We start from the raw sequence: 68,529 nt of genomic DNA, 5'->3' as shown, positions 1-68,529 counted from the left end.
TTTTTCCCTCATTTTACTCAATCTCTTTAGGAATTAGGTCCGTCTTATCCTGTTAAAGTGGGTCTGACATGTTGGAAGGACAAATCTGATGATTTTGCTTCTTGGACTTGATGTCAACAATTACTGATCATTTCTTTAAATAGCGGTTGTGTGTTTTAAGTATGCCAATGTACTCTGTATACTTCTACATCAGTGAAGCAAAAAACAAATGACGAGGTCTACTCTTTGAATTTGAGAGATTTGTTAAGCAAGTATATTGACTTCAGTGTTTTAAGGACATTTTTGCCCTTGAACAGCGGGATTACTGCTGTATGCTGTGGTGTATCTGGTTCTTCAGCTCAAAAATTTGGATCTTTCTATTCATTCTTCACTTCGCCACTTCCCAGTGGCCAGTGGACCATGTGTCTATCCATCCAACCAATCAACGAGTGCAAAGTGTTATAAACTTCCTTATTTTTCTCTAAAGAAAAAGATTTTGTATAAAGCTATGGCTTGTTGTGATTGTTTGGGTGGATATACGGGTGCAAGTTTCTTACACTAATTGACATGAGCTGACACTTTCATGGAAGCAAATTTTGATAAATTTGAAGACGACACGAATTTAAAATTAACCATGTTCAACGAAAGCATCATGAATTGACAATTCAAATTTGACACGAGAACACAAATTAACAGCCGAGCCGCATGATACTTCAGGAGCGCTTAAGAATCTCAGTTTTGGCTTTTGATGGCAAAAATTGTTCAATGATTTAAAGTTTTTGGGTGTCTGAAAACTTAGGAGCGCTTAAGAATCTCAGTTTTGGCTTTTGATGGCAAAAATTGTTCAATGATTTAAAGTTTTTGGGTGTCTGAAAACTTTCTCAAGATTTCTAACCATTAAACATCATATGGTAGAGCTCTCACTTGAAAGTTTTGCATGGATATGGAATACAATTTCTCAATAAGGTGTGATGGGAAGATGAAAAGGCTATTCTTTGAGATTCAATTCTACTAAAGTTTTTAATTTTGTTATTATGGTGCCTCTTTTGACAGTGTTGTAATCATCCATACAATGTCGATCCATCTCTTCAAGGCTCATTGACGAAAGATCTTCAACCAATTGAGTACTTAGATGTTGGAATAAAAGCTAGCGGGAAACTTCAGCTTCTTGATAGGTTGCTTTTGGAGTTAAAGAGACAGCGCCTGAAAGTTCTTATATTGTTTCAGGTGAGGATGTTGGACTTCTCTGACCCTGACAAAATCTTTAAATTCTGTTAACCCTACCCACCCAACACCATAAAATAAAATAAATGAAATTGAATCCTGCTTTTGCTGCTGCTGGAACTTGGGCTATTTAGGCCTCATGATGGCTTACCTTCTAGTGGCAGGATATCAGAGTACATGGTGCTAGTAGGAAAAATATCAGCAAACTCTGCTGCTGCTAATTTTCAGAAGAATTGAAAAAGATCAAAAAGTCAATAAGCCTTGTTTTGTACATCTTAGTATTTGAAGATCGCGTGACTTAAAATCAATCGAATGTGATGTTAGGTGCAGGGGACAATTTAATGGCAGAGCTTGATGTGTGGAAGAGGTACATACTTTTGGGAAGAGATTTATGGTTCCCGCACTATTCTTCTGGTGTTTGGAAGTCGATATTTTTCAGTTAAGCTAAAACGGGGAGGGACCCGGTGACATTAAAATTTTTATTGCTTTATAGTGCAGTAACTAGGGACCTTATGTGCTGTTAGAACCTTTTTTACTGACAAAAGCATTTATCTCGATGTGTTTTGGGGTCGGGGAGCTTATCTGAATTGATTTCATCCCTGGATGGATAATGATGACTGGTCATTGATAGGCTAATGTACTTGCAGGTCTCTAAATCAACATAGAGGATTGCCTCTAAAATGTCATTGGGAAGAGTATATACTTTACCTTGTGCGGTTTTCACTTATGCTTACCTCATGGAGAAAGGAGAATTTCTCATAAATAGTATTATATTCTGAATACGAGATACTGGAATAGAGGCCAATTATTTTAAATTATATTCAATCAGTTATTCTCATCAAAAGCAAGAATAATAGGATATTTAAAAAGGAGATTCCCCATAAAAGTTGCAAAAACTTCAAAATTTTCCTCAAGAGCTTTAACCCTGGCCTTCTTTGATCCTATCTTTGCTGCTTATTTTATTGAAAAACTGATAATGATCATTGGTTGTTTGTGGGGACCATTTTCCCATTTTCTTGGTTGGCAGTCCATTGGTGGTTCAGGAAGAGATTTGACTGGTGATATTTTGGATGACTTTTTACGTCAGAGATTTGGTGCAGATTCATATGAACGTGTCGATGGTGGCATTCTCCCTTCTAAGAAACAGGCTGCTTTGAATAAGTTTAATGACAAGGAGCTGGGAAGATTTGTGTTTTTGTTGGAGAATCGGGCCTGTAATCCTAGCATCAAATTGTCATCAGTTGATATGGTGATTATATTTGATAGTGACTGGAATCCTGCTAGTGATTTAAAGAATTTGCAGAAATTAACAATTGAATCTCAAGTCCAAATAAAAGTACTCCGCTTTTATTTGTCCTGTACGGTGGAAGAAAAGGCATTGATATGTGCAAAGCAAGGCATACACCTTGAGAGCAAACTGCAAAATATAAGTCGAAGCACTAGCCACACGTTACTCATGTGGGGGGCGTCGTATCTAATGTGTAGATTGGACGAGTTCCATGGCAGCTCTAGTGTGTCTTCCATGGCATTGTCTGATCAATTGCTTGCAAACTCTGTGGTTCAGGAGTTTCTGGCTCTGCTTCTCCAGAATGATAACAGTGTTAAGAGCAGATCTGTCATTGTCAAAGCGCAGCAAACTTCGGGAACTTACTGCACAGATTTTCCCTTGGTTGGTGAGTCGAAGATTCAGTCCACTGCTGAAGATTTACCGCATATTTTCTGGACAAAGTTATTGGAAGGAAAGCATCCTTGCTGGAAATATTTGTCTGGTTCAACCCCAAGGAACAGAAAAAGGGTTCAATCAAATGTCAATATATTAGAAGAAGTTGAGTCTGACAGTAATCAGCTGGACAAGAAACGCAAGAAGTTGACAAATAATAGCATATCTCTGTCGTCTAGGAAGCAGCGAATAGATGGGGAGAAAAAGGTTGCTGCTAACAAGGAAGGTATTGCAAAGGAGTAGATTTAGTTACATTTTGTGGCACCTGCACTGGATTCTCTTCTCTTAATATGTTTTGTTGGGCAAACTTAGATGTCCTAGTCTCTTTACGTTTCAAAACATCATTTTTCAGGGACTTCCAGGCCATTTATTAAATCTCTTGGAGGAGAAGATTTGGCAGCTATACCTGAAGGTAACATGGTTGACTCTGATGAGGGAAGAAAGTTGCGTGATGCACAGAGGAGCCTCCATCTTTTGCTGAAACCGGAAATCTCGAGACTTAGTGACTTGCTAAATTTGTCGGTATGGTTTTTCTCTCTCTGGAAAAAGAATTCTTTTACTGATGGGGAGCATGTTGAGTGAGCCTTTGTTACTTCATTCTATTGTTAATGTGTCCCAAGTTTCAGATTGTTTGTTAGGCAAGATGGTTTTTTTTTTCAATTTTATTTTATAAAGACTGGGTTACATAGGTAAGCCCGCTGCTTAGGACAATTGGTTGCTTGGTTGTTCTAAACATGATTCTTTCTTACTGTATAATCCTGTAAAGGTGAAAAGTACTGTTCCCAGCATCCAGCAATACTCTCGATAATGTCAACATTTGCGCTCATCTGCGTCCGATCTTCACAAATGTCGCCTCCTTCAGTAAATAATTATTTTCAATATCGGTTCCTTCGATCCTCATGTTGATTGTAGATGGGTGCCATTTGTCATTGTTGCTAGATAATTGGGGCTAAGCATCAACTGGTTCCATAGATACTAGTGTTGTCCATACTGTCTGTATTTTGGATCCTGAGTTTTATGCTGTGAAATCATGGGTGTTATTATAGCACCAAGCTGTCAAGCTGATTTCAAGTTTCTGATTTTCAGTATCGTGAGTGTTATCTTATCTTTTTGACCGTTACCAAGTACTACACTATGCTAACTTCTAATACTTCTTTATATCCAGGATAATATCAAGGGTATGGTTGATATCTTCCTTGATTACGTAATCAATAACCATCATGTCAGCCGGGAACCAGCGAGTATTCTGCAAGCTTTCCAGTTAGCTCTGGTTAGAATATTATTTTTTTCAAGTTATTTTGTTTCGCTAACCATTAATTATAAACCAGTGTGTTTCAGTTAAAATGTTTATGGGAATTTAAGTTTAAGATGCTTTTGGTTTTGTTTACTCTGTCTTTTTTGATGTCCTCTATGATCATTGAAACAAAGCCACACTCTCTTGAAAGTTCTTCCAACTAGGTGTCTTATCAGTGGTTTCATAGTCAACTCTAACTGACATGTGACCGTAACTAAATCCCCTTGTATCATATCAAAAAAGAGCCATGTTTTCCGCCAACCATGGTTGGAAGAAAGTTCCCCAACCAGGCTTCAGATTAGTTAGTTATAGTCACACTTAAGTGCCAGTTGAGTAGGTAACCACCAATGGGAGGCCTGGGTGGAGGAACTTTCTCTCCAACCCTGGAGAAAATAGTGGCCCATTGCTGTATGCCTGTGTCTTATCTGATTGCCATTTCTAGCTGATACCATGGTTTTTCAATGGATTTTATGGTTTTTTAACCAAGTTACCATTTGAAAGTTGGATTACTACTTTTTCTGGCCGACTATTTGCTCCTTGTCCTGCGTGAGATCTTCTCCGTGGCGTAGATACTTTTGATCGCTGTATCTTTTGAGTCTCTTTTCTTGTCTTAAAGCCTATTGCTGTTTTGTTCCTTGAGGATGTCTTAACTTGGATTGAGAGCAAGACTTTTTGGCATTTTGCTTGTGATATAAGTGGAACATAAATAATTACCTTTATTTGCATATCAGATGATTTCTTGGTCTTCTAACGTTGAAGAATAGCCGAGTTGGACTATAAATCCTCTACTTTAGGCCTGATTAAAATTTTCCCTATCTATGCACTGTTGCATACCCAAATAAATGGATACAAAAAATTCATTATTAATCTCGGCAGCTTCAGTGCTATTGTGCATATATACTCCTTTTAATAAGTCTACTCACAAACTTGTTAAAATCCAGTGTTGGACTGCAGTTTCTTTATCAAAGGAAAAAATAGATCACACGGAATCTCTTGAGCTTGCAAAAAAGCATTTGAACTACCAGTGCAAGAAAGAAGAGGCAGATCATGTGTATTTGATGTTGCGACATCTAAAGAAAATGTTTCTCCACCTTAGAAAGAATTTACCGGTCGATTCCTTGAAATATGGAGAATTGAAAGACAAAGTGCTTGAGATGGAGCAATCTGGTGTGAAGTCGCCCCTGCCAGCTATGCCTTGCCTCCAAACTGTTAAAGTAGAGATTGAAGATTGTACCTTTCAAGGATCCTCCAGTAATGAGGTCATTTCTAGTCCTAAATTTATGGATGAGTTTGGATTGACATTGGGAGATATTTCTGAAAGTGGCAGAGAAATTCAGAACCAGAAACAGATACTGCTGGAGCTAGAAAGGAGGAAGAATGAAATATGTAGAGAATATGAGGCGCAGAAGGTTTTGCATGAGAATAATCATCAAATGGAGGCTGCAATTGTTCGTTTGCATTTTGGTGGTTCAACAAAAATAGACAGGCTGAAGAGATTGGACAGGGAGTGCTCTACAAAAATTGAAGAATGCTCACGTGAGATGGCCATGCGCCTTAAACAAATTGAGGCTGAATGTCTAGCCTCAGCAAATGGAGTTCAGCAGGATCCTTCTCTAGTAGAGGGAGACAGGTGCTCAATGCAAGTGCAATTGCTGAATGAGCTGCCCGAAGCCAGGCATGGTCAGGAAAGTTACAATTGTCATAATCAACTTGATAGTGCGGACCCTTTATCGATTCCCTTGTCTGACCAAAGTGTTGATGCAATTGTCTGTGCTGAAAAGGACTGCCTTCCGGTTAGGATCGGCAGTGACAATGATGAGATGAATGCCGTGGCTTCAGGAACAGTTTCTACAGAGGTGGGGCTATGTGCTAATGGAATACCAATAGACAACCAAGGGAATGCTGTTTCTCTAAATCCCTGTTATCGGGAGAATCTTCCTGTTAATTCACAAGGTGATTTTATCAGTAGCCATGCTCCAGAGAATGTTAGCACTTTGAATGCTTGCACATTGGTGGATCAGATTCCTGATGGTTCAAGAAAGGAAGCAATTGATGAGCCGGTTCCACTGGAGGCGCAAGAGATTGTTCATTTAATGAATTTACCAGAGAGATCGAGTTCTCCAGATCCAGAAGTATCAGAAACGGAACTGCCAAATGGATCTGAATCTGGAGTGGTTGATAATGCCCATTGCAATTATGGACCTCATAAAGTTGCCTTGGTTAATCGATCAATGTCAAGGATGCCTGATGGCATAGACAAAGTTGGGGCCCCTGGTCATGCTCTGGAGAATATTAGCTCTCTGAATGCTTGCTCCTCGGATGATCAGATTCTTGATGGTTCAAGAGAGGAAGCACTTGATGAACTACCTGCGGTGGAGGTGCAGGAGAATATTTGTATATCAGGTGAACTGGAGGATATGATCTCTCCAGATCCAAATAGATCAGAAAAGGAAATATGCAATGGATCTGAATCTGAAGTACTTGAGACTGTCCATCCCAGTGATGGACCTCGTGAAGTTCCCTTGGTTAATCAATCAAAGTCAACTACAGTGCCACCATCAAGCGGCTTTGCCGAGGGAGCTTCTGTGTCATCTCACTGTGTATGTTTATCTTTGGTCTCGACAGTGTTAATATTATCCTTGTTAGAGTTTACCCAATTCTTGATATCAGTCCTTGAAAACATTAGTGGACATGCCCTATAAATAAAGAGTAGAGTTACTTTGGCATAGGACAAATATTGTCTCCTAAATACTGGAGTGTACACTGAAATTTAGTAATGACATGATTTTTTGTTGAACAAATAGTGTCTCGTAAATGCTGGAGGGTACACTGAAATTTGGTAAATGATGTGATTTTTCTGTTTGATTATTACAGACCCTACCTGATCAGGAGTTGAGAGATGATTGTAATGCCACATCCACCAGCAGGCAAGAGAGAAATGCACCCAATGAAGAGCGACATAATGATGAGGTTGCTTCTACATCATCTCATCATGTTTGTTATCCATGCTCTTGAGAAAGTTGATATCCATCCCGGTTTCCTTTGTATATCTGTTCTTGACATGAATAAATTCAGAACCATTATTGGACATCTCTTCTTTTGCACTTTTAGTGTTATAAAGATTAGGGCTAATACCGCTAACATCCCCAAACTGGTATACCCATGATACATTTACCCCAAACTAATTTTTGTGTCCAAAAACTCCCAAACCAGTACATCCATGCCACATTTACCCCTAATCAATTTTTGGGTCGCAAAAAATCCCAAACGGGTACCCTTGTGCCACATTTACCCCAAACAATAGTAATTCTAGGATTTTTTGGAGGTAAATGTGACACGGGTGCCCCGGTTTGGGGTAAATGTGGCACGGTTGTGCCAGTTTAGTATATTTTGTGACATAAAAATTAGTTTGGGATAAATGCGGCACGAGTACACTGGTTTGGGTAAATGTGGCACGAATGTACCGGTTTGGGAGCTTTTGTGACACAAATTAGTTTGGGTTAAATGTGACACAGATGTACCAGTTTGAGGTTTTTGTGGTATTAAATCTAAAGATTAAACTAGCTTTTCCGTAGAACAATATTCTCTCATGAAAGCCGGAGTATACTTCCAAATTTAGTGACATGATTTTTCTATTTGATTATTACAGACCCTACCTGATGAGGAGTCAAGAGATGATTGTAATGTCACATCCACCAGCATGCAAGAAAAAAATGCACCTGGTAAACAGCAGCATGATGCTGAGGTTGCTTCTATGACATCTCATCATGTATGTTAATCTATGATCTTCAAAACGTTGATGTTCATCCTTTGTTCCTTGGCATAATCAGTTCTTGGTATGCATGCCTGAAAACCATGATGTGGACGTATATGCATTCGCTGCATTATTAGCATGCATAAAGAGTGGAATTTTCTCTTTTTTTGGCCTAGAAAAAATCTATTCTCATAATGGCTTCAGTGTATAAATGACTCTTTATGTTTATTATAGAGTGCGCCTGACCAGGATTTGAGAGATGATTGTAACCCCACACCAACCATCACGCAAGAGGGAAATGCACCTGATGAAGAGCAGCAAAATGCTGAGGGTGCTTCCATGCCTTCTTATTTTGTATGTTTTTCTACACTCTCGACCATGTTTATTAAGCCCTAATTTTCCTTTGATTGCTAATTCTTGACATGAATGCCTGGAAAGTGGAAACCATGATTGGGTGTATGCCTTCTCTGCTTTATTGGCATTATAAAGAGCAGAGTAATATTTCACAGAACAAACATTTTCCCATAAAGGCTTGAGGGTATGTTAAAATTTAACGTATGCTATGATTTTTTATATGTCTATTACAGACCTTACCTGGCCAGGAGTTGAGAGATGATTGTAATGCCGCATCCACCAGCATGGAAGAGAGAAATGCAACCAATGAAGAGCAGCATAATGCTGAGGTTGCTTCTTATGTAGTCTTGTCATGTATTTTTATTAATGCTCTTGGTGATGTTGATGTCGATGTTGATGTCCATTGTTTTTCCCTATTAATGCTCAATTCTTGATATGAATGCCTGAACACCAGGATGTCTCTGCATCATTAGCATTCATAAAGAGCAGAGCAGGTTCATTGTACAAATATTTTCTCATAAAGGCTTCAGGGTATAAATGACAAGATTTTCTGTATGTCTCTATCACAGACCTTACCTGAAGAGGAGTTGAGATTTAATCGTAACGCAGCATCCACTGGCATGCAAGAGAGAAATGCACCTGATGAAGAGCAGCATAATGCTGAGGGTGCTTCCATATCATCTTATCACGTATGTCTTCTATGATCTGCATAATGTTGATAGCCACCCTCCTTTACCTTTAAATACTCAAGTCTTCATATGAATGCGTGGCAAACATGTGTGATCTATGCCCTCTCTGTAGTATTATAAATGTCGTGATTTTTCTTTTGGTTCGTTACAGACCTTACCTGACCAGGAGTTGGGAGATGATTTTAGTGCCCCGTCCACCAGCATGCAAGAGAGAAATGCACCCGACGAAGAGCAGCATAATGCTTCTCAACAAACTGCTTTTCTATCATCTGGTACTTGTAATGCTACATCATCTTTCTCTGGAGCAGCAGATATGGAGCCTCCAGTGCTTCCGCAGCCACCAGATCAGCCTCTTAACCACAGTTCACATGATTTAGCTCTAGTCAGTGGAACTGCGACTCCACTCCAGGGAGTGGGAGAGACTTCTAATCTAACTGTTCACTTTCAGTCAACACAAGTTGATGAAAACCCTGCCATGCCTCCTCATCAAGCAATGTCGGAATCTGCAGTCAGCATTCCTCGTGGGAGGATGGTGGCACAGAGCTCAGGCAATTCAACTGCATCCGTTTCTGTGGAAAGTAACACTCAGCTGTTACAGAGTCCATTTCCAATGGTACAACCCAGAACGCCTCTGAAATTGCACTCGGACCCTCTTCAGAATGAGCTGGACAGAATGCAAAGGGAAATGGACCAGATGGACAAAGCACATGAAGATGCGGTGAGTTACTTCTTGACATTATGTTTAGCTCATGAGAGGTTCCACTCGTTTTTTATAGAATTTAACATTTAATATTCTAATTTTCGTAAATTCACATTCCTTTGAGCAGAAAATGCTACTGGTATCTGATCGCGACATGGAGATAGAGGAAATTGTCGCACAAATTCGCAGGAAGTATGATTTGAAACTTAAGGAGATTGAGGCAGAATATCTTCCTAAAAAGAAGGAACTTGACATGAATCACCGCAAAGTTCTGATGAATAAGATGCTAGCTGAGGCGTTCAAATCCAAGTGGTCTGATATCAGGGCGTCTGGCGCAAATGGAATCCAACAAGGTGCGTAGTCTTGGAGATGTGTGCACACTTTGTCTTTCCATTTGTTAGTCATCATACCATTTAAGAGAGCTATTAGGTGCATACATGCCTTGCACTTGATAGATTTTTCGTATGTAAATGTACCTTTCATATTCACGAGCATGTTAGAAGCATCCCATTCTTGCTTGTCCGTTTCTTAGCACGTGCATACATGCGCGCCGGACATGCTATAGAATTATCTGATCTCTGGAAGAAATTTGCATTGAATTTATATGTTGCTCGCATCCTGTTGTATAGAAGGGGCGAGATCCTACTTGCATTGGGGAAATCGAGATTTTGTTTGCAGTATTAAATCCTTGGCTAATAAAGAAACACATATCCCGTATTATGACCTTGAGAGCAAGTAATATGTTATATACTGACAATCACCATTAGATAAGGCTTAATGTAAGGATTTTGTTAATGAGTGCCTCAGGGAACTTATTAATAACCAATAGAGAAAGTTTGATGTTTCCAATGCTCAATTACTGTCATGTTATATGTGATCAATGTGTTGGGATTCAAACAAATTTTTATTTAGATAATAACAAAGAAAAGGCTGCACTTCTGTGAACATGTCAGGTAAGTGTGGTTGTGGCCATATTACTTGATTTATATTTGATGAATGAGCTAACCAGAATTTCATGTAATACTATCTTGATGAAACTAATGTTCCTATAAGCAAGGCAAGGCCTGCGTGTGCTTCATAGTTTGCACTTGGAAAATGAATCACCTAATTATGAAACGATCAAATTATAATTTCGTAACACCATTCAATCTTCAAATAAATTGATGCAAGTGGAAAAGAGCCGAGTATATAAAATTCCAGATGATGAGAGTAATAGTTGGCTACTTTGTTGAGACTATATGTCTACCATTGAGGTGCTATTGGTACGAGAAGCATGGTTATAATCATTTGGTCCAACTTCAATCTCTTCAAGCTTTTGATGGTTAGTGCTCACCATGACTACTGTATTATCTCGAACCCCAAGATTCATAAATTTGACCAATGGAGATCGAACAAATGCTACTTTGGTTGTTGAATGACATCAGATTCCTATACGTCACACCAGGCAAGATCAGCGAAGCAAATATTTGTCTCTCTGTAAATTTTGGATCTCTGACTGTCAAATTACATCATAGTGATATGTCCTAATTTATCTTCTGTTGGTCTAAGTGATTGGCTTTCTTTGTGTGAAGTTGCATGAGAAAATGAAAACATTCATTAAAGAGTGCACGTTGTGATTACAATTGGCTGGTCAGATAGAGAACGTGATGAATTAACTTCGGAAGTATTTTGAAGTACGGCTAAACAAGAAGAAGTGAAGTGTTGATATGTCTTATTTTTCAGATAAATTGCACGTGATATTAAAATACGAACTGAAAGCTCTTTGGAATCTGGTGAGTTATGATATTATAACAGAGTCTGATGAGTTTATAGGTAGGCGTCAATGGATTGGTTTTAACAAAGAGATTTAGAACAATCTGGTTTCATTATGTTCTGTCCCTTTCTTCCTTGCATCGAGAAACCAGTATTTTAACAAAATATTGAAAGGAAAATGTGACCTATGGCAATGGGTTGGTTTTCTTCAGGCCAAAGTACTTTCAGCTCAGAGATCCAGTACAATGTGGTTTGATTTTGTTCTGTCTCTTTCTACATTGCATTGAGAAACAAGTATTTTTAATAATTTCATCCATTGGAAATTACTTTCTAACGTGTGAATTAAGAATTTCACGAATTATTGGCCGCATCTTTTAGGAAATTAAAAAAAGTTGTTGGTTTGGTTCAGGTTACTTTTGCGTTCAACCAGTTAAGTTTGGCTCGCTAGAGATATCAACTTCATTCACAGCATAGAAGTTCACATCTGGCATAACCCCAAATACTTTTGTTAATAGTCAAAGGATTAATATCTTTTGATGTTTGCAAATCGCTAGATTTTTTTTTTCCAGAAGCATATATAAAGTTTTTGCCCTTTTGATTTTTGATGTCAAGAATTTGTACTTCTGATGTTTATGTTTTTTTCCCTCAATTCACAGTGACTTTCTTTCCAAAATCATTTGAACTGATGTTTTTCTATTCATTATGTCGTTTCATGTTCCATCTCTAGAAAATAGTGGCCTAATGATACTTGGAACAGTAAAATACAACCTGGAACTCTTTTTGCAATAATGCTTTCACTGATTGTTGTCCATATCAAGACTCAATGCCATGTGAGACCTAAATATGTATTCCAGCAGCATTATTCCTTTCTATATTTTTGTGAACCAGATGCAGTTTTCCATGTTGTGGCCTGAGTCACTCGTTCGTTTAGCAAAAACAGCCTCTGTGAAAATTCAGGGATAAAGCTGCGTGCATCGAATGTTCCCCAGACCAGAGCTGTGTGGGCTGCCTTGTGCACTGGGACACCAATTTTTTTGCAGTTTTCTCTGTAAAACTGCAAAGTAAAATAGTCATCATCATGCATGCTGTCATAATATTAGCACTTTGTATATTGAACATGTTAATAGGCCTGGGTTTGCATTCGCTTTTGATGCCAAATTGCTCATCAACCATTGTTATGCAGATGTAGCTTCTGGTTCCATGCAGCAGCTGCTACAGTTATCATCACAGCGTAATGCACATCAGTCTTTGCCAGTTCGTGGCCCTTCTGCTGGCCTTCAGTCAAACCGGGTTGGCACTGCTGGCACTCCATTCACAAGCTCAGAGAGTTTTCCTCCCAGTTTGGCAAGCTTGCAGAATGTGGGCCCGTCTGGAGTTACCATCCTCAATAGTCCGGCTGTTTCCTCTGGTATTGCATCCAGACCGCCCCAGATCAGCCTCAGCGTGCCGCCACCATCAGCAAACATTCAAGCTCCCAGTGATATTCGTTCTCCTGCCCCACATCTCCAAGTTTTCAGGCCTTCAGTTGCATCTTCAGGCACCCCTTTGCAGGGGTTGCCTAATCAGCAGCCACCTAGCAACCCGCCTCCAACTTGTACCCCTCTTCAGCAGTTTCCATCGGCAGCAGCACCACCGGCGGGCCCAGCAGGTCCAAGTAGTTGGCATCATGGCGGAGGATCTGCAGGAGGGTTTCCACCTATTGACTTGGGAAGTGATCTGTTTATGGATGTCCCTTGTTTTCGTCCTCCAATCGCCATTCCCCCTTCACAAAGGGATAATTTAACCTCCTCTAATGCTACCTCTGATGTTGTATGCTTATCTGATGACGACTGACCAACCGCACACTTGAAGGTATTGATATCATATCCGTTGGCCATCGGTCCAACAAGTAGGCATCCCACGGATCCTTGGCATTTTTGGTTGTAGGAAGGGTCGGATGGGGGGGCGCGCATTTTCATGTACTTCAAAGTGTATATGTTTGGTAATTAAGTTTTTTGTCTGCAGCGTCATTCCTGTGATCCAACCCTAAGCTGAAGTAGAAGCTTTTGATAACACCAAGCATGAATATCCCGGCAGAATATTGCGACCCATGAGGTGAGGAATTATGCAGAAGAGGGGTTGTGTATCTCGAAATATTTGACATGGGTGGTCGCTCATTTCTACCTTCCTGTAGCTAGCTTGTGCTTAGTTGTGACATTAGGCCTATTGATGAATCTCTAGAGTTCCGTTTCATCCTGAACGTCCAATTTTTGGATGTTGATACTATACATCTTAGCACACAAAAAAGCCTTTAAAAAAGGGGGGTGGTGTGGGGGAAGGAGGGGGGGGACAATTTCGGGGAAGTTTGGGATGTGCTGTCTTTCTCATTTGACATTCTTATGGGCGTCATCAATTCTAGACACGGCACAACGTGGCACGTTTCGATGCACTACCGGAGAACACAACTTGGTTTTTGTGTGAAGTTTATTGTGTATAAATATTCCTTTTGCACTAAATTTTACTAATTTTATGTCTTAAAACTTTCACATAGTATAAGAAACGTAGTTGACCTCTACGCAAAACGGACAAATTTTGTTCCGTAATAATTGCACTTTTGTCGAATTATATCCGTTAATCTGAGTGTTCTTCAAGTGATCTGCACACTTTCTATGTACTTTATCTGGGTGAGCCGGCAATGATCTATTTCATGAAAAGTAGATTATTGGCTATTTTCATGTGTAAGTTTTTTATTTTAAAATGTGGTGTGGCGAACTTCTTTTCAAAAGTACAACACACAAGAAAATTTTTTATTAAAAAATTAATTGGACAATAATTTCAACTAAGTAATGCGTTCTTGTAAAGTGTAAAATATTTTCGAACAAAAGTGTGAGTTCTTCACTTTTATTTTTCTTTTCTCCAGAAGATCGTTTATGATATAACCTCTTAATTATACAAAAAAATTGATTAGAATGGTTGCATTTACTATTATTTGCATCGCGCTGGAGGCACGGGTCAGGCGCTACTACACTATTGAACACCCGAAATTGTTTTTTTAACACTTCTTTTTAAAAGTTAGAACAACTTGTCTATTTAGAAACTAATGGGCTTAAAGTCAAATTAGTATACAGACTTAACATGAGGTATGGAAGGGAGGCCGATTTGAGCTGGCTGAATTAATTAACTTGGTTTTGATAATAGAAATATCCCAAACTAAGCTCTTTCAGGCACAAGGAGGCTTGAGATCTGCCCCCTAAACTTGCCAAAAATACGACTCCTACATATACAAAACTAACCGCACGACATCAATTCATATTATAAAGAGAAATTTGTGCTTTTTAGTCAACTTCGCATCTTTTAAAGAGGTGAAGGTATCTTAGACCACGTGGTCGGACGTTTAGGGTGCGCATGAATACCATTCTGTGCCCGGAAGCTATTTCTGAACAGAAATGATTTTTTTTTATTCTGTGCCCGGAAATAATTTCTGAGTATTTAAAGGCGTTTGATAAACTGTCCAAAATTTCTATTCCTAAAGTAGAAAAAAACAGAAATGTGTTTGGTAACTACACAAAATTTCTGTTCCCAAATAATATTTTAATAATATTTTGAATTGTTTAATTTTTTTTTACCCATTTTCTTCATTTGCCATGGCCGGTCGCCGGCCGACCGGCACCCGAGGTCGGCGAGGCGTCACGGCCCTCGCCGGCGAGGGCGAGGCGGCCTCGCCCGCAGACGGCGAGGCTCGGCCTTGCCGAGATCCGGCGAGGCCGAGCCTCGCCGTTGCGACCCACGGCGGCCGACCTCGCCGTGGGTCGCGACGGCGAGGCTCGGCCTCGCCAGATCCGGGCGAGGCCGAGCCTCGCCGTCGCGACCCACGGCGAGGTCGGCCGCCGTGGGTCGCGACGGCGAGGCCGCCTCGCCCGGGCGGCGAGGTCCGGCCCTCGCCCTCGCCGGCGAGAGCCGTGACGCCCTCGCCGCCCTGGGGCAGGCGGTCGCCGCGGCACGGCGGCCGGCTCAGCCAGGGAAGAACAACACAAAAATAAGAAAAGAAAAAAAAACTGATTCTCAAAATTGTGCCGAGAAACAACAAGCAACTTTTTTTTACTTCTTGTTTCTCTTCCAAAACTGTTTCTCAGCACAAATTTTTGCAAAAATGTGACGAGGAACAAAAAGTTTACCAAACGCATTTCTGTTCCCAAACTATTTCTGGGAACAAAAGAACATAAATTTTCACTATTCGGCACATTACCAAATGGGCTCTTAATAACCTGTCGAAAGATGGTTCAACCGTCAAACCTTTGACGGGTTAGGCCATCGAAAACTTGACGAGTATTCAAAATTTATAAAAGTTAGAATTGTTATGGTCGGTACAGATCAGGTCTCCCCATGGAGCTAGTATTACACGCGCTCTATAATTTGCTTAACCTAGTGACATCGGATGTTCAGATCGTGTGTGGTCTGACAAAGGATCCACTACATCTGGCTTCACGTATTTTCAGTTTCGATTCAATGAGAAAGCAAGAAGGTCTTTGATTATCATTAGCTTTTTTGACTCTAATGGTCAAACATTGATTAGCTTTTTTCGATGTCTCCGCTCTTCTCTCTCTCTCTCTCTCTCTCTCTCTCTAAGGAAATGATGAGACAGAGATGTCTTGAATCCTGCCATTGCTCTGTCCTACGTAATTTCTTGAGCTCCACAAAGTATCCAATGGCGTGGAAAAGGGGAATGAAACAGAGTCATGCAGCCCGAGAAATTGAAGCAATGTTGGGATTTAGTTTTATAATATGGTTCGATATTGCATGAACATATCGTTATTATTGTGAGAAAAATTAAAATGTAACCTCCAACATGTGTGATATTAATTCGAGGAGACCCTTTTCTATAGTGATTGCTTTCTCAAGTTGGCATCATTGACTTTTTGGCTTCTAATTCCTCATAAACGACATGGTTGGTGCTTCTTTTCTCCCCCCTTTTCTTTTGCCCAAAACAAGAGAGGACAGCTTTGTTTGATAAAAATAGATCAATCGTGGAAGATTTAAGTACTAAATTTTAAGTGTTGAGGATAAAATAAAAGCCGTTTGATGATAATTGAAATGTAATATCTTATTTTTGTTAATTGCTAACCAAAGACATAACAATGACAACTATTGGTAGGTTTTTTAGCAATATAGTTGGCAAAATTTTAGTTGCCATAAATTATTTATTGCTGTTGTGAATTAAATGACCCCTCGTTTATTTATTTGTTTTTTCGGTCATAAAATGTCCCCTCGCATACTTACCACATTAAGTGGACATTTCATTAGTTAGCCAAAATAGCAAAAATCCTTATGTGGTGAATTATTGTTGACTAGCAAAAATAGGAAAACTATTTGCTGGGGATCCACCAGGGGGCCAAAGCCGACCAATTGAAATTCTCAACTTCTTTACTCAAGACCAATGCATAATGTACCACAGCCTGTCAGTGCATCCTCCCACAAAGGGGAGGCTACGAGTTAGGTTTGATGTCGTTGAAATTATGAAATAAGAAGCAAAACTGTCACATTACTTCCATATATTCCTAACACTCACCAACATTCTTCCTTTTCCATTAAAACACTTGCATTTTGTGCACTCATCGAAGTCCGCTCAACCGTGCCTTTTGCCGATCAAGGGCACTGGGAAGTAGCATACTTAGTTAAATGCGTGACGCCAAGTTAACAAGTATAGATATTTGATTGAATGATCGACATTTTTTTTTATTGGTAACGTAACATCTTCTTCGCGCAAGATCAATTCGATCCTATGCTTGTCCTCGAGAGAACCATGTATGTACGACCCATGTTTTGAAATTTTCCATGTGATCGTTTCATGGGACATCCCAGTTGCCGCTACGGGTGATGAATCCATGGTGGGTGGCGTTCGTCTTCTTCTCTCTTTTCTTTTGCTCGAACATGGTGGATGGAGAAATTATGAAGGAAAGCATCCCCCACTCCCTTTGTGGGTCTCAATTTGCTGCTTTCTAGGGCAAGCCAATTGGGAAAAAGTCAAGAAGAAAAATCCTTTTTATGGGGGAGACATCTCTTCAACGCAATGACATGTCCCTCGGTGGATTTTCCTTCTTTTCTTGCCATAATGTCTCTCTCGGTGGATCACTAGGCCCTTCGTCATGATTCGTGGATCGAGCTCGAGAGGATTTTTGTGTTTCTTTTCTTTCCTAAGGTTAAGATCCCCATGTTGACTTAAATATGTGATTAACATGGGATCACTTAATCCAGCGTCGTGTTATAATCGGTGAAAGAGCCTATTGCTGATTATTGTAGTTTCTTGTTAATATATTAAGGGCGTGATTCTGCTTGCGTGCGCACACAACAATCTTCTTTTTAAAGAATATGTTAGGGTTCTTGGTCATTAAAAGATATGCAAAGGCCGTGATGAGAAGTCAACTTTTTGCCCCAGTGGCATCCACTGTTTTGTCACATGAACCACTCGAGGTGGGTCTTAGTCCTTGGCCTTATGTTACTAACCCTAGAAAAACAACAACGTCTGATCGAGACAACCAAGATCGTTAAAATTAGAAAAGAGGAGCAAAAACGGAAACAAAGAAACAAAAGCGTTCACGACAAATTTTCTAAAATCCGGTCCATTGATGACCGTAAAGTTAACATCCATCATCTTGACGACATTACACGAAATGGTGCACATAACGTCAAATTTAAGAATAATGTTGAGGTAACTAAATTAGACGGGGCGAGATTGCTTCAAAGTTTACTTGATGTGCTTGCACGTAGGAGTACATTATATATTCGTGCACTTGTACATGCATCGGCGACCTATATAAAGAAGCACCATGAATCTATATATAGGCAAAATAAATTCCTCGATGCTCGTGAGTTGTAGATATCATTAGGTTTGACCCATATCGGATCAGTCCTTCAGGCTCTCACAAATGTAATGCTAAACGCGACATGAACCCTAGAATTAGGGTCTGGAGAAGATGAGCGTGTGTATCTTATCATCATTTACCTACCATAAAATGTAGTAGCTAGCTGTATCATTACGACATCTTGCTTGCCCATAAAGCTTTGATGAGCAAACACAAACTTGGTTTTGGCTAGATTAGAGCACGTAGAACAAAATTCTTGCTCGGCCACGAATGCACGCTTAAAATTTAGGGTTTTGCGCTGAGTTGATTACACGATTGTTACGAGCCCTCTTTTCATCAAAGCCGAAATTGAGGGTCCAACCTCGCATTCCCGCCACATGACTCACTTTCTTTTATAGGTGTCATTCATATCATGATGGAAAAGTATGTTGTAAAGAACGTGATTTGTATAGTATTAATGTAATTAGGCTTCGATCGGTGGTGGGTTTCTTTGTTCGAGAAAATCTTAAGGTAGCAAATGTCGAGAGAATTACCCAATTAGTCCTAAACATTTCGTACGGATGCCGATTCAGTTCTAAACTTTCCAATTTTGCCAGTGTAGTTCTAAACCTTTTGACGATTTTCTAATGTAATCCTCCTGACCAAATTTGGACTGAAAAAATCATCATAAGGTTTAGGATTACATTGGCCAAATTAAAAAGTTTGAATTGGCTACCGTGCAATAGATTTATAACTGATCGGGTAATTTTCTCGCAAATTTCACAATTATTTATGAGATGGACGTTTAGGGATTTAGCTCCACCAACCCCACAAAAAATAGAAAAATAATGAGATGAGGCCCATAAAATGATGCAGATGAAAGACTTTACATTATTATTATTATTATTATTATTATTATTATTATTACTACTACCACTATTATATTTGTTACTATTGGGTAGCTGAAACAATGGGGAGACAACCCCCACCATTGATGAACACCTGTCAATGATTTCATGAAATGGGACCGGGTCATGCGCTTTTTCTTCTCAATTATCATTATTTAGTCAGAATAAAAAGAAGAAGCACCCACAGAATTTAGAATATTCGAATTTTTTTAGATTTTTTTTTTTTTTTTTTTTTTTTTTAGTGAAAGGTGCTTCAATTGAGTTCAATATGATCCTACCAAAAGTGAATATACCTAATCCCTAATGAATATGTCTCCAAAAGTACATGTTCTGATCTTCCCATCCTCCCCTTTATTGTTTTGCCAAGCTGTGTTTGAGGGTGAAAGAGGGACCTAGTGTTTGTTTCTTCTCCTTTCTTTTCTTTTCGTTTTTGTCATTTGTGTATATCCTTTTCTCGTGTCGATTCCAATTAACTTCCGTTCATTTTGATAATGAAAACTTGGGTCGTCAAGTTTTCTCTTATCTGGCGAAGAGATATAAAGAGAGTTTCCGATGAGGTTAAATTCGATCTGGCCATTTCTTTTCGCAGTACTAGACACTAAAATTAATCTAAGAGCACCGTCGGATCGAATTGTATCTGCTCGCAGTATTGAGGTGTGTTCGCGCAAGAAAACGAAATCTAACTCTACATTTTTATTTGAGAAGCTTATGATGCATGTGAAACGATTTTCCTTGGACTAGTGGTGGCTAAGCTCCGTTTGATGGCTGAAAGATCTCCCAAAGGTCGCTTGGCTTTCCTTCGACGAAGGGGAAAAAGAAAACAATTCTTTTGTTTTTTTGCTAGAAAAATAGAAAACAATTCAGCTCTTATTAAAAAAACATCCGAACTTTGAATCATTCGAACCGTTCAATGACAAAACCCTAAAAGTTGAAGAGCTAAAAACCAAAAACCAAATTAAAAAAATGCCGAAAACCGGAGTTGCCCGCCCAAAAAATCTAATGCGATCCAAAGAGAGACGCTGAAATAAGCGCTACCCGCTTTGCTAAATACATGCCAATTTTCAACCAAAAAAAAAAAAACATTCCAACCTCGACTTCTGACCATTTTTTATATGACTCGACGTTTTTTTGACGTTTCAATTCATGTCATAAGCACGGGATGACGAAACTCATCACAAAAACCGTTCAAAAATTACAGCAAGGACAATACGAAAAGATCGATATCACAATCGTAAGCATGATTACATTAACGAGATGGAAGGCATTGACCGCTCACACAAACCCTAAATTTCTGTATTCTTATCGTCCTCGAAGGCAAAACATAGTCCACGGAGACATGGGGAATGGTAAACCCAAATGTTCAAAAGCTAAAAATGAAAACCAAATTAAAAAAAAAAAAATTTGCAGAAAACCGGAGTTACCCACCCAAAAAATTCTAATTCGATCCCAAGAGAGATGCCAAAATAAGCTCTACCCACTTTGCTAAATACATTCCAACCTCGACTTTCGACCATTTCTTATATCGCTCGTCTTTCTTTGGCATCTCAATCCATGTCATAGATGACGAAACTCATCGCGAACTGTTAAAAAATTACAACAAGCACGATACGGAAAGATCGATATCGCCACAATCGTAAGCATGAATACATTAAAGAGATGGAAGGTAAGGCCTTCGACAGCTCACGCAAACCCTAAGTTTTCCGTATCCTCATCGTCCTCGAAGGCAAAAGCACAGTCCACGGAGACATGGGGAATGGCAAAATACAGATGAGAGGCATTGACTAAAGAAGGGGGGACTCGGGACATATACAGAAAAACGACAATGCAGTCTTCAATGCAGAATTCCATGATGTTTAGCTGTCCACGCCAGCATTTGGTTTTTTTTTTTTTTAACTTAATTGGTAGAGAAAACGTAACAGCTGATTGGGGCCCATTATTAAAACCAATCACCCCGAAAAAGTGTCCATCCATCGCCAAATCCGCTTTGACCATTATGAACCCTTCTTCTTTTTTGGCCATTTTCAATGTAATAAATTGCAAAAAAAAAAAACCCATAAAGAAGATGAACCCACGTCAACATTTGCCGTAAAAGAATGGAGATGGAACCGTTTCCACCAAAATTCAACTCCTCTCTTCAGCCAGCCAAAAGGGTTATCTCTAATTCGACACGGTTCAGATCGGATCGAATTTTTTCACATATTAGTTCATAAATTGCAATGAAAATCGAGTCTTGAATCTTATCGCGAATTTAATCGAGCTTGAGATGTGGAAATTTAAGAAAAAGCATAGGGTAGATTTGGGTTGAAATCGAAGAGAAGGAGAAGTTGGATGATGACGGAAAGGTATTGGGTGGAGATGGAACTGTTTTCACCAAAATTCAACTCTTCTCTTCAATCAGTCAAAAGGGTTATCTCTAATTCAACTCGACTCGGTTCCAATCTAATTTTTTACATCATAAATTGCAACGAAAATCAAGTCTCGAATGTTGTCGCGTATTTATTTGAGCTCGAGGTGTAGAAATTTAAGAAAAACAAAGGGTGGGTTTGGGTTGAATGCGAGGTGAAGGAGAAGTTGGATGATGACAGAAAGGTGGGGTGGAGATAGAACCGTTTTCACCAAAATTTAACTTCTCTCTTCAACAAGCCAAAATGGTTATTTCTAATTTGACTCGATTCGGATCGGATCGAATTTTTTCACATGTTAGTTCATAAATTACAATGAAAATCAAGTCTTGAATCTTGTCGCGAATTTAATCAAGCTTGAGATGAGGAAATTTAAGAAAAAGCATAGGGTAGATTTGGGTTGAATTCGAAGCGAAGGAGAAGTTGGATGATGACGGAAAGGGGTTGGGTGGAGATGGAACCGTTTTCACCAAAATTCAACTCCTCTCTTCAACCGGCCAAAATGGTCATCTCTAATTCGACTCGACTCGGCTCCAATTTAATTTTTCACATCATAAATTGCAACGAAAATCAAGTCTCGAATGTTGTCGCGTATTTATTCAAGCTCGAGGTGTAGAAATTTAAGAAAAACAAAGGGTGGATTCGGGTTGAATTCGAAGCCAAGGAGAAGTTGGATGATGACGGAAAGGCGGGGTGGAGATGGAACCGTTTTCACCAAAATTCAACTCCTCTCTTCAACGAGCCAAAAGGGTTTTCTTTCATTCGATGCCGACTCGGTTCCAATCTAATTTTTCACACGATATTCCGTAAATTGCAACAAAAATCGAGTCTCAAATCTTGTCGCGAATTCATTCGAACCCGAGGTATGGAAATTTAAGGAAAAAACAAAGGGTAGATTCGGGTTAAATTCGAAGCGAAGGAGAAGGACCACGACATAAAGTTGCCGCGGTGGTGGTGGCGGTGGTGGTGGATGAGGGCGGTACACGAAAATATCGTGACGAGGGCTCGAACAGAACAGGAGGGCATTCAAGTTTGGCATAAAAATTGAGAGGGGGGTGGGTGGTGGTCCACCTTGCGTGAACCCAAAAAAACGTTAAAACATTAAAGGATGGTACCTAACAAGCGCCCGAAGTTTTTATTGCGGGACTGGTACTTGTATAATATTGAATATTTTATGGCATTTTGTATGGGGAATTTGTCCGCGCATGACCACGATGAAGCCGAGGCTGAAGAAGACCATTTAGGTTGCGTTTGGTCGTCCGGATTTCTAAATAGGATAGGACTGGATATGATAGGATAAGAAATCCTGAGATTTCTTCATATCCTGTCCACTGTTTGGTGGACTACGGATTTAAAGTCGGATAGGACAATTTTTATTTTTATTTTTTGCTATTCATGGGTCCGGAGGAGTCAGTGAAGGAAAAAAAGCCGAGAAAATTTTTTGGTGAAAGCGCACAAGGTGTGAGGATGAAGATGACGGCGAGTGGAGTGTAGGGTTTCTGGAAAAATAAGCATTAAAAATCCTATCCGGGTCTATTCCACCCCTTCCCCCGGATTTTTTTATCCGGGCTATATCCGGTCTATATCCGACCTCATACTATCCTGGACCACCATCAAACACGGGATAGGATAAAACTTATCCTATCCTGATTTTTATACGGTCGACCAAACGCAGCGTTAGTATTTTGCTTCCTGTTGCGGTAGGAAGAAACCGTGGAATGTCTATGGTTGGTGTTCGCGACACGATGCGAACATCCTCTCGTTCGTTCAAAGAAAACGACGAAGGGGGTGAACAATACGTGGACCGATTGCATGCTCTCGTTGACCGTAGATTCTTAACGAGGAATGAGGCGGCATCGCTTTTCTGCTGAAAGGTATGGAATGACAATCGACGGGGCCGAGGAATTAGGATGGTGACTATTCGTGTTCGGTGACAACGCTTCGAAATTGGGCCAATCGGGAGCACGACGAGATTCGGTTGATCGTGTCGAGCTACGTCACATGAACATGACCCGAAAAATTCGATGGGTCGACACTGCATCGACACGCGTAACGCGCACGAAAAACGGGTCCGCGAGTCGATCCAACTCGCCGAGACCCGAAATCTAACACGCCCGGCACAAAAGCCGGCACGAAAACCATGAAATGTACCGCGAATGGCAGCAGAGGATAGTCTCCGGACTGAATGCGATCCAAACGAGTCGCGTCCGGGTCGTGCCGACTTCGAACGGGGCCGCGCGGCCGGCTTCTCGCCTCGCGGGGTTAGAATCAACCGTGTCCGGGGGGTTCGACGCGAAATCGAGCCATGTGCGAGCCAGCCTCAATTCAAAGCCCGTCAAAGCCATGTCGTGCTCCGGAGCCCGTGTTATCGTGTCGGGTCAGAAATCGCCAGCCGGGATAAAGGGCAATACGGGGGGGTAGTAGGAAGGGAGGCGGCGAACGCAACTCTCCGGCATCGCGCCGTCAGCGTCAGCATCAGCATCCAGCGCGCGGGGGGGGGAGCTGTCACATCGGTTCGGCTGTTATATTAAGATAAGATAACCCCGGCGCTGTCTTCAAATCGCAATCATAATAATCCCCCCAAAAAAAACCACAAAAGAATCCCCCCCTTTTCTTCGTAAGGTCAAAAACCACTTCCCCCAAAACTTCAACGTCTTCAAAACACGCCAAAACCAAAACAAAAACCAAAAACAAACAGGAATTCAACAAAACGCGAGCGAAATACCAAAAATAGAGACAATTTCTCTTTCTCTTTCTCTTTCTCTTTCTCTTTCCTTTTCCTTTTTTAAAATTTGCTCCCTTTTTTTCGTGTTTTCTTTCTTCTTTTCTTTTTTTTTTTGTTGGTGTGGGGGGGGTCTCATGATCGATAAGGGAATATTATAATGAAAATCAAAGAGAGGGATGAAAGTATACGGATTCGATGCGATTAGCAGCGCTGAATAGTCTCCCGTCCCGTCCCGTCCCTTCCCTTCCCTTCGCTTCTTCCTTGTTTTCCAAATTAGCAAAAATTAATTAAGCATACCATCAGATTCCCAACGACCATTAAACACCTCAGAGCCAACAAGCAAGCAGCAGCCAGAAGAAGCAATAGCAGCAATAGCAGCAAGCAGAGGCAACAGCGACAATTAACGTTACTCCTCCTCGCGGATATCAACCACCACCACCACCACCCGTCCCTTCCCCTCCTCTCTCTCTCTCTCTTTCTCTCTCTCTCTCTCTCTCTCTCTCTGTGTCTTGTGTAACTTTCGAAGCCCAGCCTTTCCTTCCTTCCCTTCCCTTCCCTTCCCTTCCTTCAACCTCCAAAGCAGCGCTCGAGTCGACCATTCGCGACGCACATTCCCTTCCTTCCCTCCTCCTGTCCCCCCGAGATCTGACGTCCTCTTCGCCCCCCCGGATCTCCGCCTCATGGGTAGCAAATGGAGGAAGCTGAAGCTCTCCCTCAGCCTCAACACCGCCTGCCTCTACGTCCCCCGGGCCCTCGACGACCCCCCTCCTCCTCCTTCCCCCGCCTCCGCCTCTGTCTCCTCCGCCTCCGCCAGCGCCGCCAGGAGGCTCTCCGACGCCGACGCCGCCGCCGCCGACCCCTCCCCGGCCGGCCGCTCCTCCTTCTTCCGCCGCCCCAGGACGCCCACCCCCTCCTCCTCCGGTCTCCGCTTGCCCAAGTCCTCCCCGAAATCGTCCAAGGTCCCCTCTCTTTTGCCTTGCTCTTCTTCCTTTCCTTTATCCCGGTTTCCCGTTTTTAGCACCTTTCGTGCGTGCTTGTTTATTGTGCGCGCTGTGCATGTGAACATGAGCGTGTGTTGGTGCGTGTCGAAGCTTGATGGAGCCACTGGTGATCTGGGTCTCCTCCTTCTTTCTTTCTTTTTTTTTTTGGGATAAATTCTCTTCTTTGGAGGGTCTTTTTTTTTTTTACTGTGCCATTTGCTTCGTTTCTTGATAGATTTGATAGATTATGGCTCATCGTTCGTTCGATCCATCCTTTAGTGCCCGTTTCTTCTTCATCGGATCTGATCGGTAGATTCTTGATTCCGTATAACCTTCCTTTGGGATTTTGCTTTAGTTTAGTTCTGTCCTGGTCGCTCTCTTTGCCGTGAAAATAGACCCATGAAAAAAAAAAAATGGGTTCGTCTTCTTTCGCCTATCCTGTAGAAGGCTGTGGACATCAATTCACGAGCAGCCACTTTGTCTCGTACATATCTTGTTGCCGTCTATGGTCCACAAAGTGGGCTGGTGTGACAAGTTGATGCAATATATGAATTATGTGAAGTTGGTTGTTTGTTGTGCTGTTGTTGTCGGCTCTCCAATTTTCTTTTGTGGGTGGTGTCTGTGTGTGTGTGTGTGGACTGTGTGGGGGCTAAAGTGGACTAGTCCCTTCAAGGACCATTAGCACTTGGCATGTAGGAAAAAGGAGTCGCTGCATTTTACCCTCGCTTTTCTTCTTTCTTTGAACTGGAAAGTGCTTTGTCTGTTCAGCACAAGTTACATCTCTCTCTCTCTCTCTCTCTCTCTCTCTGCTTTTGATGTAATTTTTAGGGAACACTATTTGAGACTTCTTATAATTATCTTCGTGATAAAGGGGCGCCTTTTGAGAATTATGGTGAAGATTGGAAATCTTAGACTGCACATCTTTTGTTCTTTAATAATGATTTATGTTAGTTGGTTTTCTGTTGGGTGAGAATGTGACCAACCACTTCTTTTCCTTGGATTGTTGCAACCACTTCTTTTCCTTGGATTGTTGCTTCTAAGCAAGTACTTCCTACAGGATGGATACGTCTAAGTGACCAGAGTCATCTTAGACCGCACCTTTTTAACTGACTTGCGTCTGTTATTTTCACTAAGCAATTTGTCAAGCCGCGCTGAATACTAATCGATTAACAGTGTTCCACAATAATGAATTATGTGAACGTGTCTTGTCCCCTCTCTCTCTCTCTCTCTCTCTCTCTCTCTCTCTCTCTCTCTCTCTCTCTCTCTCTCTTTTCTTCTGTCAAGGCATTGCTTTCAGCGATAATTCATGTACCGCCGAAAGAACATCTAGCAAAATCACATAGGAACCCGGATTCTTTGTATAGTGTTTAAATACTGTTCTTTGTAGCCTTCCTCGTAAAACCAGCATAGTTTTGTCACTTATCAAGTCAAAAGCTTAGTTCAATTTTAATGACTTTTATTTATGAATTTTAAATTTGCCAGGATCTTATGATCTCTCTTTCAGCTCCCAATTAGATTCTCAGGGATCCCCCTAAATGTAATCAGGAACTCATCTCAACAGTCTTGTTTGTAAGACTATAAAAGTGTTTCAATAATCGATTAAACTTGTTAAGTTCTTGTGCTTGCTTACGAAATGTTCTTACTTATGTGATTAATTGGATTTGGCATATTCTGAGGTTGAGTGGGAGGCATTTGGTTTATTGATGTTCATTCACAGTGGTAAATTAGGAAGATGGTACTTGATTTAGAGTCCAATGTCCCTACCTTTCTTCTAAAACTTGGACTTTCGATATGCAGAGGACCTGTGCAATATGCCTAAACACCATGAAACCAGGAGAGGGCCATGCTATTTTCACTGCAGAATGCTCCCACTCTTTCCACTTCCATTGCATTACCTCCAATGTGAAACATGGAAACCAAGTGTGCCCTGTCTGTAGAGCCAAGTGGAAGGAAATTCCCCTTCAGAAACCTGCTTCTGGCCTTCCTAATGGAAGGTCAAGAATTGATCCACTAGGTCGGGCCCAAGATGACGGATGGATGACTGTTTTGCCCCGGAACAGGTTAGATGGTGGTAGGCCAATCTCATCACATCTGTATGGCCCTGAGCCAAGTCGTTTTGACGATGATGAACCATTGGATCGTGAACCAGATAGCAGTGAGGAAAGTACATTGGGTACTCCTGATGTCTTTAACACTTCTTTTGGAACTATGGAGGTCAAGGTGTACCCAGAAGTTCCAGCTGTTCCGAGATCGACATCTACCGACAAATTCAATGTTCTAATCCATATTAAGGCTCCCCAAGCCAATAAGAGACAGGATATCAGTGGAACTCAGGCCGAATCCCTGCAAACTCAGAATTCTCGAGCTCCCATCGACTTAGTAACCGTGCTTGATGTAAGTGGCAGCATGGCCGGTAGTAAACTTGCTTTGTTGAAACGAGCTATGGGGTTTGTAATACAAAACCTTGGCCAATCTGACCGTCTCTCAGTCATCGCGTTCTCCTCCACAGCACGCCGTCTCTTTCCTCTGCAGAGGATGACAGATATCGGGCGGCAGCAGGCTTTACAGGCTGTTAATTCTCTGACTTCAAATGGTGGGACCAATATTGCCGAAGGCTTAAAGAAAGGTGCCAAGGTCTTATCAGACCGAAGGTGCAAGAATCCTGTAGGTAGCATCATCTTATTGTCCGACGGACAAGACACATACAATGTCAGCAGTCCAGGTGGTTCGGCTGCTTCCCATTATCGAAGAGCTCAGCAGTGTCTCCTCCCCCTGGCAATCTTTCAGAAAGATGGCACAGGTTTGCAGATTCCTGTACACACATTTGGGTTTGGCACAGACCATGATGCTGCCATGATGCACTCGATTGCTGAAGCATCTGGGGGGACATTCTCCTTCATAGAAGCTGAAGATGTCATCCAAGATGCATTTGCACAATGCATAGGTGGACTTCTCAGCGTGGTCGTACAAGAGCTACAGGTGAAGGTTGACTGTGCGGACCCAAGGTTGCAATTCAGTTCAATTAAATCTGGAAGTTACAGGAGCACCTTGTCATCTGATGGAAGGGCGGGATCTGTTGATGTTGGGGATCTGTATGCTGAAGAAGAACGGGATTTCCTCGTGACAATCAAGATTCCAGTCGATGAGTCTGGTCATGAGCTGTCATTGCTGAAGGTTAATTGTGTTTACAGAGATCCTATTACGAAAGAGTTTGTGCGCATGGAAGAAGCTAGTGAAGTAAAGATCCAGAGGCCAGAAACAGCTGAGCCGCTAGTGGTATCCATGGAAGTGGATCGACAACTCAACAGACTCCGTGCAGCCGAAGCAATGGCAGAGGCTAGGGCTGCTGCTGAGCGCGGTGATATGGCGGCTGCGGTCTCAATCTTGGAGAATTGCCGTAGGGTATTGTCCGAAACTGTCTCTGCACGAGCCGCCGATCGCTTATGTACTTCCCTCTGTGCGGAACTGAAGGAGATGCAGGAAAGAATGGCCAATCGCCGTGTATACGAGGCATCCGGTAGAGCTTATGTGCTCTCAGGATTGAGCTCCCACTCGTGGCAGAGGGCAACTGCACGAGGTGATTCAACAAATAGCAATAGTCTTGTGCAAGCTTACCAGACCCCGACAATGGTTGACATGGTCACCCAATCTCAGACCATGATTTTAGGGAATCCAATGCCTCGGAGGAAACTTCGGCAGGCTCTATCTTTTCCTGGACCTCGTCTAAGGTAATTTGGCAGTGATCTTCAATCCATGTGATTGTCGCATTCTTTTTCTTTTCTTTTCTTTTTTGCCATTTTTGGTCTTTTGCTATTTTGTCGAGGTACTAAGGTTTTACTCCGGACAAGTGGTTAAAGTGAGTAAGCAGTGGAGGGGTCTTGGGTGGGTTTGAAAAGCATATGCTTTCTTCTTTGAACATAGTGGAGGAATAAGAAACGCAAGGCTCGGGGGTAAAGGTCAACAATGGAAATTGTGGGATACTGGGTTGAGTTAGTTCTAGGAGTCTTGGCATTGGAACCGTAGTTTTAGGAGTCCTGATATGAACTGGTGTACATACAACGATCAGTTTATGAATGTCTTGCATTTTTTCTTTCCTTTTTTTGGGGGGAGGGGGCGTATTTTGAGAAGGGAGGTGGGTATAGCAGCGTCACTGTAACCTGGGGGCAAAGTTGGATTTGTATTTCTCTTGCAATATGATGCAATCTTCTCATTCTTCTTTCAGTGATAAGAGCTTCCTCTTCCTTCCCTTAACATTTTCTGTTTGCAACAGGGAAAAAAAGAGAGCGGATTATGGGGTTTGATTTGTCGGTGGAGTTTCTTGAATGCATGAGATACTAATGATTTCTATCCGCAGAAAATGATCATTTTGATTGTTTAAAAAAGGGGCAATTAGTCTTATTCTTGCATCTGGTTACTCAAAAGTGACAAGCATGTACTTATTTGCGTTTGAGGCGACTGATGATTGATGGCACGATCAATTTCTCTGTGGAAAGCATCCTGAACTGATCGTGCCGTTATGATTCGAAAGATCCTGGTAGAATCGGAAGTTGATTCCCGACTCTTGAATCATCCACAAGCGCGAAGCATATTCGTTTTACTCGTGGAATCAGTATGGACATTCTCTTGGGATTGCCCGGAAGGTTAAAACGAATTTAGTAAGATAGTCAGGAAAACTGCGAAATTCTTTAGTAGATTGGAGTTGGACCATGCCGAAGACTTGCCCGGTCCCTTCGAAATTGAGTAGAGAAGGGCTTGTACTTTTCATGGATTGCTTTGAGGATGATGAATCAGCTTTCGTATTCTGGCGGGACTTCCGGCTTCAACTCATCCATCAAGTGGTACCCATCATATTAAGTTTAATCCAATCTGGGATTATTATATATGGATTTGTCTAATCTGATGACGAATCAAAGATGCCGACACTGTCCTAGTCTTAAAGGTCATCTTTCAAATAGCCCCCAAGAAGGCGATGCTTTAAATTGAAATGTAATCACCCGCCGACAGAGGGCAATCAAACAGGAAGATTGGTGCTAGGGTACTGAATCATGATGTCATATGTGACGATACGACGTAAAGCGGGTGGCCTGAATTAAGTCGCTACGACGTACGTGCAGTGTAGTCTGCATTAGAATGTATGGCATTATACAATAAGTATGTTACGCCCGTGGATCGCGACGAATCAACAACATGTTATTTTATCGATAATTTAAGGGTATGATTTGTGAAATGAAAGATGAGGTGGTGTGCGCGCACGAATTCTCACGGTCGGAGCAACATGGTGGTGGTTCACAAGGGGCGCGGGCGGGGCCGGGGGGGACAATGGCTCACCGACGGACGGACCGTGGAGGACCGCGCCCCACGGATCACGTGCTCTTTGTAGTAGATTGATAGCAGACACGTCCGAAGAAAAAACAAAATCCACAACCGAAATTCTTAAAAGTGGGAAATTTTTTTTTTTAAATTACAAAAATAAATAAAAGGACAAAAAGCTCGCCCTTTGTGGGGTCCACCAGCCCGAAAAAAAAAAAGAAAGCTGAAGAGGTCGCCACCTCGTCATCAGTGCCATGGGAAGAATTCTCGTCACTTCAGTAACCAGAGCTCGACCATCATCATCTCTTCTCTCTCCCTCGTTCCACCTCTCTCTCTGTCTGTCTCTCTCTCTCTTTTCCAAAGTTACATTTGCGCTTTGCACTTTGCGCTTTTCTTGCATTTGATTTGATATGATTTGATATGATTTGATGGGTGTTCCATCAAATTGAAAACTCAAAGTTCGGCGCACTCTCCATTTGGAGCTCGCTCGCTCAGAGTCCGAGCTCTGTCTCTCTCGAGCTCTCGCTCTTGGAGCTACTACACGCACTCGACTTCTCGGGGGGATCATTGCGGACCCTTTGAAGCGCATCGAAGTCCCGGGCTCACGCCCCCTCACGCCAGGTCTCGGATCCTTCGAGGGAGCCATTCTCTTCTCTCTGCATGTTTTTAGCCCAACGGAAGAGTGCGTGCTGGCGCAGGAACTCAGCCTCTCTGATTACCAGGTAATTTTTGTTTACTTTTCGCTCGCGGTTGAAACTTGGAGCGGCATTCCTGTGGAATCCAAGTGCATTTAGATTGGTGTTGCATAAGTCGTTAGAACCCATCGGCCATCTTTCGGTCCAAAGCCTCTGAAAGTCTTCTTCTTGCCGATGATGTCGCGTTGTGCTGATCAAATGGTCATCGGTTCAGTCTGGGTTTTGCTAGCCCTCCACGCCATCCGAATTGGTGGTTTCTCGTCCCAACTTAAAAACGTGAACTTCCCTGATTTGTTTTCTGGTTTGACCTTCCGATGCCAACGTCACCAGTTTGTCCCCAATCTCATCCTGGCCTAATCTAGTGTTTGGAGACGTGCGATGCTGCTACGACTTTTTTCCATCGGATCAACGGCTCCCGTCGCCTGATCGATTTCCCTTGTGTTGTTGGCTCTTGCATCGTGCGGTCAGCAACGAAGCCCCGACAGCCGACACCGAGCCTGTCGGGCCCCACGGGCGGCGCTACTACGCTGAAACTCTACCCTCTTCATGTCGCTATTACAATTCCGATATGTCCATCTCCCTGCAACGTATGTTTTATGTCTTTGAAGCCAAGTCTTTTTAGCCGTTGGGACTTGGGTTGTGTTCTTCCGGAAATTCATTAGAAAGCTTCCCATTTTCGCAAGGAACCAACGCATACGTTCGTTGGAAGACCCGAAGAAAAGAGGGTAACAGAGCCCCTGGAATTAGTTGACCTGTCTCTTTCCCGAATACAAATTGGTTGCTTTCAAATGGGTGGGTGATGGACTTGTTTTTTTTCTAGCTTTTTTTTCCCGTTAATAAATTCCCAAAACGCCAGCAGTCTCCATCTAACTCTTATCTGCTGTCAGATAACTGTTCAGCATTGCCCTTGTTTGGAGTACATGTTTGTCTGGAAATCTTATTTGGGTCTCCTTGATTGGATGATTGTCTCAATCTATCTACTCTTCGCACAGGCTCAGTGACCACAACTTTCACTGAAGGGACGTCCTCAGAAGTTTCGAGGCTCGAGAGTAAGTTGGCATTCATGGCTTCAATTCAAATGCTTTAGTCGAATATCGAGTGCGATCAATTTGTTTACTCAAATTGTGGCCCAATGAAATGTCGCTTTAGTTTTCAGCTTCTGAGACACAGAATCTTTTATTCCCAACATCTCATTCTTACCTCAACTGTAATTGTCAACTAAACACCTGGAGTAGTGTAGTACTCATCACTATATTTTCAATGTGTCTGGACGAGCCTCAAGAGACCTTGTTATTGGCTGACCAAACAGCTTAATTTCTGATGCACCACAGCTCCACAATACTTTTAGTGACAGGATTGCATATGCGTACACGACTGCACCTACATTTAAGGCATACAGTTGCGTACCATCATCGGTTGGACGTTTCCGTTCCTGTCAGCTACACCAAATAATTCATGCTGCCTGTTTTCTCCACCATTAAATGGCGACCCACTGCTATGTTCTATCCACTTTGAATATAGTGCATGTTGATCACCTGCTTTCCACTGTACATTGAGATGAATGAGCACTCCAAAGTGTTCGTTGGCCAAACATGAATTTGCTCTCTTGTGCTCTCTGCAACTTCAAGTCATTGACTATGGAAACCTCTGGACAATTAATATTCTTAAATTTCCTTCCGCGCACCTTGTCTCGAGAAGATGTTGGAGAACTTCTCCCATCTCTATCATTTAGAACTGGTCTCCAGCTCCTTCTAGATTTACGTGGCATTTAAGAGGTTATTAGTCTTGAAATTCTCATGGACTTTCACTTGGTTTCTTTCGCTTGTTACAGTGTGGTAGAGACTTCCAATTTTGAAGGTCATTATCACTAAAAATTGTGTCCTTACTCTCAGATGAAGTGCTTTTGAATGTTATTCTTAGCCCTGCTTGTTATCTTCTTTGGACAGATTGACAATCTGTGATGAACTCTGATAAAGGAACATCTTATGGCTAATGAAGGATATATCTACTCATTGGAAGGATTTTAATGTGAAACACTGTTAGTATCGGTTTCTTGCTTCAACCTTAATACTTAATCAGGAGAACCTGCGTAGAGCATTTACCCGGTTGTTTATGTGGAGAGGCGATGGTTATTAAGAAACCAAATTTGATTTTAAATGAAACTGACTTAACCAAAATATGCAAGGAGAATCTCTTGTTTGTTTATTTACCTTTTGAACAACTCAAAGCTGATGTCTGGGAATTACTCATTGAGTTTCTGATCTTTCAATTCACTCTTTAGGTTGATATAAATGAAGCTCCACGTGGAAGTTGCGGTTATTTGTCTTGCCGGCTTCCTCTCAATTCATCGTATTTTTTGTGGTTAGTATAGATCTGTTGGATCATTGTTTGTTGACTCTACTCTTGATCAAATGAGTGCTTGCCCTGTCTAAATTGTGGACATCCTTGGAGTCCTTCATTATGCATGCTCTTTTCCTTTAACAGCTTTTGCACAATATAGACCTAGTTATATTTTTTCCATTTGAAGAACATGGCAACTAAATTACCTTCATTAGTGACTTTGCTCAAAATTTACCTCAGGTTGTTAGAAAAGCTTATTTACATTATTCTTCTACCGGTGGTGTTGAGGGTGTTAGAACTGATTTACACAGTGATTGCTGCAAAGTTAATGATTGAATGATGTTCATTTCCTAGCCAAATTTTTTAAAAGAACTAGAATGCCTCTGATTAATGTCACACAAATAATTTGTGGCAACTCGCTCTCTCCATATTGCTTATGCTGTCTATGATTTTTCCATGGTTGACTAAATGCTACTACATTATGCAGAAAAAAAACCGGCTTCATAATCTCATTTTAGAACTTGTTTTTCTGTGGCAGATGAATCTTCTAATGTATTTGGGACAATCAAATGGACATGTGCATGCTTATTGAATCAAGGGAACCAAAACTCTTTTCTCTCATCTAACTGCTCTGCATCCTGTAATTGCACTTCAGGTATGTTTCCTATCTTTCAAGGGAAAAATTGATCTAGAAGCTTTAAACTTATCTTGACGTTGAATGGATTCTTCAAAATGTTTTACCTAATTTTTTCTTGTCACCTAATGTCTTCTATCAAAGAACTGGTTCCTTCTTTGTTTGATTTGATTCTGGTATAAACTTTTGGCAGCTTACTGTTCGCACTGGGGAATATTCAATGTAGAGATTCTCATCTTTTTTGGATGTGCAATTCTGTGTAAATGAAATCGAATAAAAGGTTCTACCCTTTGGTAATCCTAATCTATACAATGCTTTAATCCTACTAGGAGGTTCATGAGATTCAACTGCTGACGAGAGAATTTCACCGTCGCACGTTAGCGTTAGCCATTGTCACTTCTCTATTATACAGATACTTCTAATTCAGGAGCATATTAATGTTGTGGAAGATTTGTTCATCAAATGCTAGTTATTGTCTGATGTACGAGAATTTTAGTGTTGATGTTTTTCGAAACAGTGCAACTGCTCTATGCATGGGGCGACAGATATACACTATCTGTGCTCTCTCTCTCTCTCTCTCTCTCTCTCTCTCTCTCTCTCTCTCTCTCTCTCTCTCTCGTTGTACCTCTTTGTATTTCAACCTGTCGCTTGCAAGTATGGATCCAGAGTGCCTAAATGCTAGACTGCTGTCTTATATCTAATTGCCGACTCCATCGACTTCTCTGCAGCAGGTGGAGAAAAGAGTGAAAATATGTGGACATGCAGATGCATGGACAATTTTCCCAAAATAGCATCTGTGAACAATGATACCAATTGCTTCACAGCCTGCAATTGCACTGCTGGTAACACAACTGTCCTTTTCCTTTTGCACAATCCTTTTGAATTATTGAACTAGTGTTTGTCTGAGTTGGACAGCAACAAACCCGTCATTTAACATCGGTCAATTGTTAATTAAAGTCAGGTTTCCCAAACATGTAATTTCCATAAAAGTTGCAGCTACAACCAAAAGATAGGAAGCCCCAGCCACTCTGAACAGGCCCTTAGCCATTGACCTTTGGAATGATATGGCGGTTGGAATTGCATAACTCTATCTAGTTGTTTATATCAACAGTCAATACAAATTCCTAAATGTTAATTGGGTGGCTACTGCTGAAATTGTTCTTCATATTTTCCTCTAGACAATGAGGTTCGATTTTTTTTTTTGGCCGTATCTATGACTGTAAATACCTAAGTTTTGCTTTGTAAGAGGACTTTGATGACATCTAAACCTCCTATAAGTTGTCCTTAGATTCCACATTTTGTCGTTTCATACAGGGTTGCTTGTTCTTATACTTTTTCTCCAATACCTCGATATGTTTCCCCGGATTGAGATGGTTTTCAGGATCTGAATAAACTACTTCTCTGGATTATGTACGAGATATAGAGCGAAACATTCTGACTGACATTTTGTTCTTGCCAGGTTCTCTTAATGAGGTGCGAGCCTCAGATAAGCACAATTCAAGCAGAGCTGTCATAATTGTCCTATTAATCTGTGTACTTTTCACAACTATCGCATTCCTTGCCTCGATCATATTCTACTTTTGCCGAAAGGAGAAGTGCCCAATCCAGTCACCTGTGTTCTCATCAGACAAAGAAACAAGTTGCAATAGTGCCACTAACTTAATCCAGATCTCAACAACTCGAGAAGCTAAATTTAATATTTCTTCCCCTATCAATTCTTTCATAGGTAAGTAGGTTGGTGATATACTTTTCCTCATTGAAGAGAAGAGTTCGCTATTTGCTTTGATTTGATTCAAAGAGAAGCAGTTCGCTAAATTTGTTGACTAGAGCTTCTTTATTCGTGCTGATTACATGAAATACTCTGCTCTTGCTTGCTGTCATCAATGTTTGTATCTTCACTTTCAGGGTGCTTCTACAAGGCTGCATTCCTTGTTAAACACAAATCCGGAACTGTACATGGTATCTTACTTCAGTTTGCCTACTCTGAACTGGAACATGCAACCAACTACTTTTCCAGTTCAAATCTTATTGGACTTGGAGGAAGTAGCTACGTGTATCGTGGACAGCTTAAAGATGGCAGAATTGTCGCTATTAAGAGACTTAAGCACGAGGAAGGTCCAGATGCAGACTTGAAGTTTTCAACCGAGGTACCTCGTCACTGCACAACAATTTCTTGTATTTCAAATTGTACGTCCTTTGGCATTCATACTGGATCTTTTTGCTCAGGTGGACCTCTTATCAAGACTTCATCACTGCCATGTGGTGCCTTTGCTCGGTTACTGCTCAGAATTTCAAGGGAAACACGTTGAAAGGTTGCTGGTGTTTGAATTTATGCTCAACGGTAATCTAAGAGATTGTCTAGATGGCACAATAGGAGAGAATATGGGCTGGGATACCCGTGTTGGAATTGCAATTGGAGCTGCGAGGGGTTTGGAGTATCTCCATGAGGCAGCTGCTCCAAGAATTCTGCATAGAGATGTCAAATCCACAAACATTCTTCTAGATGAGAATTGGAGGGCAAAGGTGAGAATATCTTCTTGCATAGTTGTAATACCAATGTTTGTCTAGTTTCTCTTTTTTTTTGGGGGGGGGGGGGGGTTTCTATTTTATCAAATATAGTGTGCAATTTAACTTTAGAAATGCATCTGATGATTCTAGTCATATCTCTATTTTAGCTTCTTCTGGTAACTGAGGTTGCTAGTTAATATATTCATACACCCCTTCTTACACTATGATAACAATTACATTTTATGCAGATAACTGACCTTGGTATGGCTAAATGTTTAAAAGCTGATGACCTACCCAGCGGTTCCAATTCTCCAGCAAGGATGCAGGGGACTTTTGGCTATTTTGCTCCTGAGTACGCGATTGTTGGGAGAGCCTCTCTCAAATCTGATGTTTTCAGTTTTGGGGTGGTTCTTCTTGAGCTCATCACTGGTCGGCATCCAATCCATAAATCAACCAGCAAAGGAGAAGAGAGCCTTGTCATATGGGTAGAGTTATTATTAATTCACATATTATGCAGTGAAAAGCAGAGTTTTAAGTTGATTTTTCTTGCAAAAGGATCTTCCGTGCTGGTTTTACTTCTCAAAACTCCATCTAAGATCTTATTTAATTAGTTGAAGCCAATCATAACATGGTTCCTTGATGTTTCTACTTCTATCACTTATAGCTGGATTCGACTGGTGCTTATTTCAACTTCAATGGGAAATTATATAATCCTGTTGCCAAATTTATCATAGATTCTGATGAGTATTATTACATTACAAATTTAACTAAATTTCTCTCTATAATGTTTCAGGCTACACCACGTTTACAAGACAGTGGCCGAGTGATTTCGGATTTGCCTGATCCCAGGCTGAAAGGAAACTTCCCCGAAGAAGAGATGTATATAATGGCTTACCTAGCAAAGGAATGCCTGTTATTGGATCCTGATTCTCGGCCAACCATGAGTGAGGTGGTTCAAATTCTTTCAACAATTGCACCCGATAAATCTAGAATGAGAAACATACAGGCCAGCCTTTTTCAGGTGAGGTGGTTCAAATTCTTTCAACAATTGCACTTGATGATTGTTGAACCCCATTATTTGTATCATTGCATTCTTGCATTTGCCCGTCGCTCCGATTGAATTTTTGGTGCTTCTCTGATGTGCAGTGGTCTTCTGCGAGCATGAAATCTGATTTGATTACAGAAAGACCTGGCGAACTGGTAAATAGTCCTATAGATGCAGAAGAGTTGAAAAATATTGCGTCAAACGGGTTGTCCAGCCCATGTTCTCTACCAGTTGACGTCGGCCAAGATCCTTGGGTTGCAAACAATGAAAATGATATTTCCTCCACTCATGTAGAGAGATTGATTCTACTCTCCTCTAAAGCCAGGAGCTGGCGTTCCCACGAGGATGATACAGTGGACTTAGTTGAACCTCGGTTGGAATCCTTCTGCTTGGTGACTGCAAGTCCCCTTGAGAAGGCACATTGAGTTGGTTCATGGGGAGGAGAGCAGCAGTGAGTACATGATTTCTGTAACCCTGCATTGCAATGTATCAGCTTCTTTTTGGCCAATTTGTTTATTGAGTATACATAGGTTTACGAGATACATTAAGCTTCTCTTCTTTCTTTATTTTTTTTTTCCCTTTCCCTCTTAAAACATAGGATGAATTAGGTGGGTGGGTACCAACCTTTTTCTTTGTTGTTTCATTCTTCATCAAATTGCTTGTACAGAAGTTAACAATAGAAATCTTAGTTTTTTTTATTAATAGAAATCTGAAATTCGATAGAAATCTGAAATTATGCCACTTTTTTGTAGATGTGATATGTGAAAGATGCCTCAGGGTTCAGTGTCAACGGAACATTTTCAATTTACTAACTAAAATGAGTGACGTTGCGCAAGGATTGTAGGATGATTGAGGTGAGAAAAACACAGCTTTATCTTACTAGTTTTTTCTCTTGGGAAAATTACCAATTCAGTCATCAACCTATTGCATTTGTGCCAATTCAGTCCTAAATCTTTCAATTTGGCCAATTCAGTCCTAAACTTTTTGCAAACCAGCCAATTCAGTCCTTTTGGCTGGCCGGCGCTGACGTGGCCGCCGGCCGCAGGGGGAGAAGGAAAAGAAAAAAAAAAGAAAAAAGAAAAAAAATTCAAAAATAATAATATTAAAATATTAAAATATTGCCACGTGGACGCCGGCCGGCGCCACGTCAGCCGGCCGGCGGCCACGTCAGCGCCGGCCGGCCAAAAGGACTGAATTGGCTGGTTTGCAAAAGGTTTAGGACTGAATTGGCACAAATGCAATAGGTTGAGGACTGAATTGGTAATTTTCCCTTTTTCTCTTTGCCGAAGCTTTTTTCTTACCCGAACCATTTGTCTGAATCCATTGCTGCACTGCAACAGCCGTAAACATATATATTGCATGCATAGCTTTGGCTAGCAATTAGATGTCATGACATCTTAGATGAAAACTTGATCTAGACTCAATGACAGAGATAGTTTGAAATGTCAAGACATTGAAGCAAATACACACGACTCAGCTATCAGTCCGGTCAATACTCAAAACATTTTCTAACGCAAACAGATCCAGCCAACAAAGCCTACAGGGCACATGCAATAGGAACGAGACTTGTTGCTTGAGAAAACCGGCACAGAAAAAGAATGCCAGGGTACTGAAACTGATCTTCTTGCGCAGATTCAATCAAGAAGTGAGAGGCATTAACCATCCACATTGCCTCGCAACTCTTCTTAAATTATCCCTTTTTCTGTGAGTATCCCAAGTTGTCGTCCACATGCATCTCGTACTAGTCTTAATTCATACGCAACTAGTTTGATGTACATGACCAAAACCTGGGTAGTTAGTCCAATGGCTTGACTGGTAGATGAATGCCATGACCCGGGGTAAGTAGGAGGAACTTTATGATATAAAAGCCATCTTAACTTCAAAGGATAGGAGTCTCATTCGCTCAGCTTCCTGTTCTTACTTTGGGGAAGTGTCGAATCTCTCTTCTGGGTCGGCCATGGATCCACCGCCACCGCCGAGTGCACCGCTTCTCGGACCCGCCTCGCCACCCGGTGGAGGAGGATGCTTGGACTGCCTGTAAGATGATTCTCTCTTCACCGCTCTTTTCAACTCTACATATTGATCGAAACAAACAAAAATACCTAAACATGTATATTAAGGTCCATTGCCAGGGGAGAAAAAATTTTAATGCATGCAAACTAACATCGATTGCATGACACCGCATGTGAAAGTGCAAATATAATTGCTCATTATTGTTGATTCTTTTCTTCTTTTGTTGGCCTGTTGTGCAGCATGTGGTTTCTGTGCTGCTGCGGCCTGTTCCGAAGCTGCTGCCCTCCTCTCTTCGAGCCCGGGCCTCCCCCGCCGTGAGGCTTTCCACATTTCCGGAAAACAATTGCCACTGAGTATTTCGAAACGCAATTTTTGTTTTTGTACTGTTGAGATGGGTACAGAATTGTGTGTTGATTTGATTCCACTCTGCAAAGTGCTTAGACATTGTGCGTCCCTAATTATCTCCGTTGTGTTGGTGTAGTAGCTCGGATCTTGTGCCTTTCTGATGCTGAGCCTCTTCTTTTTCTTGTCTAACTGATGAATTTTGTGTTAGTAATACTGATTCAGTGAGAAATCTCAAATGTGAGACTGGTCTGAACTGTGCAAGACTTGGGATTTTTGCAGAGAAATAGGCTTTTCCTAGGTTCATTGCTAAAAAATAATTCCCAGAGATTAGGAGTCAATCGGCACTTTTTTTTTTCATTCTCTAGTTAGTATCGGAACGGATCTTTCAGCTAGTTTTGAACTTGTCATCTGGGCCTTACTTTTTTCCCATATGTATGCCAATTACTGCTACAAAATACAAGAATCTAACGCTTACATGAGTTTAAACCATTCTTTGAAACCGATTGACTCCAGATTCATGTAGCACTTTCGAACACGAACTAATACCAGTTGACTAACTCGACGGTGGCTCATTGAACGCTTTGACTAACCGACAAGAGCGCAACTGTCACCGTTCTTGAAATTCTGGGATATTGAAAGGAACATTTAAAGATGTGGATTTCCCTGCCACTATGCCAAGAATTGTGAGATGTCACAATCCAAATGTTGTGATGGGATCGAATTGGAGACTTTGCAATATAAGTCAAGATCCGCCCCGAAATCGTTCGGCTTCGAAGCTTGGTCTGGCTGAGACAGATAAATTACTTCAGATGGTTGAGTAATACGATAGCAATGTTTGCACCCCAAATCAGTAATGTTGTATGAATTGCACGCTCCTAAGGGCTGGTGATGAGGAACAAGCTGCTTGTCAGCCTTTTATGTCCCAAATGGAGGAGTATTTGGAGATAAGTGAGTTTATACTTTGATACATGAGCAGAGATTGATTCCTAAAAGTTCTTTGATGAGGCTGGAATTGGATTAGGATTATATCAATGGTGGAGCGCTTAAAATTTCTTTAATGGTCCAATGTCCATTTGATTTTTAAAAATAGGACATAAGTTGACCTCGGAAGAGACAAGACGGTCTCTGTTCTTGTTTATTTGATCTATTACTACATTACGTGTGGACGCCGGCGAGAGCTCGAGCAAGTATCTTGTGTGCTTAGTACACATATTAAATCAAGCCTGGAACGTCAAATCTAATAGGACGTACTCGAAATTCATATGAGATCCGCTATTTCTGTAATCTGAATTCCAACAGTTTTTTATTATTATTTGGGGTTAAACCTGGAAACTACGAGCGATCACGGTCTTGGGTTGCTTTAATTTTCGGAGGTTAAGTTGAGATATGGGTCTTATCAACATAATTACGTAACTGATTACTTTTCATGATATATAAAAAGAGTGATGGGTTTTGTAATTGGGTCTCATACCCACATTTGTATTTGCAAAGGGGTCATCGCCAATTACATGTTTTAAGTTATATATTTACACGTTAAGTCCTGTTTATTTTTATTTTTTTTACATTTTTCGTCCTTAATACTATGTTCGGACAGCTAAAGAAAGGAGGAATCGAATTTACACACAGCAAAATGCTTACAAGCATGAACGAGCTTCTAGCAATTTTCTCGGATTATTTCAATGTCTAAAACTCACATCTCAACCTAAATCATGCCTTTGACATCACTGGTGTCTCAACTCAACTCAAACACATGTAAGTGTAGGGTCCTTAGTGCAAATACACAAAACGCTTGGCCTCCTCCGCAATTTGACTCCCATATTCATTAAAAGTTTCTACATCTCTCCTACATAAAGCAAATTCAGTAACATCTTGATTAAAAATTCAACCTTTACGAAATAACTCCGCGAGAGTCTACAGCTACAATTCAATTTAGTATAAAAACATGCCTAGTATGTTATGATAAAATGGCCTAAATTGCAATCCGAAATACATTCAATTTTATCGCATCAACCTATATATCTCTCGCGCATCCACAACTTCGTTCATATCGTTTTTACTGCACTAACGATTTGATTTTATTTCCGAAACCCCAAAAACCGGATTCGTCACTTTCCCATTATTCTCTACCTCCATCATTTCGAGATGCGTACATTATCATTACATTTTCTTTTCTTTTAGCACTACTAAATAGAAGAAAATGAAGAAAATTAGGGGACTATGAATGAGAGCAAAAACATTATTGAAGAAGCGGCGGCTGAGTGAGGAGAGGACATCATTGAATGCGGGGGTGGTCATTCGGTTTCGACTGTACAACAAAAGGAGCTGGTTCGGGCCGAGGTCTCGTTGGCTTGTCTGCTTTTTAAACCTTAAATTTTCCATCGTTCCCCAAGAAATAAATATACGAAATAACATATTAGTCCCCCTAAAATTGCGTAATTCGGGCGCTTCGTGATCGCAGATGGGCAACTATTTCAATATTCTGTAAACTGAGGGACTGATGAAGAGTCGAGGCTCTGTATGGCCAAGTAGAGGAGTTTGCTTGCGTTTTGCAAAGACTTCCCACCGCCAATCGGACGAGGACGAGGAACATTGAATTGTGGGGGGGACCCACTTGCGGCCTGGTTAGGATAACCAATCCCCACCACCAGTCAATGTCTGCATCTGTCATCCACTTCGTTCGATTCAAGGAAGAATTTCCATGCTTTCGACAGTGTTCAGACCATGCCCAGATCTCATTCACATCTGGGTGTTGTGTTAATTGCTCTGTTATTACCTGGATGCAATACAAAATGGGTTTGAGTTAGCTCCAGAGGATGAGATAATTAGAAAATCTTCGTTCGAGGTTGGTCCGGAGGGAAGTGAAAGGACGTCTACCCAGTACGAACGATAAATCCAGAAAGAGTAAAACTCTTTCTGCTCTGCTTCTGCCTTGCGATTCCCTCCCTCCCTCCCTCTCTCTCTCTCTCTCTCTCTTTGTTTTATAAGGAACATTAATGGTTTTCTAGCAAAAAAAAAAAAAAGGAACATTAATGGCGGATCATTAGAATGACAATGGACATCAACGACCAAAGGGATTGCTTCTTCTTCGAGCGGATTCAACGTGGAAACAGCAAGATTTGTCTTTTGGATATTACACTCGATGAACGGCATGTCAGACGGTTTGGACTTTGATTTCTTGCGCATATTTTCCAACGTGTTTGTTTAGAAGATGATATTATTACAATGCATTCCTCTCACATCTCATCTAGATGGTAAAAAAAAAGGAGTGTATTGACCCCCTTCCCCAATAAAAAAGCAGTCTTTTCGTGGCCAACTCATTATATCAGAAAGATAGGCCTAGTGCGGACCAAATCACAAATTATACCGGTTGATCGTAAAAATTGAAGATTTCTTAGAGTGCTCGTCCCTATGACATCTTTCTTGTTACCTGTCTTAATGACGAATTTAATGCTAAAATGTGCGTTGATTAACAAAGGAGAGATGTAACCCAGCGGAGCAAGCAGCAAGTTCTGTCACTAATGAAGGCCTGGCTCAAAGAAGTGAGCACACGTGTCAAGATTCCATAGCTATGCGTATCAAACTAAGTCAACTTTTGATCTTTGCAAAAGAAGAACGAAAGCCACGACCCAACAATTTCTTTTTCTTGTTGTCACCCGTTTCTTTGTCCTTTTTCGCATTTCTCTAGTGATTATATAATAAAAAAAACAGAGGCCAGCTTTTAAATGCTGATGGATCAGGTGCGTTGTCATTTTCTTGAAATTCCGAAATGTCTAACATAGGGGGCTGCACAACTCATGATGGGTCATGAGTGTTTGTAACAAGCGACGATCACAACGAGGGTCGGCTTCGTACTGTTTGTGAACATTGAAAGTTGATCCTCGCTTCCCATTTTGCCAAAGTTTCCACTTTTGGCATCTTCCTTCCCTCCTCCAATCTCGGAGTTGAAAAATGCCATTCCGAATTCTTTCTGAGCTGATCTATGCATTCTTAGTGAAGTTCGAGTCTGCAAGTCTGCGACTTTCATGGTGTCAGCTACTGAGAAAAGCAATACACTTGTGAGCTCTCTCTCTCTCTCTTCTCTCTCTCTCTCTCTCTCTCTCTCTCTCTCTCTCTCTCTCCAGTTCATGCTTGATAACCAGACTGAGGATTTTGAATTTTGAAGTCAATCTGGGTCTTGAATTGGTTGGCCTTGTCTTCTTTTAAAGCCCAAGTGTTTTTCCTTACTGCAAATTGGTTTCCGAGGTTTCTTGTGCAAGTTGTTGCTGTCCAAGCATCTGGGTTACTTTTCAGTCTATGTGCAAATTGCTCCTTTTCCTTTTTTTGGAGATATATAGAGTCATGGTAATGTGTGATTCATTTCAGTCTTAAAGGTTCTGCTCATTGCAAAGTTTAAGAAAGACCAAAAGTTTTCGACTTGTTGGAGTTCACATTCTAAAGTGTATATAGGTCACACGTTTTGACCTACACTCTGTCACAGAAAGGCGTTTTAAGGCTCAAAAGGTTCAGGCTTCAAGTTGGTGTATCTTTATTTTATTTCTTCACATGATTCATGGCTAAAGAAAGCCATACAAGGGCTTTTGACTCTTGTGGCTTCGAGGGCATCCCAAGTCACTTTCTTCTGATTTCACAAGTTGATAGTAGATACTCGTGAAAAAGAAAAGGATGGCTCATTGATCAGTACATATACCAGTCTTCTTGTATGATAGATTTCCGTGATCAATTGTGGCTTTCACCAAGGAACTTGTACTCAAGCACTATGGGATATGATAATTCAAGAGCTGTCAGGTTTGTCTCTTCCTAGTTCCTGAATCTATGCCAAATTCTTGCTGTTTTTTGGATTCTGAATACCATGATCATTTGATTTGCCATTTTAGTACATAGCCATTTCTTAAGTACGTTCAATCTTCAATATCTAACATTCACTCTAAACCAACCAGATTTCAAGAGGATCATCATCTAGCAAAGCTCCCTATGGTAAAAGGCGATGGAAACGTTAAACTGAACTACAAGATTAATGGGAATAAGCTATATGAACCAAAAGCCACGCCTGAGAAAACAGGGAAGTCCATGAAAGCTAAAGTGCTGCGAAGAGTGTTTTCCGAGGATTACGAGAGAGTGAAGCGAAAAATATTGGATCCTCGAGGACAAACCATTCACCGGTGGAACAAGATTTTCTTGGTGGCATCTTTGGTTTCTCTGTTTGTGGACCCCCTCTTCTTTTATTTGCCTGTAGTTTGGGAGGAACAATGCATGGAAATAGGGATACCGCTTGAAGTTGCCCTTACTATAGTAAGGTCGGTGGCCGATGTGTTTTACATGATTCAGATGTTTGTTCGGTTTCGTACAGCTTACGTTGCGCCATCTTCCCGAGTCTTCGGGAGAGGTGAACTTGTTGTTGGCTCATCACAGATTGCCTTGAGGTACTTCCGCAAGGACTTCTGGATCGATCTTATTGCTGCCTTACCACTTCCTCAGGTAAAAATCCAGAATTTCTAGTACAAGTCATTCTCTGGCATGCTGAAAACTTACTTGCGCACAATGGCTTACGGATTTTTTCATTTTTATCAATCTTTTAGGCGCTGCTATGGCTTGTTATCCCCAATCTCAAGGGTTCAACAATGACTAATACCAAAAATGTCCTCCGTTTTATCATAATTTTTCAATTTATCCCAAAACTCTTTCTTATATTCCCACTTTCATCTCAAATCGTCAAGGCCGCTGGCGTTGTCACGGAGACAGCATGGGCAGGAGCAGCTTATAATCTGATGCTTTATATGTTGGCAAGCCATGTAAGTACAGAATTACAGAGAACCTCAGAACAGTGTTTCCATATAATCTAGAGGTGATTCCAGTGGAAGGTTTAGTAGTTGATCTTCTGGACATTCATGATCTCTCGCTGCCATCTTTTACGTATCCCATTTCAATCGAGATTAATTTTAACTCTGTTAATGCTCTTCTTCCTCTTTTTAAACAGGTTTTAGGAGCTTGTTGGTACCTGTTATCAATAGAAAGACAGGAGGCATGCTGGAGAAGAGTATGCTATGATCAGAAGCCATCTTGTGAGTATGGTTTCTTCGATTGCCACAGGGCAAATGATTTCAACAGGACTGCCTGGTTCCAGTCAAGCAATGTCTCTGGCTTATGCAATCCCTCGAGTGGTTTTTATGAGTTTGGCATATATAGCGATGCGGTGACATCAGAAGTGACTGCATCTCCGTTCTTCAACAAGTACTTTTACTGCCTTTGGTGGGGCTTGAGGAATCTGAGGTAAGATAACAGGAGATTACTCTGTTTCTGGAATTAGTAGTTTGTACCAATTTTCTTCTTTATAACGGTACAAGGTTTCGTGTTTGACTATGATCAATGGACATGCTCTAACATTCTTGCCTTACCGTATACATCTGAAACTTTTCTCTATATGCTTGACTATATCTGAAATTTAAGCACTATGGTTGGAAACCACAGATAGATTTGCCAAGATGCTCTTTCTTTTTCTATATCTACATTTAGAGTCAAATATCATTCTTGTTCAACTACTGTCGAGTTCAGATGATGATCTTTGATTGCACTTGCAGTTCTTTGGGACAAAATCTCTCAACGAGCACATATGTCGGAGAAATTATTTTTGCCATAATCATTGCGACTCTAGGGCTGGTTCTCTTTGGATTGCTGATTGGAAATATGCAAGTAAGAATGAATGACTCACCATTTTTCTTCTTTCATTTCCTATATGTGTTCTTCAGTTTAAAAAAAATTTAATAACTGAACAAGTATTGAAAACGATGCAGAATGCTTCAGTTTACTTAAACAGGTAATGTTAGATACTAATGTGCTCATCTAACAGACATACCTCCAATCTACTACGGTCCGACTGGAAGAGTGGAGGATCAAGAGAACAGATACAGAACAGTGGATGCATCACAGGCAACTACCTCCGAAGCTGAAGCAATCCGTTCGAAAACATGACCAGTTCAGGTGGATTGCCACTAGAGGCGTCGATGAGGAAACTATTCTGAAAGGCCTTCCCGTGGATCTCAGGAGGGACATCAAGCGTCATCTGTGCCTCGATCTAGTTCGACGTGTAAGTCTGAAACTATCGCCACTAGGCAACTTCATTAGTCATCCATATGTGTCGTACTATGGTTCCTAATTAAGTCGACATGACAGTCGAGCTTCGATATGCCCCAACAACAAAAAATAGCTATTCTGATGTTAGTCAACTTCATTTGTGGGAAACTGATATCAATTAGGCTGCAGAATACTGATACTCATGTTTGAATTTGTTTCTTGGTGAATAAACAGGTACCGTTATTTGATCAAATGGATGAAGGAATGCTGGATGCGATCTGCGAGAGGCTGAAACCCACCTTGTGCACCGAAGGCACATTCCTAGTGCGTGAAGGCGATCCCGTCAACGAGATGCTCTTCATCATTCGAGGCCATCTTGACTCTTACACCACCAACGGCGGACGCACCGGTTTCTTCAATTCATGCTGCATTGGACCTGGCGACTTCTGCGGAGAAGAACTGCTCACGTGGGCCCTGGACCCGCGCCTGAGCGTGATCCTCCCGTCATCGACCCGGACAGTCAAATCCATATCAGAAGTTGAGGCATTTGCCCTTAGCGCGGAAGACTTGAAGTTTGTGGCATCACAGTTCCGGAGGCTGCACAGCAAGCAGCTGCGGCACAAGTTCAGGTTCTACTCGCATCATTGGCGAACATGGGCCGTTTGCTTCATACAAGCTGCATGGCGCCGGTTCAAGAAGCGGAAGGAAGTCGCCGAGCTTAAGGCTCAAGAGAGCCTCAAACAGTGTGTTAAGGCCGCCAAAAAGGTCCCGACCACCTCAGGACTGGCTTCATACGCGACTAGGCTAGCCGCAAGCACAAGGTTAGGCGGTGGGCATAGTCATTATGGCTCAGACCCAAGTGCCATTGCATCGCTACAGAAGCCAGCGGAGCCAGACTTCTCTGTTGACGAAGATTGAGCGGAGAACAAATCAATGATATATGTACATTGATTGCCTTATAAGAAGTTAACAGAAAGGGACGACATATGGTGATTCTTTCATTGATTGGGAGGAAGATATAGAAGTAAGAGATATTTACATGTTAAGAGAGACATATTGTAGCCGATGCATGTTGTAGCTAAGACAATGAAGACAGCTTGTCCTTCATTTTAAAAGTACAAGCAGAAGCTTCGGAGGCAAAATTTGCAGCAAGTGTCATTCATGGTTGACAATGGTAAGAAATGCAAATGCTAATTCTTGGAAGATCAAAGTTGTCACATAATTAATGTGCTCCTCTTTAGATCGGAGGGGTGTAGGGAAATCACAAACAACGCACAGAAAAATATCATCGGTTAGATTGATTTATTATATCAAATCAATCACATATCAAGATAAATTCAAGCCGCTAAAAACCCAAATGAGCAGTGCGACGATGACGAAGATTTTCCTGGCAAGTCCATAATCAATCTCTTGATCTAGAGTTCAAGCCCAAATGAACTGAATCATAAGAAACTTGCAAGTAGCCCGTGACTAAGTGCTGCGCACGCTTGCGTGTGTGAGAGAGAGAATCCAAAAACACGAAAAATGAAAAAAGAAGTAAAATTGCTTTGAAAGAAAAGTATATTCTATTCTATCACATGGGACATAAGCAAAGCATTAGGAATTTGGAAGTAGGTCCCTCCTTTTGAAGTGGGGGATGTAACTTGGTTAGTTATTGAAGATGTGCGGGTCCCTTTTTTGTGTTTTTTGACTAATGGCCTGTTTTTCTAAGTTCCTCAAGTGATTATTGAGAGAAAAGCATGTAGTTTAATCATCATCTTGCATCAAAAGTAAAGCTTACTCTACTTTGTTGAACGGAATATCAAAAAGGTCGTCGCAGCTCATAATTCCTCCCCTATGTGCATTATTATATGCAATTTACTAAGCTTTTCGCGCTGCTATTTTGAATCGAAAGTCTTCATCGAGGTTAACTTTTAAGCATTTTGGTGATTATGTTGACCATTCAATTGCTCAATTAACAACTGGATACGATCTGTCCATAGCTTAACCAATTGATTTCCAAGATAATGACTCTTGAGGTGAAGAAGTGGTCCCCAAACTCCATGCAATGTCTCAATTACGTGCGTTTTTCTAGCTAAAATTTGATTCCAACCTAAAATTCCAAGACCCATATGACCTGGGTTCACATGCATGATGTCGAACTAAATATATCATTTTGCGGGTACACATTTGCTTACCCTGAAATTAAGCACTCTTCTGCTCTGATGATTGAGGGTTTGATGGAGCGAAGAGAGCCGCGTACATTCTCCATAGACAAATCAAAAGTCGGTGGTCACTTTTCACTCTTTCCTATTCTTTAAATTTGATTTTGAATACAAATCAATAAACATATCCTGATGTAACGTACTCTCACATATTGCTTTCTCATGATTGAAATTGAATTGCTTTCCTGGCTATGTTTTATCTTCTTGACAGATATATCCATCGCGAGGGAATTGATTGCGCTGAGAAATGTGATGGAAGTAGAAATCTAAGGGGGCTTTGGAATGAGAAAGGTCTTGCAAAGCGATGCAAGTGGGAACATGATGGGAAGAGATTCATTCAGAGTCAAACAAAGCAACAAAGAGATTCCACTACCTTCGCAACAGGGAAAGAGCTGAATTCTTGCGAGGGAAATTCCACTTGACAACCTTCGACAGATCGCTTTCGACTGACGTCGAGAAAGCGGTAAATGCAGTGCGAGTTGTTCTTGTTGTCCCACCGAGAACATTCCCATAAAGCCGACCTTTCAGTCTTATGTGCTCTGACGATCAAAGTTGGAAAAAAGAAGAACGAAAAAATCTTTGGTGTTCGCTGTAGACCTTTGTGTGAATAGAGACGCTGTGCCCACATTTATGGAGTGCGCAAGTCTCATTCTTTCTACGCCAACTCACCTCCGTGGTAAGTGTGGATTGAGTCATTCCAGTGTCAAAAAGGGGACTGCACGATGGTGACCACATAATAAGTCCTTCCTCCTCCTTATCCAAAGAAAAGGAATCACCTCTTTAGAATGGATCAATTATTGGAAGTCCTTTGTCAAAAGGGGTCTTTGAAGCTGTTTCCAAAGTGGTTTCAAGCTCTTGATTTGAGGTATTGCAATCGAATCATTTGAGACTTGAATGTCGGGATCGGGCAATATTTCTAACCAGTCACCACCATCCCGATTCCGTCAAAGACAAGCTCACTCGATCCTACTTTGGGTTTGTGAAACGATGAAGTGCAGGTACTTTGCTGTCGATTGAATTAGTCTTAGAAATAGTAGCGATTGCACATTTCTTGAGGACGTGTATACCCCATCATTCAGTCGAGAGAATTTCAATGAGGAGTATTTTAGACCCCAAAACGAAAGCGAGGGTATAGAGAGCACATGATGAGATGGGTGTGGTTTGGTCCAATTGAGAGTGAGAAATAAAGTATGGAGGGGAGTCTCCGGTGCATGCAACGATTCTGCCAACCATGGGGTGGGTGGTTTAAGGCTTTGGGGGTGCAAGAAATGAAGATGATTCCTTATTCTCAACAATTAAAAAGAATAAAGAATCCGTCTTATTTTATTAAGTCAAGTGTCATTCTTTCGATTATAATTGATGCGGCACAGAATGAATATACTTAGAATATTTCCGATAAGTATGCTAGACATACATTTTCTAGCCCGGGGATATTTGTTCCTACTAACTTCAAATCAAATATATTGAGTCCATGTTTTCATTGTTTCAAAGGTCCGGACATGGCTGGCAAAAGTTGATTAGAGAACAATCCTAGAATCCGTGTCGAGGAATTGAAGCGGTGGAGCCCGCAAGAGATAAAACAAAGGTGGACCCTACATGCATGGCTTTGTGACTATGATTGAAGCTGCTAGTGCTAGGGTTGTGCTGATTTGCATTGCCATAAAACGAGAAGAGCCAAAGAAGAATCCTTCGTCCATCGATTTTATATACAAACTCAGCTCCTCTCATATCAGTCTCAGCCCGGGAATAGGAAAGGCTTTGCATCTTTTCATAATCACCACAGAGAGAGAGAGAGAGAGAGAGAGAGAGAGAGAGAGAGAGAGAGAGAGAGAGAGAGAGAGAGAGAGATGGAGATGAAGCAATCATCAAAGTTCAAGAGGGTATGTGTGTTCTGTGGGAGCAGCCAAGGGAAGAAGAGCAGCTATAAGGATGCTGCTATTGAGCTCGGCAAAGAACTGGTTTGCTTTGCCTCTCTCTCTATTTTTACGCTTTAGTTATATCCCTGTAGTTCTCTTCGTTTGCTTTGGTGTGGCAAGTCCTTTGCATAAGAAAGTAAATCGATATTGCGGTTCGGTCCATCAAAATGACGAGTAATGCCTTAGTTGTTTTTTCGCTGTTGAAGGTGTCGAGGAATATCGATCTAGTGTATGGAGGAGGGAGCATCGGATTGATGGGTCTTGTTTCGCAAGCCGTCTACAGCGGGGGCCGCCATGTCGTCGGGTGAGTGATCTCGTCATCGTCATCACATGAAACAGTGCTAAAAAGAAAGCGAGAATCATGAAGATAAATAGGTCAAGCTCAGCGTCAATTGATTACGTGCTTGTTTTTGCAGCGTCATTCCCAAAACTCTCATGCCTCCAGAGGTACGTATTTCTAGTATGCTACCTTTGAGAACAGTATCTTAATACATCGGTTGTCGTGCCACCAACGTAGAGTAATAACAAAGCCAATCACGGTACTCGCACGATGTGAATCCCGACAAACCTGTAACCGGTGAACAGGGATGCCAAGTCCAATCAAGTTTGGGGCCAAGCGGGGGCATGGAAGAAGCAGCAAAGAGCCTCTCCTCTCTTTTCTTGCTGGAGCCCTAGAGTACACTAGGTTCGTCCGAATCGCAGGAGACTCCATCCCTCGATTTGTACGCTTGTCCTGGTCCACGGCATTTGTCCGTCTCTGCTAGTTTTCACATGCCCCCTGGTTAGATATGCTTTCACCCTCGTACCTTCCTTGCACCCGCCTTTTGATGGCGTGAGCGTGTCCCCTCTTCGCTTTTTGTCAGTGTCCCAGTTTGGCCTCCACCCATATGAGTTCCGCACTCGCCCTTGAGGCTTGAAATCATGCGAGCCTATTCCATCTCGGCTCACGTGCATCGGGCGAATGCTGACTAGCCCCGTACAACGAGATTTTAAGAAAAGCCTGTTATTCCTTCTCTTGTGTCCGTCTCTCCCTCCGTGAGTTTTTTTCTGACAAAATGAAAAACAGGCGAAGGTGGGTTTCGATCTGCATGTTTTAAGCATGGGGATTCGTATGGTGAGAAAAAGTTGTTTGTGGTCTGGCAGATAACTGGAGAAACAGTGGGAGAAGTGAAGGCAGTCGCTGACATGCACGAGAGGAAGGCAGAGATGGCTCGACGTTCGGACGCCTTCATCGCCTTGCCTGGTTAGTAGTGCGCGCACGTAAAAATCCCCTCGAAACATGTTCATGCCTTGTACTGAATTCATTCCATTTCAACTAAGATCAGATCAGGTTTCTGACCAAGGTCCAAGGTTGGCTTGACCAATTCGGGCTTAGTTTCGACACTCGGCCCATGTTGAACCCAAGTGGTTTGGTCTGAATCTGAATTTGCAACATTCGAAACTCATACTCATGCTCACTTACCAAAAATGGGAAAAGAGCACTAAAAACCTCAAACTATATTTACTGTGACATATTTACTTCAAACTTTTTTTTACACTCAAAATCCCAAATTATGCACATAGTGACACATTTACCCTCTGTTAGGGTTCGGTTAAAAATTTCCGTTAAAACTCTGATGTGGCGCTCGCATGACGCCACATCAGAAAAAAATCATTGTTCATCGTGAGTTACTGTTCATCATCTTCTCGCTCGGCCAGAGCTCTTCCGGAGCTCGTCCGTCGCTGCTCACTACCGCCTGGACCTCCAGGAGCTTCGTCGTAGCTACCGACCATGGCGGTTGTGAGCTCGAAGCTTGGCCATGGCCGCTCCGCTCGAGCTCGAAGCTTGACCTGAGGGCGAAACTTGGCCGAAGTGGATCTTCGTCATCGTCTTCCTCTTCTTCGTCATCAAGCCAAGCTTCGAGCTCAAGTGGAGCGGCCATGGCCAAGCTTCAAGCTCGCAGCCACCATGGTCAGCAGCTATGACGAAGCTCTCGGAGGTCCAAGTGGCAGTGAGCAGCGACGGACGAGCTCTGGAAGAGCTCCGAGAAGATGATGAACAGTAACTTCGAAGATGACGAACAGTAACTCGCAATGAACAGTGACTTTTTTAAATTTTTTTAATAATATGGCGCCACGCGAGCGCCACGTCAGCACCACGTCAGAGTTTTAACAGAGATTTTTAACAAAATCCTAACGGAAGGTAAATGTGTCACAATGTGCATAGCTTGGGGTTTTTGGTGTCACAAAAAAAGTTTGAGATAAATGTATCATAATTGGCATAATTTGAGATTTTTGGTGGTCTTTTCCCCCTCGAAAAGGGAGAAAAAAGCATACTATTCTCGAGATTTATGTATGGCATATGAATCTCCATCAAACTAATGATCTAAACCGAACTAATTTGTTGGCGAAGTTGGTAAATTTGGTGTATGATTTTTACAAGGGGGTTATGGGACGATGGAGGAACTTCTGGAGGTGATAACCTGGGCCCAACTAGGCATCCATGACAAACCGGTAATTCATCTTTTTGCTTTAGTTAATTTTATTCTCCGTTTCTTTCGCGAAAAATATGATGATTCCGAAAAATATTTTCAGGGAAGTCATTTTTTAGAAAAAAATGACTATTTTTCATGTGTTTGGCCGAGATCTAAAAATGAACTAGAAAATATTTTCCGTTATTGAGTAAGAAAAATCTCATTTGATCGGAAATTGCTAACGTGGACGTCACCATCCTACATAGTACGGCCGCACTGACGTGGACAATTTTTGTAATTTTTTTAAAAATAAATCGAATTATATATTATTTATGAATTTTTCTTTTTTTTTTCCTTTTCTTTCATTTTTTTCTTTTCTTTTTCCTTCATCCTCCACCGGTCGCCGATCCTCGGCGACAGCCAGCGTCAGGCCTCAACGATTGACGAAGGAAGAAGGAAAAAGAAAAAGAAAGAAAAGAAGATAATAAAATAAAATATTAAAAAACTAGAAATGTTTTTTTTTAAAATTTGGACTCGATGGACCGGGCACGAGCGTTGAGGACCCAAGCTCGGTCTCTATATTATTGGGCCTAGTGTCCCGAGCACGGGCACCGATGTCCCAAGCCTAGCCTTAATGGACCTAGGCGGTCAGGGTCTCGAGTGTGGCCTAGATGGACCCAGGCTATGGCACTAGAGTCTCGAGCCCAACCTCAATGGACTCGGGCCTAGGCACTAGGGACCTTGCCCCGCTGCCAAGGGCCCGAGAACTAGCATTGGGGTTGTTCATGTGCCCAAGCGTAGAGTTTCTGGTTCAAGCACTAATACCAAGTCATATTTTGAAAAATAATTTCTAATTTTTTAAAGAGAAATCATTTTTCTGAATTTATGTTTTGATAGGAAAATCTTTTTCCGTTAATTTATTTTCCTAAATTATATAAACGCCGGAAAATGAGGAAAATGATTTCTCGAAAAATGTTTTTCGCGAAACAAACGGGCCCTAATTTTTTAAATTGATCTTGATTTGAAAATTTCCTCTTCTTGCATTCCTAAAATACTAAAGATAAATTTTGCAGGTGGGAATGTTGAATGTAGATGGGTACTACAACCCCTTGCTGCAGTTCATCGATAAAGCAGTGGAGGAAGGTTTCATCAGGCCCAATGCACGCCACATCATTGTATCTGCCCCTAGCGCCCGGGACTTGATCAAGAGGATGGAGGTAATTAAAAAATTTCATTAGAATTAACACTTCGATTTTTCGTAATGTTCGCTATCTTCATGCTTGGTTCACTTCCAATTAATTTTGGTTGATTCGTATTAAAGAGAAAAATTGTGGTATGAATTCTGCAGGAGTATTATCCGCGCCATGAAAGGGTGGCTTCGAAGCTAAGTTGGGAGATGGAGCAACTGGCCTACTCTGCAAATTGCGACATCTCCAGATGAACGAGAAAGAAAAAGGAAGAAAATTGGAAAAGAATGATCCTGGTGAATTAAGTAAATTAAAAGGATGACTCAAGAATTGTGGCATTCTGTACCCTCATTGTTTCTCTTGTAAATTAAAAGTTGGCCTCAAGACAATGGGCTATAATCTAGACCATGCATTTATTTAGCTGTAAATTTTTCTAATTCACTCTGAATTTGGTATAGGGAAAGAACGTAATATAAGTTTAAATGATTATTGTTTGATCATTCCTTTATTCGTTGAAGTTTCTCTTGGCGCAACATTTTGAACTACCAAGAGAAAGCAAATGGATTGCTAAGCAAACACTTAGCGTGAACTCTCCACGTGTATACCAATTGCAACTTTGGAGTTTTAATTAAGTAAACATGCAGTTTTAATTCATTTAGGAGTCGCTACTTATCTATTATGTATTGATTAGAAACCCAAGTAAAATGTAAGAGAATATTTTACATCTGCAAACTAGAAATTTTATGGATATGGGGAATTGATTACGCTAGATAAATCTAAAGCTCTTTCGATACATTTTCTCTTTATTTCAAACATTTTGCTAGCAGTCTTGGTCAATTTTAATTCTAATTCACTAACATGAGACGGGTGATCATGAGGGTGCGCAGACAGAAATTTAACACTCAATAATTTAAGCAATAAATTAATTGCTAGAAAAAGCATTAAGCTAAGCAAAACTCCATTATGTTCAAAGCATCAAGCATTCTGCAAAATATTAACTGAAGACCAAACAATACATGCACCCTAAGCATGATTTCTAAATGCAATGTCTATTAATTCTTTTAGGGTTTTCCTGTTTAAAAAATGGGCATGACTTATATTTAATTAAAATATTATTACTATACGAGCTCTAATCTAACATGCATTAATGGAATATACAGAATTCTAAATGACATGTAAGCTATATTCATAACTTAAATATAATCTATATACAATTCTAATGAGATGAATTAGGATTAACCATGAATTAAAGGGTTAATACCATGAAAAATCCCAAACTAGTACAACTGTGACAAATTTACCTCAAACTAATTTTTGGACCACCAAAAACCCCAAATTGGTACATCGGTGACAAATTTATCATCCGTTAGTTTTCGTTAAATTTTACTGTCAAATTGAGTTGGATGACACGTGGCAATTAACAGGTGTACCGGTTTAGGGTTTTACCTTCCGTTTGTCACATATATACTAGTTTGTGATTTTTGTGGTATTAATCCAATTTAACGGAAACTAAAGGAAGGTAAATTTGTCATAAATGTACAAGTTTAGGATTTTTTATGATAAATTTATCACAGGTGTACCAGTTTGGGGTTTTTCGTGGTATTAACCCTTACTTAAATTACAGGGGAGATTTTTGTATTTTCCTTTTTTTATAGAAACAATAGACTAAACTGTAGGAAACTAACATTACCTAATGACTTTTATTAAAAGATGACTAACAATGCAATCCAATTATATTTGGTGTTTTCTTTTTATGATTTAAAATAGGAAACTTTCTAAAATGACTATGACCAATTAGGAAATAGTGCATAGAAGTTTATGCTTTTCCTAAATTACGACATGTCTCGTAATGCACCAAAGATATGAATTTATAAATTAGGGAACATGCATGAATGTAATCGAAGCCAAATGTAATGCAATCATTTTTATATTTATTTTATATCATGCATATGCCTAATCTAATCATGTATAAAATCTAACACCCTAAATGATAGATTATATTAAATATTACTACGTCCAAATAAGGAAACAAATTTAATTAAGGGTCCAATCTTTAGTCCCAAAGATCATATCCCCAATTATAAACTTATAAGGTAACTGTCTATTCGGTAACATCTAAGCAAAATCACACCAAATCTGAGTTAGAATCATATAATTTCAAATTAGGCAATTAAAAATTCAAAATCGATTATAGTTTTGGAATATACCTTAATTGGAACTTTGACTCAAACGACGAAGGAGGATCACGGCACCGACCGGCAAGGGTTGGCGACGGTGAAGGGAAACCGGCGCAATGACAAACGAGCAGACACGGCGAGGACTCACTGAACACAATACTGAGGACGGCAGCTGGTGGATCTTCACGGCAGGGCAGTTAGGGACACGCCGGGAGCTAGACGGAGGCTGTTGAGTGCGTCGGTGATCTTGCAAAGAAAGAAAAGCTTGCGGCAGGAGGCTGCGGGACGTTGAGTGAAGCTGCTGGGTGTCACGGCTGAGGAAGATGCGAGCTGGAAGTCACCGAAGTTATTGGAATCACTAGAAATTCGCCTAAAAACCACTGGTTACTCATCAGAGATTGCAGGCCACTCAATGAGGTTGTGGGGCGAGCTGAGTGGCCACGTGAGGTGGCAGAATGGGCTGGCTAGGAGCATCGGGACTGCAAGAACGCCTAGGCTCGTCAAGGTGTGGTGGTGAGACTCGATGGGAGGCCCGGCGTGATGCATAAGTAGCGACGTTGTCGCTAGGAGTGTGCAAAAGAACCGGACCAGACCAAACCGGCCAATTTTGGGCGGTTCCCACGGGAACCGGTGAATACCGATCCGGTTCTTGATTTTAAGTGTGGAACCATCCACTCGGACCATCCAAATCGGACAGATACTCCTATCTCATGGTTACATATATTAATTTTATATTTTCAAAACCGCAATTCCAGCTCTCATGCTTCTCGGTCCTCACACTCTCTCTCAAAAAAACCCTAATTCCTCTCATCTCTCTCGTAGCTTGCTCTCTCACTCTCTCGTAGTCTTGCTCTCGCAACTCGCTCTTGCACGGTCGCAGGTCGCAGCCTTGCTCACCACTCAGGACGCGAATCTCTCTTCTCGCAGCCTCGCTCGCTCATGACACTCGTCACTTCCTCTCTCATAAGTTCAAAATCCTAATTGCCACTTGCCCCTTTTTCTAGTTTCTTCACTCAAGTCTCACGCCTCTTTCTCGCAGTCAGAGCCTTGCTAGCTCACAGTGTATAATGCTCCCTCTCCTGTGAGGTCCTTGGCCCATTTGTTCAACATATTATCTGAGACGTTGTGCATTGGTACTCGATTTTGGCGGAGGTCAATACGACAATGACTTATTGGGTTAAGCTTTTCTCGTAGATTATTTAGCTGATTTTGGAGTTGATGCTATTTCATGACTCAATAAACTCGTTTCATTTGTGAGGCAAAGTAATGTCGCAAACATCAATTAGTATTTGCCGAGATCAGTTCCATGGACTCACTCGGTAACTGGATCGGTTCGGGTCCCAATTTGTGGAACCGACTCTCGCTAAACCAATCACCTCTAATTGTCGTGGTGGCGAGTGGGTGCTCTTCTAAAGTTGTGAACCTCTCTTTATTGTATGCCAACCTCCTCTACTTTCGAACCTCAACCTTTTATAGACTTAGGATTATGGTTATCTCAAGGTACCAATCAATGCATCACTTTCCTATTTTAGACCAAAAAGATATATTGACTCCCTCACCTTAGGAAATTAAGATATCCTTCTAATTATCTCCGTAATTAAAATCGTTAAAGATAATATCTTTATCTCCTCCAAATTTAATTAGAAAATGCAATATTTCCCAGTTTGGCACGCCATGTGCTAAGCACATGCAATTTTCGGCCACAAAGGGGTATGCAATAGGCTTGATGGAATTTCGTACTCCTGCGGGCTTAGTTTAATTAAGCCCGTAGCCTCCCTTCAACTCAAGTCTAATTTAAATGGAATTTATGCGGGCATTATTACTAATAAAATGCTCCTAATATGCAAATGCAATTAACAATACTTTTATTTAGAGATCGCGGTGGAAACCTAATTTTCTATGCAATAAATGGGGTCAGCAAAATTTAAGTGTCAACATATTTTACATTTTGCGTGAGGAAATAGTAGAAAAATATAATGTCCATGCCGATACTTATAGCAAAATTACTCACATATATTTTCATAGGCTTGGCACCTCCCCCGTATAAACCTTGGGGAGTCATAATTAAGGTATCATCTTTACTTAAAGTGCTATTTGTTTACTTAGAATCTCCATAATATCAAATTGTTGTACGATTCCTTTGATATTGTAGCTGGGGTATCTTCAAATTTTCATTGATATTGTATAAAAACAATAATTTCGTACTTTGTCTAATTTTTTTCAATTAAAGGCAGATCCGCTAATTTCATAGGAAAAAAAATGCATATGCATCATTTGACTTTGTTCGTATTTTCTAGGATCAAGTGCTGCACCGTACGGCACATCCTAGGTGATCAACTCGAGATTTCTCTCTAGAAACTCCAGCGCACTTAAGAATCAAAGTCATAGAAAAACCATGTGAAAATGCCTCGACAAGAACATATTAGGCATCATTCCACTTGTACTTGCAGGTTTTCCTAAATATGAGATCCAACCCATCTTCGGAGACTTCGGAATTCAGATACATATGCAGTACAACGAGGTTGTCCTATGTGGAATAAGTGGGCGCCACATGCTGATATTCTCCCTTTGGACTTCTTTATCCACGTTTGACATTGTTCGATCTTGATCTTGATGTTAGGAAAAATGTTTTGGACATTCTTTTGGGCGCAAAGGAAAGAGAGACACGACCTACTTCATTCCAAAGATGTCCAGCGCCTAACAAATCAGAAATTAGGAAATGATTCGATTCCCACGGGAGGGACGATCGTAGATGACGAGATGGTCCCTTTGATGGGCACCGCTTTCGCTAAATAGTCGGTATGGAATCGTGTGCTGTAGCTCGAATCCACATTCAATCGTGTTCCTGATAGTGGCTTCGCGCAATACGCGTCTTAGCTCGATGGGTCCGGTTCCTGCACGGGTTGCGTTTGTGGCGACCATCACGGATAAGACCTCCTGCTGCCATCCCTGAGCAGGAAATTCCCATGCAATTGTCCTTTCTCTTCGTGGACTCGTGTTAGGTATCTCATCGTTAAAAGTCAAAGAGTAATCCACATCGAAACTCACAGTTTTTGGATTACATGCGACTCTTGGTCACGGTGGTTCTGCTTTTTCTACTTAAACTCCACGTTCAATAATCCAAGACTATACTTAGCGAGTCTTTCACGACAAGGTGTAAGTTTTGAACATGAACATGGATGGATAAATGATAGTGGAATCCAGCTTGTGATCCGCTCGTTAAAATAACTTTAAAAACAGTACTCATAGTTTAAAAATATTACAAATGGCGAGAGGCGACTGTTACCTAAAAAACAATTCGTGTTACCCTTTAATTTGTTCTAGGTAGAGAATGACCCGCTTTCTTTTTACGGTAAAATGGGGTATTCAAAACTTTTGAGTTAGATACTGTTGGAAATCGCAAAGGATTTTTCAGATCTCAAGGAGACTCTTCGTAACCCAAGTTCATCTTGATACTTGGAATCTAGAAAGTTGTTACCTAGGAGGTTATGTCTTTTAAGATAGCCTTTAATGTTATGAATCTAGACGTGTTTGTTCATGTGACTAGAGTAAACGTAGAGTCGTGTGTTAATCCTATATATATGTGCGTCTTGTAATCTTTTTTTATATACAAGCAAATACAATAGTATTTCAAATTTCCTTCTAACATTTGGTATCAGAGCCAGTTGGCTAAGTTTTGAGAGATCTCAAGTCAGATGGCTTCTGTGAGTAGTGCCGGGAATGTCCAACCTCAACTCCCAAGGTTTGATGGGAAGAATTTTGAGCATTGGAAGATCCAGATGGAGGTGCTGTTCGGATTCCAGGAGCTGACCGAGATTATCGAAGAAGGATTCGTCGAGCCAGAAGCAGCGGCAGATTCGACAACGGAGGAGCAGAGGACGATAAAAGAAAATCGTAAGAAAGATCGTAAGGCTCTCTTTTACATCTTTCAAGCGATAGATTCGTCAATCTTTGAAAAAGTGGCGAATTCGAAGACGGCGAAGGAAGCATGGGATACTCTCATCAAAATTTACAAAGGCGTTGAGAAGGTCCAGAAGGTTCGGCTTCAGACTCTTCGTCGACAATACGAGCTCCTTCAAATGGAAAAGTCGGAGTCCATTTCTGACTATTTCTCACGCGTATTGGCTCTTGTCAATCAAATGAAGGCCAATGGTGAGACTTTTGGCGATCAACAGATCGTCGAGAAGATTCTTCGGACGCTAACGTTGCAGTTCGAATATATTGTGACTTCCATTGAAGAATCCCGTGATCTCTCAGTTTTGACCGTGGATGAGTTGATTGGCTCTCTACAAATGCACGAGCAACGACTCAAGGAGAAGTCCAAGACGGTGGAGGAGGCTCTACAAAGCCAGTAGGTGTTACCCGATGAAAAGAAAAATCTTTCTACTCAAAAGAAAGATAAAAGGCGGCAGGAGAAGCAACCTCGACAACAAACAGATAAGTCCCATATTCAGTGTTTTAATTGTAAAAAGTATGGGCATTATAAATCTGAGTGTCGAAGCAAAAGGATTGGTGGTCAAAAGTTTCATGCTAAAGTAGCAAGTTCTGTCGATAGATTTGTTGAAAGCAATGATGAGCATGGTAATGCTCTTTTATTCACGTGTAATGCTTAAGTGGAGAACCAGAAGAATGTTTGGTACTTAGACACCGGATGCAGTAATCACATGTGTGGCGAGAAGGAGTTATTCTCGAATTTCGATGACACCTTTCGTTCGGAGGTGAGGTTCGGGAATAATGCAAAATTTCCTATCACGGGAAAGGGGAGCATTAAAATCAAAACAAAAGATGGGTCGGTTCAAAACATTTCCGACGTTCATTATGTTCCCGGTCTTCGAGAGAATCTCTTGAGCATGGGACAGTTGTCCGAGCGAGGCTATCACATGATCATCAAGGATGAGGTTTGCACGATTCATGATGGCAAAGGAGGATTGATTGCAAAGGTAAAAATGGCCCGAAATCGCCTTTTTCCTTTGTATATTAATTATGCTACGTCATGTTTTAGTGCCTCAGTGCAAGATTCTTCATGGCTTTGGCACAAGCGGTTCGGACATGTGAATTTCGACAGCTTGAAGCTGTTGTGTCGAAAGAAGATGGTGTGAGGTCTGCCCGAAATTTCTTCTCCAAAGGAGATATGTGAACCATGCGTCATTGGGAAGAAGTCCAGAGAAAGCTTTCTTTCAGGAAAATCATGGAGAGCGTCGAAGCCATTGGAGTTAGTTCACTCCGATCTCTACGGACCGCTTGGTGAATCGTCGAATCGCGGGTACAGGTATTTTGTTACCTTTATCGACGACTTTAGCAGAAAAACATGGGTTTATTTCTTGAAGCAGAAATCCGACACCATCGATACTTTCAAGGAGTTCAAAGCCTATGTCGAAAACCAAAGTGGGCACAAAATTCAGATTCTCCGAACTGATCGCGGCACAGAATATTTGGTTGGTGACGGCTTCTTCAAGCAATGCGGCATCAAGCATCAATTGACAGCACGATATACTCCTCAACAGAACGGAGTAGCGGAGAGAAAAAACCGCACTATCGTCGAAATGGTACGTACTATGCTTTGTTCTAAACATTTGCCGAAGCATTTTTGGGCGGAGGCGGTTGCTTGTGCTGTTTACTTATTGAACAGATGTCCCACTAAAGGTCTTGAGTTCAAGACACCGACGGAGGTGTGGAGTGGTCAAATCCCGTCAGTTCAGCATCTTCGTGTGTTTGGGTGTATTGCTTATGCCCATGTGCCAAATGAGCTTCGTAAGAAGCTTGATGAGAAGAGTGAGAAGTGCATCTTTCTCGGTTACAGCAATGAAACCAAGGGTTATTGGTTGTATAATCCGGTAACGAAAAAGGTGGTAATCAGTCGAGATGTTACCTTCGACGAGGAAGGTGAGTGGACTTGGAACACGGAAGAAAAGAAGCAGTTTCGCTTTGTCCTAGATGAGGAGGAGACGGTTCAGCCCGATTTATACAGTCAATCTGAACCAGTAGCGGCTTCGGTGGAACCAGATTCGATAGTAGAGACTTCGACAGCAGTTACTTCATCAAATTCTGTTGAAAATCTTATCGAAAATCTTGTTGAAGGTTCTTCACGTCCACGGCGAGAACGAGTTTTGCCGGCTCGTTTGAAGGATTTGTTTTGTCCAATGATGATGATCCCTCTGATGAAGAAATTATCAATTTTGCTCTCTTTGCAGATTGTGATCCGACAAAGTTTCAGGAGGCTTCCCAAGATAATGGTTGGGTTCGCGCGATGAATGATGAGATCCACGCGATTGAGAAAAATGATACGTGGGAGCTCACATCTCTCCCGGAAGGCAAAAAGTCCATCGGTGTGAAATGGGTCTATAAGACCAAGTACAAGCCTAATGGTGATGTTGATCGATTGAAGGCTCGTCTCGTAGTCAAGGGTTACAAACAAAAACCCGGGATTGACTATTTTGAGGTATTTGCTCCGGTTGCTAGACTGAATACCATTCATATGATCTTTGCCTTGGCTGCTCAGAAACATTGGAAAATACACCAGATGGATGTCAAGTCCGCATTTCTCAATGGCGTACTTGAGGAGGAAGTGTATGTGGATCAACCTGAAGGTTATGTCAAGAAAGGTCAAGAGGGCTTTGTCTACAAATTGAAGAAAGCTCTTTACGGCCTTAAGCAAGCACCGCGTGCGTGGTATACCAGAATTGACTCTTATTTTCTTAATCATGGTTTTACTTGATGTCCTTATGAGCATACTTTATATGTTAAGAATGGCTTGAAAGGTGAGATGCTCATTACTTGCTTATATGTCGATGATCTCATATTTACTGGAGATTGTCAAGAGATGATTTGTGATTTCAGGGAGGCTATGACTCATGAGTTTGAGATGGTAGACATGGGTCTGATGTATTATTTTCTCGGCCTAGAAGTTACACAATCGGAGGATGGTATTTTTATTTGTCAACAAAAGTATGCCAAGGATATTCTTGAGCGTTTCAAGATGGCTACTTGTAAACCAATCAGCACTCCCATGGAAGAAAGGTTGAAGTTGACAAAAGACGGAAGTGGTTCCGAAATTGATCCCACGTATTTCAAGAGGCTAGTTGGAAGTCTGAGATATTTGACTTCTACTCGGCCAGATCTTGTTTTTAGTGTTGGGATGGTAAGCAGATTTATGGAGCACCCTAGACAATCACACTTTCAGGCAGCGAAAAGAATTCTGCGATACATTAAAGGTACTGTGAATGATGGTGTATTCTACACTGCTTCTGATAATTTTCAGCTTGTGGGATATACAGACAGTGATTGGGGAGGTGATATTGAAGAAAGAAAGAGTACTTCCGGGTATGTTTTCTCTTTAGGAAATGGAATTTTTTCTTGGGCTTCAAAGAAGCAGCGGGTGGTTGCTTTGTCTAGTGCTGAAGCGGAATACATAGCAGCAGCTTATTGTGCTACTCAAGCAGTTTGGCTGCGTTCGATGCTCGCTGAGTTACAGCATAAGCAGGAGCATTCGACGGTGATTTATTGTGATAACAAGTCAGCAATTGCCCTTGCAAAGAATCCAGTCTTCCATGGAAGAAGCAAGCACATTGATATAAAATACCACTTCATTCGAGATCTGGTGAAGTCCGAGGAGATTGTGCTGCAGTATTGCAAGTCAGTAGACCAAGTAGCTGACATGTTTACTAAGCCGATGAAGATAGATTCCTTCCTTAAACTTAAGAGAATGATCGGCATGGTCAAGATGAACTCGGCTTAAGGGAGGCTGTTGGAAATCGCAAAGGATTTTTCAAATCTCAAGGAGACTCTTCGTAACCCAAGTTCATCTTGATACTTGGAATCTAGAAAGTTGTTACCTAGAAGGTTATGTCTTTTAAGATAGCCTTTAATGTTATGAATCAAGACGTGTCTGTTCATGTGACTAGAGTAAACATAGAGTCGTGTGTTAATCCTATATATATGTGCGTCTTGTAATCTTTTTTTATATACAAGCAAATACAATAGTATTTCAAATTTTCTTCTAATAGATACTTTCGAGGATTGCGCGCAAGCAACCTATCTCAAATGCATGTTGTAATCAAGTAAGACTTAAATCACGAGATAGAAGACATAGCCCTCGATGTTACACCTAGTAACGAGAAGAGGTGATGTGTAGTATTCAAAGGGAGCACTAAATTATCTAGTCAACTCTTTCAAAAGCTTACCCGAATCCATAAATTTTAAGCCAAGTGCCGTGCGGGTCACATGATACATCTCACATATTTCAAACTTAGGGCATCTAATTACTTATCGTTTTTTATTTTTAGCTCGAAGTAATATATTCTTACATCAAGGACTGAACTACAACTCTTCAAATACGCTAATCAAGCTCGTGATGTTACACCGATCCATCGAAATCGATTTTCTTCTTCTTCTTATTCTTCTTCTTTGCTTGTTAGGTCGTCCTTTCTGGGTTCCACGAGATCTGGAGACTCGTATTAGGCTGGGTCAAATTCTGCCATCTGGCTCGAGTCAAAGGGGCCAACGCGGTGCGCTTGTCAGCTCTCACACACAATCATATGGGCCATTGAGAAAATAATGATTTTGTTCTTTTTAAGGACAAAAATGGGTTGACTTTTTCCCTTCTGGGGCGAAGAGTTTTGACCTCCGAATGATATCTAATTTTGTTATTAAAAAGTAAATAAAATGAAGTCACGAAAAGTATAAAAAGCCAAAGGGAGGTAGGCATGGCATGTGACATTTGACCTCGAGATGTTTAATCCTAAGTGTAAGGCACTTCGACAAGTTAAAAATATGAGATTCCGATTGATATTCTAGATAGAACGGAATTAAACATTGGTCAGAACATAAGTAGTTTTTTCTTTTCAAGATAACATAAATTTAGCAATGTTTTTAGGAGAGTAGTAGATGACTCACCGTCCTAGTGATTAACATGAAAGAATTCACACCCTTATTAATTCATGAAGGGTGGTGAATCATATTGCCGGTTGAATGTCGAAGGTCTTGAGGCAACCTCTCCCTGCCTTTTGTTTCACCCGGCCATCGGGAATGCCTAATGACTAATCGAATTCTACGTGTACGTCGGCTTCTTTTATGCTTACTCGATCTGTAAGTTCTGTAAGCGCAAAAAATTGATTCGATCGATATGATGAACTCGACAGTTTGCAACTTTATCAAAGCCATATGCATCCCATCACGATATTATATGTGTAGGGTATAGTTTATTATCCCTACTATCTTTTTCCTAGAATAATGACAAAAGAAGTTTTAAAAATCTATTGCTTATGCCAATTCAGTCATAAACCTTTCAATTTGGCCAATTTAGTTCTAAACGTTTTGACGATTTATCAATTTAGTCCATCGGGCCAATTTTAGCTGGAAATCGCTAACGTGGACATCAGTCATTCTACATGGCATGGCCGGCGCTGATGTGGATAATTTTTGTAATTTTTTTAAACTTGTTTTTGAATTTTTTAAATAACTTTTTTGTTTCCTTTTCCTTTTTCTGCTCTTTTCTTTTTATTCTCTTCTTTTTCATCTGTCGATTCTCGAGTCTCCATGATGGCCAGCGACCGACCACAGGCAAGGCTTGCCCTCGATGGCCTCGCCCGCCAAGCGAGGTTCGCTCTTGCAGGGGCAAGGTCACCCAAGGCTGACGAGGGTCAACCTTGCCGGCCTCGCTAGCTTCAGGCGAGCTTGACCAAGGTCGCCCCAGCAAGGTCAAGCCTTGCTAGCTTTGGGCGAGGTCGCTCCTCGCCAGATCTCGACGAGGCAACATTACCCTTGTAAGGGCAAGCCTCGCTCGGCAAGCGAGGCCTCGCTTGGGTCCGTTCACCGGCCATCGTAGACGCTTGGCGACTGGTGAAGGAAAAAAGAAAACAACAAAATTATTTTAAAAAAATACAAAAATTGTCAACGTCAACACCGGCTGTAATACGTAGGACAGCCAACGTCCACATTAACGATTTCCGGCCAAAATTGCCCGAATAGACTAGATTGAAAAATTGTCAAAATGTTTAAGATTAAATTAACTAAATTGAAAGGTTTTTGACTGAATCGGCACAAATGCAATATGTTTATGATTTTTTGGTAATTTTTCCCTCTTTCCCTTTTGCCACCAACGAAGTAAAGGGCCTTATTTACTTTCTTGTTTTCCAAGAATTAATTGATACTCCTCTTGGGGGGCTACAACTTTGTCCTATTATGTTGTCAACCTGCGCAAATCTTTCATCTTAGAATAGTAATTAACGAATGATCATTAGGATGATGTAAGAAGTCTTAGTCGACATGCTAATACGTGGGTAAGTAAACCCTTTAATTAAGCACGTATGCAAGAAGTCAACGCCAAAGCGTCATCCTCTCTCAACCACAGTGCTTCTTAGTAAAACCTCTAACATTTGGTCGAAGTCAACGAAAGGCAATTGAGTTGGTTGTCTTTTCTTTCTCAAACACATTCTAGCTACTAATTAAGTTGATTGAATCATGTTAGAGTGAGAGAGCTCAAAAGTATAAAGTGATCTCAACATGGAGATATTAATTAAAGAAAATTAGTTGATTGCTCATAAAAACGAAATAGAGCCTCGAAATTGACTCAAGGAGTCACTTTAGACGGATGATGTTACTATATAAGAGGGATAATGACACAAGCAGTTTTTGAATTTTGGCCAATGTGCAATTTGATCTTTGAACTTTTAATTTGTTCAATATAGTCCCTGAACTTTAGCTTAATATTCAATGTGGTCCCTAAACTTTTAATTTGTTCAATTTGATCCATAAACTTTTGGTACATATTCAATTTAGTCCATAAATTATATGAAAATGTTCAATGTAGTCCATGAACTTGAACTAATGGAAGGACTACATTGAACATTTTCATATAGTTCAGAGACTGAATTGAACATGTACCAAAAGTTCAGGGACAACATTGAACAAATTAAAAGTTCAGAGACTACATTGCACATTGAGTTAAAGTTCAAGGACTACATTGAACAAATTAAAAGTTCAGGGATCAAATTGTATATTGGACCAAAGTTCAAAGACTGTTTGTGTCATTTTCCCTATATAAGACACAAAAAGTGTCCAAGGAGTTGAATATGTGAAAGTAGCATGAAAAGTAGTATGATATCTTTAGTAATTGCCTAGCTTTGATTTACTGCATGCTAAAACGTGACAAGTGCACGTGCCATTATAGGCAGAAAAATTGTCTAAAGAGTTCGAAACCTATAGCACTTTCTAAATCTTTTAATTACGCCAATTGAGTCTTAAAACTTTGCACATATTGCCAATTGAGTCTATCCGGTCAATTTTGGCTAAAACTCGTTGATATGGATGCTAGCCGTCTTACATGACGCCGCCAGTG

At 41.1% G+C, this 68,529-nt stretch overlaps 6 protein-coding genes across 27 annotated transcripts in view; all 6 read left to right on the top strand.

Annotated features, from left to right (window-relative positions):
• Window positions 1-13,705, top strand: part of LOC115670880 (helicase protein MOM1) — a 23,627-nt gene extending 9,922 nt beyond the window's left edge. For 4 of the 11 annotated variants that reach the window (XM_030592268.2, XM_056310190.1, XM_056310185.1 and 1 more), the window contains 13 exons: window positions 1,033-1,206; window positions 2,231-3,149; window positions 3,276-3,445; window positions 4,089-4,193; window positions 5,159-6,817; window positions 7,092-7,187; window positions 7,867-7,986; window positions 8,206-8,325; window positions 8,559-8,654; window positions 8,895-9,014; window positions 9,166-9,732; window positions 9,842-10,067; window positions 12,650-13,705. In XM_030592268.2, the coding sequence (XP_030448128.1) occupies window positions 1,033-1,206; window positions 2,231-3,149; window positions 3,276-3,445; window positions 4,089-4,193; window positions 5,159-6,817; window positions 7,092-7,187; window positions 7,867-7,986; window positions 8,206-8,325; window positions 8,559-8,654; window positions 8,895-9,014; window positions 9,166-9,732; window positions 9,842-10,067; window positions 12,650-13,299 (5,022 nt within the window). In that variant the 3' untranslated portion in view covers window positions 13,300-13,705. The remainder of the gene's footprint in view (window positions 1-1,032; window positions 1,207-2,230; window positions 3,150-3,275; window positions 3,446-4,088; window positions 4,194-5,158; window positions 6,818-7,091; window positions 7,188-7,866; window positions 7,987-8,205; window positions 8,326-8,558; window positions 8,655-8,894; window positions 9,015-9,165; window positions 9,733-9,841; window positions 10,068-12,649) is intronic. The other 7 variants (XM_056310186.1, XM_056310191.1, XM_056310188.1 and 4 more) reach the window with 7 other exon arrangements.
• An 11,162-nt stretch (window positions 13,706-24,867) lies between these two features.
• LOC115670905 (E3 ubiquitin-protein ligase WAV3) lies at window positions 24,868-30,399 on the top strand. Of its 2 annotated transcripts, none has more exons than XM_030592307.2 (3): window positions 24,868-25,278; window positions 27,097-29,027; window positions 29,570-30,399. In XM_030592307.2, the coding sequence occupies exons 1-3, from the start codon at window positions 25,000-25,002 to the stop codon at window positions 29,598-29,600; spliced, it is 2,241 nt and encodes a 746-aa protein (XP_030448167.1). In that variant the 5' UTR covers window positions 24,868-24,999; the 3' UTR covers window positions 29,601-30,399. The 2 variants fall into 2 exon arrangements, with proteins under 2 accessions (XP_030448167.1, XP_056165404.1); XM_056309429.1 differs by lacking the exon at window positions 24,868-25,278 and adding an exon at window positions 25,320-25,426.
• A 539-nt stretch (window positions 30,400-30,938) lies between these two features.
• On the top strand, window positions 30,939-40,378 carry LOC115670906 (receptor-like serine/threonine-protein kinase NCRK). 8 transcript variants are annotated; one of them, XM_056309390.1, is made up of 14 exons: window positions 30,941-31,331; window positions 32,297-32,353; window positions 33,586-33,665; window positions 34,183-34,299; window positions 35,010-35,120; window positions 35,738-36,004; window positions 36,184-36,425; window positions 36,505-36,801; window positions 37,035-37,271; window positions 37,580-37,807; window positions 37,933-38,282; window positions 38,584-38,685; window positions 39,717-39,868; window positions 40,084-40,378. In XM_056309390.1, exons 3-11 carry the CDS (start codon window positions 33,596-33,598, stop codon window positions 38,254-38,256), a joined length of 1,893 nt encoding a protein of 630 aa, XP_056165365.1. In that variant the 5' UTR covers window positions 30,941-31,331; window positions 32,297-32,353; window positions 33,586-33,595; the 3' UTR covers window positions 38,257-38,282; window positions 38,584-38,685; window positions 39,717-39,868; window positions 40,084-40,378. The 8 variants fall into 8 exon arrangements, with proteins under 8 accessions (XP_056165367.1, XP_056165366.1, XP_056165365.1 ...); XM_056309386.1 differs by lacking the exon at window positions 30,941-31,331 and adding an exon at window positions 31,402-32,096 and having other exon boundaries at window positions 35,007-35,120; XM_056309392.1 differs by lacking the exon at window positions 35,738-36,004 and having other exon boundaries at window positions 30,939-31,331.
• Window positions 40,379-42,910: 2,532 nt separating this feature from the next.
• LOC115670885 (protein CNGC15b) lies at window positions 42,911-48,295 on the top strand. 4 transcript variants are annotated; one of them, XM_056309382.1, is made up of 8 exons: window positions 42,911-43,164; window positions 43,211-43,347; window positions 45,127-45,664; window positions 45,766-45,978; window positions 46,164-46,456; window positions 46,765-46,876; window positions 47,034-47,270; window positions 47,492-48,295. In XM_056309382.1, exons 2-8 carry the CDS (start codon window positions 43,235-43,237, stop codon window positions 48,173-48,175), a joined length of 2,190 nt encoding a protein of 729 aa, XP_056165357.1. In that variant the 5' UTR covers window positions 42,911-43,164; window positions 43,211-43,234; the 3' UTR covers window positions 48,176-48,295. The 4 variants fall into 4 exon arrangements, with proteins under 4 accessions (XP_056165357.1, XP_056165359.1, XP_056165356.1 ...); XM_056309384.1 differs by lacking the exons at window positions 42,911-43,164; window positions 43,211-43,347 and adding exons at window positions 43,390-44,244; window positions 44,880-44,974 and having other exon boundaries at window positions 45,904-45,978; XM_056309381.1 differs by lacking the exons at window positions 42,911-43,164; window positions 43,211-43,347 and adding exons at window positions 43,392-44,244; window positions 44,880-44,974.
• A 2,841-nt stretch (window positions 48,296-51,136) lies between these two features.
• Window positions 51,137-55,474, top strand: LOC115670783 (cytokinin riboside 5'-monophosphate phosphoribohydrolase LOG1). Its single transcript, XM_056309256.1, has 8 exons — window positions 51,137-51,241; window positions 51,276-51,419; window positions 51,584-51,681; window positions 51,794-51,824; window positions 52,521-52,620; window positions 53,800-53,870; window positions 54,904-55,047; window positions 55,179-55,474. The coding sequence occupies exons 2-8, from the start codon at window positions 51,309-51,311 to the stop codon at window positions 55,269-55,271; spliced, it is 648 nt and encodes a 215-aa protein (XP_056165231.1). The 5' UTR covers window positions 51,137-51,241; window positions 51,276-51,308; the 3' UTR covers window positions 55,272-55,474.
• A 5,415-nt stretch (window positions 55,475-60,889) lies between these two features.
• Window positions 60,890-61,549, top strand: LOC115670781 (uncharacterized). Its single transcript, XM_030592144.1, has one exon. The coding sequence runs from the start codon at window positions 60,890-60,892 to the stop codon at window positions 61,547-61,549; it is 660 nt and encodes a 219-aa protein (XP_030448004.1).
• Window positions 61,550-68,529: the final 6,980 nt, after the last annotated feature.

This window comes from Syzygium oleosum, unplaced genomic scaffold (assembly GCF_021117445.2).
Source record: "Syzygium oleosum isolate NSW1041296 unplaced genomic scaffold, Sole_v2.1 Sole_v2.03, whole genome shotgun sequence".
Classification (NCBI taxonomy): Eukaryota; Viridiplantae; Streptophyta; class Magnoliopsida; order Myrtales; family Myrtaceae; genus Syzygium; species Syzygium oleosum.
Note: the sequence above shows the minus strand (reverse complement) of the source record. Positions and strands in the feature narration are given on the sequence as shown.

What these genes read in the sequence shown, in the direction of transcription:
- LOC115670781 (XM_030592144.1), top strand. Translation starts at nt 60,890, where the DNA reads ATGGCTTCTGTGAGTAGTGCCGGGAATGTCCAACCTCAACTCCCAAGG.
- LOC115670906 (XM_056309388.1), top strand. Translation starts at nt 33,596, where the DNA reads ATGAAGCTCCACGTGGAAGTTGCGGTTATTTGTCTTGCCGGCTTCCTC. An exon ending in ATGAGAATTGGAGGGCAAAG is followed by an intron (nt 36,802 to 37,034) that starts GTGAGAATATCT and finishes CATTTTATGCAG; the next exon opens with ATAACTGACCTTGGTATGGC. An exon ending in AAGAGAGCCTTGTCATATGG is followed by an intron (nt 37,272 to 37,579) that starts GTAGAGTTATTA and finishes ATAATGTTTCAG; the next exon opens with GCTACACCACGTTTACAAGA.
- LOC115670783 (XM_056309256.1), top strand. Translation starts at nt 51,309, where the DNA reads ATGGAGATGAAGCAATCATCAAAGTTCAAGAGGGTATGTGTGTTCTGT. An exon ending in GGGGGCCGCCATGTCGTCGG is followed by an intron (nt 51,682 to 51,793) that starts GTGAGTGATCTC and finishes TTGTTTTTGCAG; the next exon opens with CGTCATTCCCAAAACTCTCA. An exon ending in CGCCTTCATCGCCTTGCCTG is followed by an intron (nt 52,621 to 53,799) that starts GTTAGTAGTGCG and finishes GATTTTTACAAG; the next exon opens with GGGGTTATGGGACGATGGAG.
- LOC115670885 (XM_056309381.1), top strand. Translation starts at nt 44,212, where the DNA reads ATGGTGTCAGCTACTGAGAAAAGCAATACACTT. An exon ending in GATAATTCAAGAGCTGTCAG is followed by an intron (nt 44,975 to 45,126) that starts GTTTGTCTCTTC and finishes TAAACCAACCAG; the next exon opens with ATTTCAAGAGGATCATCATC. An exon ending in CTGCCTTACCACTTCCTCAG is followed by an intron (nt 45,665 to 45,765) that starts GTAAAAATCCAG and finishes TCAATCTTTTAG; the next exon opens with GCGCTGCTATGGCTTGTTAT.
- LOC115670905 (XM_030592307.2), top strand. Translation starts at nt 25,000, where the DNA reads ATGGGTAGCAAATGGAGGAAGCTGAAGCTCTCCCTCAGCCTCAACACC. An exon ending in CCTCCCCGAAATCGTCCAAG is followed by an intron (nt 25,279 to 27,096) that starts GTCCCCTCTCTT and finishes TTCGATATGCAG; the next exon opens with AGGACCTGTGCAATATGCCT. An exon ending in TTTCCTGGACCTCGTCTAAG is followed by an intron (nt 29,028 to 29,569) that starts GTAATTTGGCAG and finishes TGTTTGCAACAG; the next exon opens with GGAAAAAAAGAGAGCGGATT.